The 63,101-nt window shown below is 41.3% G+C and overlaps 4 protein-coding genes across 5 annotated transcripts; 2 read left to right on the forward strand and 2 right to left on the reverse strand.

Moving 5' to 3' along the window:
• Nucleotides 1–661: 661 nt before the first annotated feature.
• ssh2b (slingshot protein phosphatase 2b) lies at nt 662–24,462 on the forward strand. 2 transcript variants are annotated; one of them, XM_073479221.1, is made up of 15 exons: nt 662–862; nt 4,870–4,913; nt 15,582–15,694; nt 15,777–15,841; nt 15,934–16,055; nt 16,827–16,892; nt 16,997–17,062; nt 17,221–17,415; nt 17,676–17,769; nt 17,970–18,098; nt 18,487–18,533; nt 18,672–18,818; nt 18,911–19,111; nt 19,870–20,878; nt 21,522–24,462. In XM_073479221.1, exons 1-15 carry the CDS (start codon nt 800–802, stop codon nt 22,836–22,838), a joined length of 3,678 nt encoding a protein of 1,225 aa, XP_073335322.1. In that variant the 5' UTR covers nt 662–799; the 3' UTR covers nt 22,839–24,462. The 2 variants fall into 2 exon arrangements, with proteins under 2 accessions (XP_073335322.1, XP_073335321.1); XM_073479220.1 differs by lacking the exons at nt 662–862; nt 4,870–4,913 and adding an exon at nt 12,248–12,607.
• A 1,835-nt stretch (nt 24,463–26,297) lies between these two features.
• On the forward strand, nt 26,298–40,824 carry coro6 (coronin 6). The gene is made up of 11 exons (XM_073479222.1): nt 26,298–26,511; nt 30,877–31,076; nt 33,880–34,002; nt 37,469–37,598; nt 37,782–37,960; nt 38,143–38,262; nt 38,366–38,470; nt 38,593–38,738; nt 39,000–39,057; nt 39,492–39,719; nt 40,081–40,824. Exons 2-11 carry the CDS (start codon nt 30,879–30,881, stop codon nt 40,201–40,203), a joined length of 1,410 nt encoding a protein of 469 aa, XP_073335323.1. The 5' UTR covers nt 26,298–26,511; nt 30,877–30,878; the 3' UTR covers nt 40,204–40,824.
• A 10-nt stretch (nt 40,825–40,834) lies between these two features.
• Nucleotides 40,835–51,789, reverse strand: LOC141006920 (von Willebrand factor A domain-containing protein 7-like). Its single transcript, XM_073479223.1, has 16 exons — nt 51,724–51,789; nt 51,181–51,383; nt 50,816–51,088; nt 50,627–50,720; nt 50,352–50,486; nt 48,056–48,242; nt 47,781–47,956; nt 47,569–47,681; nt 47,348–47,464; nt 46,049–46,252; nt 45,833–45,965; nt 44,919–45,068; nt 44,266–44,358; nt 43,903–44,174; nt 43,141–43,434; nt 40,835–42,918 (listed from the first exon to the last, which is right to left on the reverse strand). Exons 2-16 carry the CDS (start codon nt 51,358–51,360, stop codon nt 42,511–42,513), a joined length of 2,829 nt encoding a protein of 942 aa, XP_073335324.1. The 5' UTR covers nt 51,361–51,383; nt 51,724–51,789; the 3' UTR covers nt 40,835–42,510.
• A 3,085-nt stretch (nt 51,790–54,874) lies between these two features.
• LOC141007361 (von Willebrand factor A domain-containing protein 7-like) lies at nt 54,875–62,114 on the reverse strand. Its single transcript, XM_073479718.1, is given in 16 exon segments — nt 54,875–56,498; nt 56,584–56,877; nt 57,171–57,445; nt 57,528–57,620; nt 58,079–58,228; nt 58,516–58,648; nt 58,735–58,953; nt 59,253–59,369; nt 59,481–59,593; nt 59,886–60,052; nt 60,158–60,186; nt 60,188–60,345; nt 60,525–60,650; nt 60,773–60,866; nt 61,505–61,777; nt 61,916–62,114. Coding segments are annotated over 16 exon segments (2,886 nt in total). The 5' UTR covers nt 62,096–62,114; the 3' UTR covers nt 54,875–56,033.
• Between the last annotated feature and the right edge of the window lie 987 nt (nt 62,115–63,101).

Here is a 63,101-nt window from a genome sequence, read left to right on the forward strand (position 1 = left end):
TTTACAGACGTCTCTTTCACAATGGGTCTATAGTTGTTTTCTCTTCTTCTGTTCTGTTCTGTTTCCCGCGCATTCGTGATGTGAAACGTGACGTCAGTGACGTACAACGTAACGCTTCAGATAAAAAAATCACAGATGGGCTGCCTTGCCTGCGGGAAGTGGGAATGGGGTCAATAGGTCACTTTCAGCGGGTTGACCCTGTGTAGACCCCCTAATTTGGGTGGAAAAGCGGTATATGTATGAGGCATGGAGAGTCAAGAGCCGCTTAGATGTTGCACTATGGGTAATGTAGTGTTCCAGTGTTTTGGAGGGTCTCACCAAAAGTCATGATATGTTGGCCTCTGCTGATCCTGACCACTGTGTTTAAAGATTTTTGTCTCGCAAATCCCTCAACTTTATGGAAGCAAAATATACATTTGAGTACCCTTTAAGACAAACATTTTATGAATTAAATTTCTGTATCTGTTCTCCCGACGATGGAGGTCAGCTTTTAATACAATCCATCACTTATTGCTTGACTGACTGACGGACAGACACTACTCATGACTGCTTTGTTTACGTCCAGCGCGCATATGGTTAATCAGGATTGACAAGCCAAGGGTAGTTGCGCATGCGCAGGTGGCGCTGACAGAGGAAACAGCCGGGGAGTAGTCAAATAGTCCACGATCAGAGAGGAAGAGGGAGGAAAAACGAGAGAAGCCCAACAACCCGGGTTCAGCTGGGTTTTCTCCCCCTCAGAACAATTATGCTCGTCTCGCCGCTGTCGCTTCCTCTCAGGTGTCCGCTTCCCGGTCGCTGAATGGCGCTGGTTACCGTGCAGCGTTCACCGACCCCCAGCACCAGCTCCAGCCCCTGCGTTTCGGTAAGAGCCGCCTTTTATTGAACCCTCCTCCACCAGCGCTTCCACCACCACCGAAACACAAATCTCCTCGCCATCGAAAGCGTTTCGAGGCTCCATTTCCGCTGTCTTTTTGTCGGCTGCTGACTGTCATAAAGTGCCTTGCCTTTGTACTCGTGCGCATGCGTGAAATATAGCTGCTCATCATTTACAGTTATGGTACCTGTGTGTTACTCGCTAAGTTTACCTGCTATAAAATGTATTTTACTGCTTCCCCCCCCCCCATAAACAACAACAACACTGTTGGCAGCGTTAGCTTGCTAGCAAAGGACAGTTTCCTCATGTGTTTTTATTGTGTCCACTGTTGACATGGTTCCTGTAGGCTCATTTCCGCCAGTCCAAAGGTGCAGCTGGCAGTGAGCTCCTGCTGTTTGTGATAAGAAAGCTCTCGTCTTTTGTTGAAGTGTTTACAGGTACGATTGGTCGCCGTCCAAACCGCACTGCTAGCTGATGTTTGGTTGCAGAATTATAGTTTAGCTCCCTACCAAGAAACAGTTCATGCACTTCCGCTCGTAATAAGCGCCTTGTGACACGCATGAATGCGGGTATTTACTCGTGCATTGTTGTTGTGTGCTGTCTTGGTATGTAAACAAAAGTTGTGGACGTGTCTTTGTCTCCTGTCTGCATGATTCTCTACCTGTCTGCCTCTGTCTGCATCTGTCTTCCTGTCGGTTTCTCTCTCTCTCTCTCTCTCTCTCTCTCTCTCTCTCTCTATGTGTGTGTGTGTGTGTGTGTGTGTTGCCCATGCAAAGCAGAGGAGCAGGTGTTTTTTCTGTCTGCTCTGGCTGTTCGTCTTGTTTTTTCTGCAGAAGCAGAGAGACAGCCCCACCAGACAATCAGGAATAGACTGAGGAAGTAATATACAAGCACACACACAGTCTGTTTCCCCATCAGATGTCTTCCTCTGTCTGTCTCTGCGCGTCAGTTCTGCTTTGTGTACGTGTTGACAGCGTGTGAACAAGCCCTTTTCTTCGTAGAGCCGTCAGTGGGATTTAATGTGTTAAATGCTGGTGTTTTGCTTCCCAGAGCCGGTTGATCAGGGATTGTTAATGCATGTGACTTCTCTATGGGGATGATGAATTATTATCCAATTCGGATAAAATCTAATGTCAAGATTCATGTTTTATGTTTCTAATCGAGTGAATTAATTGCCTGACAAATCAAGGTAAAAAATCAGGTAAAAATCCAGTGTTGTCATAAAGCAGTCTTGCTCACTGATGTGCAACTTTTATCATAATGGCCTGAAACAGCCAAGGGATGGCTATCAATGCACAAGTGAATATAAGCATTGGAGCCCAACTGATATATTGGTCAGCGTCACAAGTGTTTGATAGCCACATTTGAGGTATCATTGAAAAAAAAATGTCTGTATATCGGCCTGATATATATTGATACCAGAATTTTTTACTCCCTGATATCGGTATAGACATCAGCCCTAGAAATCACAAATCGTTCAGGTTATTAACATTGTAGCAAAATCTCTGAAGGTTGACTCAAACTTAAATTACTGGTTGGAGAAAATACAACACAATAAAGGTTTTTGATGTGTTTTCTTGCTCTGTAGGACAAGTAGAAGATTAGATTTTCTGTGTAAGAATGTGTCATTTTCTACCCCCATATCACAAACTGCAGTCAATGTATTATTATTATTATTTTTTAACCAAAAATGGTCACAAACTATCTCTGGGTATTGTGGCCTTAAAAGGGACCCTGTCCTTCACACCTTTTATGTTCTCAGAGCAAAACCGGTTCTCTGAGTAGATTTAATGATAACTGTCTCTACATTTTATGTAACTTCCTCGACTGTCTAAGGAGTACATTTCTATCCTTTTAGATGATCGAGTATGTTAAAAATGTGATTTTGAGCCAGGAAGTCGTTCATCGTGAGAGGAGTGTGAGCTGTGAAAGACAGGAAGCAGATATGTAAATGTGTAATTAAGCAAGGTGAGGCAGCCAGGGCTGGTGAAGGATGTGAGGTGTCTTCTTGTGGAAATATGCTTTCAAGTTGCAGCCAGCGCAAACATACAGTGATAACACATTGCACAGACGCATGTCTGGTTTCCTGTGTCTGTCATGTGATGTGTGCGTGTGTGAAGTCTTATGTAAAGTCTATCATGAGATGGCTGCTGGCGGGTTTTTTTTTTCTCCACCATCTCTACGCGAACCATATGTTGAATCTTTCCAGCCTCACTGTTGTGTGTATGCTTCCATAATAAGGGTGTTTGTAGGGAAAACACACATTCATTTGGTCTTTAAAAGTTTTAACCTAGTGACTGTAAATGCTGTAACTTGTGACTCCCAGTCCTGCACAGACTCGCCTCCAGGCCTGCAGATCCCTGCCCAGCCTGCACACTCAGGCTACACATTTCCATAAGCTTTGGAAAAATCTTCTCACATTTTCATACATGCAAAATCTCTGTGTGTTTTCCAATCCAAACAAAGGTCAGGTGATATGTCATGATGTAGGACACGATGGCGCTGAACAACAGCTGAAACTTTACATATACAATCAGGTTCTTTGTGTTCAGTTGAGACTTGCTTACTCATTGCAATTTAATTCACCGTGATGTGCAACAGAACTCAATAATATAACTAAGGTATTTAAATGTTATTGTCTCCAAAAGACCTGCCAAATACAACATTTCCCAGCATTAAGTGCTAAGCATGTGGTCATATTTAGACTCAGGTATGCACCAACACACACAAAGTATTGAAGGATAAAAGGTTTTTATATTTTTGCTCTAAAAGTAAAAAAAGATAAAGAATCTGAATGCAGAAGCCTTTATGGACACGTTGGTTCAAGCGTCCCATATTTTCATTAGGTGTACAATCCACAAGATCAATAACTGGGCCACAACCTACCACTTCTTTAAAATGAAATTCACATATACATTGCACGCAATTTGCACTAGCATTCGAAGATTAAAAAAAAATACTGTAATACAATTTTCATCTACGTGACACAGCTTCAGTCAGATTCAGTTCATCTTTTTGTCCCATTGTTGCCTATCATCAGCCTGTAATCCACTTCTTCCTTTTATGAAGCTGTTAATGGTTCTGTAATGTTGTTAAGGCCAGTTAAGCCTACATACAGTGTAAACAAGATAAGTACCAGCCAGGCACTGCAAGATGAGTGCCAGGTGTTAATCTGCCTCTAATCCTCAGCCCTCTCATTTAGCAAAGCTTCATATTCTGCAAAGTGCTGATTGGATGTGATTTGGATTTTTCTCTTATTTGCTCTTCCTCATTTGCCGCTTGTTTTGGTGTGTGAATGTGTTTTTCGCTGACCGGCCACACCTTAAAAACAGACTGAGGTCATTTTCCTGGAGAGTGTGCAAATTGAGTTGAAGCTCCGCTCCGCTCTGCCTCCTGTCTCTCTTCTACCACTGTTCTCTCCCCAGGCAGTACTGTCTAAACTATGTTAGATGCACTTTTAAATGTGTACTGTGTGTGTGTGTGTGTGTGAGAGAGAGAGAGCTTGTGAATATGGAAATAAGCTCAAATAAGCTTTTTTCTTTTAATTACCAATCAACGTAGAACAGTGGGACTTTATTCACATACATTTTGTCTCACATCTTGTTTTGTTCAAGTGGAAGTTTCTTTAATGTTGCTAAACATTTAAATTTTTTTAATTCTGATCTCTAAGATTTGGAGGTGGTCTTTTACAGAGCATCATAGAATGAATCAAGACTGAAGTAATAGTGCTACATGATTAGATGTTCTAGTTTAATTATGAAAACAAATGAAAATTTCACAATAAAATGTCTTCTGACAAAAATTCAAAAAGTTTAAAAGTCTTTGGAGATTTTATAATTTGTATATCAACGTTTATTGTAATGCATCATGATCAAAGTAATGTTATGTGGATTTTAATGTCATTTTGTGTCTCTGACTCCAAGCTCAGTGGTTGACCGTCTATAGTAGTATACTTAACCATTAATGAATCTAATTTTCTCATTTTCTCTCTTTAGGAGTCCGGTAGTGGGGAGGATGACCGCCGCTCTCAGCCAAGGAGGTAAGACATTAACAGATGTTGTCTGAGACAAAGCTTCATCATCTTTCCCATCTGTGACCTCAGCGCTAAACAAAAAAACCTCTTCCTGTTTCCTCAAAAATACAATGCGTCGTGGGATTTTCACCACATAAGCCAAGAGTGTGAATCACAGTGACATTGTACTGGACATATATCCAGGCCGATTGGCTAGAGAGACAGCAAGAGCATCAGTTGAAGTATCTGAACAGAGGGCATGTTGTGTTGCTGCCCCTGACCTCTGACCTGACATGAACTGACAGGGGTAGACTCAACCTGAAGAAGCACTTGATTTTTAATCATTAAATGTGTCAGACTCTGTAGGACTTCCTGCCTTTACTGATACAAAGAGCTGCTGTGCTATTGTGGCAACGCAATCCTGTGCTCTCCCTTGTTGCCTCGGGCGTTGAACTGGAGTTGAGAATCTGGTTTATCCTGTTTCACTCAACCACATTTACAACTGGTTTCCCGTAGCTACCAGCAATTTCCTTCTACTGACTGCTGTGTTTATGTACTCTAGATACCAGTGGACCTTAGTTGCAATCACACTCTTATCTCTCTGTTTTTTAAATGTGGCCCCTTAATAACAACTTAAATCCTGAAATCCTCTCTTGTATGAGATGCTTAACCGTGATTTTCTGGCCGTCCATTAGAGGGCAGTAGGCTCCATGAGAGTGAGTCAGGTCTGGGTATGTGGGTCAGGGGAGCTGCACTGCTGATTCAGGGGCAGATTGGTAGCCCCTCCCAAAGTCAGAGCGGCTCTGTGTCTGTCTGGTCATCGGAGCTCTCTGCGATCCAACTGAGAGGGCTTTCTGTATTTGTGCAGCTGGGAGTGAAATCTATATTCACATAGTGTGTGTGTGTGTGTGTGTGTGTGTGTGTGTGTGTGTGTGTGTGTTTGTGTGTGAGAGAGAGAGTCACAGAGGTATCACATCAGATGTCATTTTGACTTACACAGTGTTTTGTAAACTAATATTATTTTCAATGGTTTGTTTTGAAGTTCTGAGATCATTTGACCTTTCATACAGCCATACACATTGGGCTAAATGTGACATTTTTCAAAAGTTATAGGTTTTCTGATGCTTCATTTGACTGTATACTGTTCCACCCAACTATGGCATATGTAACACAGTGACCTTGTTACTTGTGCAGAAATGCCAATTCATTGTTTTCAAAGGAACACATACCATTAAACAGTATGAATATCAAGTTCCTGCTGAAGAGCTGAGCCTTGTCTTGACTTCAGATTAGCCTCAAACCTATTTTGAAGCTACCATCATAACACAGCCATTTTGGGCCCTGAATGAATGTAAAGTCAATGTGGAGGGCATTCAAAATGAATTGTGGTTGGTCAGCCGTGGACTTCTTGAGCAATGTTGGTCTTTAAGTTTTTTTTGGTTGTTGTTTATAATGAGGTCTAGCATTTCCAACTTTTGTACATAAATGTTGAAAAACTTGAAAACGTAAGATTTTCTTTGGAGGAACCACCAAACCACCCATCAAATATGTGTCCCTAAGAGCCTGTTCACAGTTAGTATTTTCATCCGTTCTATGGACAGCTTTATGTCTGTCAGTTCAAACCTGGCCTTAATATACTTCTCAAGTGACCTCTTTTGATTGGATCTCACTTATATAATGTTTTTTATACATAAAAAAGAAATGTCACAAAGACTATTAACTTTCTCCTAACGCAACTAGTCTCAATTTTTTTAAGGGAGTCTGGGGACTTCCTCCACGGACAACAAAGAAGTTGCTTATATTAGTTACTGTTTAGTGTGTTTGTGAAATCTGACATGTTCACCCTCCATAAACTGTTGTCTCTTTCATAAATTTGTTTAAAATGGTGAAAGTAGTTGAAACAGTATGTTCAAACAGCTGTTGGGAGATAAGATGCGCTTCAGACACAGAAGCAGCCAGACTGGTACAGTGATGCCTCGACATCCTGACACTTTTTACAAGGAAAGAAACAACTTAATGTATCGCATTTAATGCCAAATTTACAAGAAGGCTGCAGAAGCCAGGAATTATATTTGGATGTCATCCCCATGGTGGAGTCTTGTTAAATGTTAAGATTGGTTCATTTACCGTTGGTTGAACTTGCTGCCCTTGTGCTGCCAGGCAGTCTTATCACTCTCAGTAGTGACTCACTACTTTTCTGGTAACTTTATTTCAAAACATTACCTAGTAAAGACATTTTCATCCACGCAGCTAGGTAACGGTTTACACCCAATAATGATGCAAGACATGACAAATGCAGCACTGAATATTTTGCTATCTTTGCTAAGAAAGTCGTGGATTTCCATTTTAATCCCCACGATCTTAAAGCTAATTTTATTTGTTCAAAAGATTGTCTTGGGCCTTTTTTTTAATCTCTTAACGTGGGAGCATCACAAGAGAAGAGTACTTGTATCTTCCCCAGTGAAAGTCACAGATTTCCTGTTGAGTAATCAGATGACATAACTTCCACAATCACTGATTTCATACATCATCATTGAGCTAAACAAAGCCATTAATCAGCTGTATGGACAAATACACTGTATCCGCTGGTGACGAACCATAGAAAAAGCATGGGAAAGGTCGTGATGTGTAGGATTAAATGAGCCTGAGTGAGTTATGGTGGTTAATTTGGGCCGATATGGTAATTAAGTATTAGTTTTAAAGAAATAAGAGTTAAAATGTCTCTGTAGTGTGATCTGTTTCCTGGTAAATCAGAATATTGGTGCAGAGTTTAGCTACAAGATTGATCCCTCAGAGTGGTCGTTGCCTCATAAATACAGTGCATTATAAAGCTGTAGAAAGATATGGATGGAACTGTTTTCATTCCCCCATGTCCCTCACCCAGATTGACCTGGAGGAGGAAGATATTGTTTAAATGAATTACGTTGAAGTTATTATTAAGTCCAAAGTCCAAAGTCCAAAACAGCAGTGTAGAGTTTTCACATCCCAGTGGACTCGGGTGTTGGCAAAAAGGCAAAAACGATTCAATGAAACTGAGCCCACACACTGAGTTACTGAATTAATGCTCCCACAGTGCTGCTGACGTCTGTGTCTCTCGCACCATAAAAGGCAGCTGCAGCAGAGCTCATCTCTGACACAGGTAGTGAGATTCATTCAGGCGGGAACAAGGCTTTAGTGATGCAGGGCCTGCTGCAGTGCTGCTGATTAAAGTCAGTGACATCAGCAGAACAGTGACATCAGCTGAAGCAGCAACGTCACTGGAGGACTCTCAGAAGAGAAATCAGAGGGGGAAGAGGAATTTATTATGGCACTTCAATTGAAGAATTCTTAAGTCGGATGATATAAATCTTTTTCACTCGCTCTGTTGTAATCTAATATATGTACTCTGATCGATATGTTGTCTGGCAGATTGATTCAACTGTAAACAATCGGATTGACTTCCTGTCAGTTCTTAACACATACAAGACTCAACTGCTCCTGGGATAGACGTGTGTGTATTTAAGATGTTTGTGAGCTTCAGATCCAGAGCACACAATAGCCTCGGGTGTACTGTATTATATATGTGATGTTGTGATCACTAAGGTGACTGTCTGTGTCTTTGTATACGTGGAGACGTAAGAGCAACAGAGGAGTGTCCGGTGTCTGTCTGCATGTAACAACCACGTCGTTGGCCTTCGTTGATTGTCATTGGACGGCGTGAATTTCAGCCGTCAAATGAGAGAACAGTAAGGTGGAACTTGAGAGATGGGACCAACACAACAAACATGTGGGTTGCTGAGAGTTCGTGGACCACTAGGAGTACCTGACCAATGGCAGACTGAGAACAGGATGACTGTGACTGTTCCAAGCTAGATCTACCATGCTTTTACAACAGATGTAACAAGCGTTTCCGTAATCAATGAGTCCAATTTAAGTTGATTGGGTTACTGTTGGATTAAGCAGCTGTTATCAGCTGTCAGTGATGAAGGCCTCCTGATGAATATGAGTCTTATTTTAGGCTGCAACTACTGATGATTTTCAGTATCGATTATGCTGTTGATTATTTTCACATGTATTTATCGTTTATGAGGGTTGGGCCCAGAGACTATGTCATCGTCCATCGGCGAAGGCAGACAGTCATCGAGTAATGAGCCCTGTACCATTGTAACATCATGATGATTTAAAAGGCCCCCCACCAGAGCACAAAAAAGTAGTGTGTCCACTCAGAGTTGCCGTTAGGCAGGAGTTGTTGGTGTTATGTCAGAGTGTCCCATTTAGTTTCTCAATTAGGTGAACCCAAGACAGTCGGTTACATTGGTGACGGGTGTTTCTTTTCTGTGGGTCACTGTTGGTGTGTTTCTTTCATTTGTGCAATTGTTATTTGCGTTTTCTTAACTTAGCTTCCTCTGACCCTCTGAGACTAAATACAACTGAGTTACGTCAGGCTGAGTATCAAACTTTGATACTTTCATGGCATCGACTGAATTGCATTGATACTATCAAGTATCAAAAAAATGTCTTGTCATTCAATACCAAATTTCAATACATAAGGAGTTAATCTCATCAGGGTCAGCGAGCCAATAAGCATGCAGCATGCAGTACTAGATGGTTTAATCAGTTCATCTTCAGTTTCCCAAAGCCTGAAGTGACATCTTTAAATTGTGTGATCATCCAACCAACAGTCCAAAACCCCAAGGCTCGTAATATACTATCATACAGGACGTATGATAGTATAAAGAAGAAGAAAAGTAGCGAATCTTTACATTTAAGAAGCTGGAACCAGCAAATGTTTATATGACTGAAACTATTAGCCGATTATCAAAATAGTTGGTGATTAATTCCTTTTAGTCAACTAATTGATCGATCGACTAATCGCTGCAGCTCTAGTCTCATTAGTTTAACTGTTGTCTGCTATAAACATTCACAGTGATCATGCTTTCACTGAACCCTTGACCTTTTTGCTGTGTACCTCCGTCCCCTTTAATGTTTCCACTTGGCAGTCTATTACACCATCTAGTACTGCGATATGTTAAACCTCCCGTGACTGGGGCGGACTAATAAATAAACAATTTTATGCTCTTAAGATCACTGAGAGAAGGTCAACGGCTGTAACATTGTGGGGTTAATTGATCCACTTCATCTTGTTGCTGAATCCCACCAACTGGCTGCTTGATCAAAACATAAAGACACACATCATCATCACACACTCATGTATATGTATGCAGTATTAAACATTCCCCTGATAGAATTAATAGCAAAACACCACTGCAGTTGTTTATCATGGGATATGAATTGGCAGTCAGGTGGTGGCCATGTATTTACCCACAGTTTGTAATCCATACTATGAATTGAAACCACGGGGGATCAACAAGCAGCGTAACCAGTCTAAGGTCAAGTTTCACCTCAGTTTGCTCCTGATGTCTCCTTTTTGATTTCTCAATCCTTTTTCCGTTGTTGTTGTTGTTGTGTTGTTTTTGCTGTTGCTGTAAGCAGCAGCACATTTAGGTGTCAAGTGTCGCTGCGTCTGGTGAGAATTTTCCTTAAAGGACACAGACGAGAGTTGGTTACACAACCTCGTCGCCCCCCCTCCAACAGCAGGGTTCAGACAACACGCATGTGATCAGTGTGCGGCCCTCACTCTCCAGAGGATGCCCCCTCAGGGTGTGTGGAGTAATTAATGCTTAATCAGGAGAAGTGTTGTCATGGAAGCTAAGATACCAGGTTACTGACAGTTGTCACCATGAGAAGAGAGAAAATTGACAGTGATGATGAACCAGGAGAAACTGTCCCGAAAGATCGTCTTGATGTCTGTTGAGATCGAGGGAACCATGACATGTTGTGAAGGTTCAAGTTGAAGTCAAATTAGTCATTTTCAGTCTAAAGTAAGGGTTCGGGGATTGATGTGTTGGTAGTAAACAGGGGTGTCACAATTTCGATTCTAAATTGGAAACCGATTGGCATAGGCTTTCAATTTTGACTGAAATCAGTCAGTCGGAGATGATCAGTTTATTTCCTTCAAACTTGAACACCAATATGTACTTGAAAGCAGCAACAGCAACTACAGTCAACAGCAGAAAGAAGATGAAAAAGGGAGGGAAAATCCCCAGACTCCATTACAAAATTGCTCAATTTTGTGAGTTGTTGAGTTAGGAGAAATATAATGATATTTGTGAAACGCTGTCTATGACAAATTCTGAATTATTAGGGCCTTCTTGTAAATTCGGCAAATGTTACACACATGACATACATGAAGTTTATTAGTTGATGGCTTTTAAAATGCCTCGTTGTATGGGGTGCTGCAGCCCCCTCAGCACCTATACTTCCGTATCCAAACTTAAACTCATTCTAATGCCACGATACTTTACAGTAGGAAGATTTGGGTTTTTCCCTGGTCTTTAAGCTGGTCATTTTATAAATCTGAATCTATTGTACATATACGATAAGTATAATATAAGCTGCATCCTTTTCTGACTTAACCACATGAACTAATTATATAAAAGCCAGTAAAATCCAGCTCCTTTTTTATTCATTTGTTCATGACTGATCTAAAGGTTCTTCAGTTTTATGGCTGAAAAATTGTCTCTGTTAAAGAGGTCATATTATGCTTTTGGGGTTTTTGCCTTTTCTTTAGTCAAGCCTTTACTTCCGTATCTTATGTGCGTCCCTTTGTAACGGGTGTTATATAAATATACATTTTTTATATATTTATTGTAAGATATATATACTCCAGTTGGTCAACAGACATACAGCCGCTACTGCTGTAGTCGTGTTATTTTAGATTTTAGATTCTAGCGGCCCCTTTTTTCGCAAAAGCGGTACAATACCAGCGCCTGCCGTTGTAAAGATCTTTGCTAGAGCGTGACAGAGAGACCGCAGGATGGATCGCAATGAGGTAACGTATTTATATGTGATTTTATATGTGATAAATGTGATCGGACCCAAGCCCAGGCATCAATAAAACTATATAAAAATAGCAGTCTTTACGCGGACAGTCTCGTTTGTTGTTACAGGTTATTTATGATCATCAGAGGAATCACTAGACTGTTTGATAAACACTTAAAAGTTCCTCGTAGTCACTTTAAAGTATTTAAACCTGTTCTACTAGGACCCCCAAAACAAGTATGAACCTGAAAATTGGCATAATATGACCTCTTTAAAGTCATGTTGTTGTCACTGGTTGTCATACTCCCCCTCCCCTTATTCACCGTGGCACTAATCACCCCTCATACAGCCGTCGAAGGACCGCTGTTTTCGCGGATTGGACCCTGCGAGGCTCCTCCCCTCCAGCGGATGGATTTACCGCAGCCTGCTGCAGATGAATCAAACAGTACAGCTGAGCAGATGTTATGAGGCACCTGCTCTGTCACAGCATGTGTTAAATAAGTCCATATCTGAATATTAGCCTATAAAACCGCGCTCTTTTTTTTGTTTTTTAACCATTTGACGGATAACTCCCTAACTAAATCGCGATGTCCATTAAAAGCAAGTCGTCAAAGTGAGATTTTTAACACCAGAGCATCCGCGTTTTCATAGCTACCCTCCACACCTCAACACCGAGGTTTCGGTAACCGCAGCCCGCTTTCTGTGCGCCCTGCCCCGGCCACCAGAGCAGCGATGCCTCCCGGTGTTGTGACCGCGCCACGGAGCTCGTCAGCCGGCTGCTTCTGCGCCTGCTGCGGGGGGAAGATGAGACCGCATTTCACCGGGAACTCCGTGATCTCTCGGGGGGAAATTTATCAGCTGTAAGTTGCATGAAAACAGTGTGTTCCCAGGTTTTCTGTGTGAACATAGTGAACTATGCAGTGACATCTTTCGCTACTTAATGTAAGCTGTTAGAATCGGACTGTTTGGAGACGCTTTCTCACTTGAAGCTCACTAATTTGCCCTGCTTTCGTATATTTGCCAACTCTTATCCTGTATGACAAAGGCATGTGGTTTTCCCATGATGACTCAATGGGAAGGATATGGCAGCAGCAGCAGAGTCAGGCTGCAGGAAGATGTTTCCTTCCCTTTGCTCCTTGTGAAATATCTGCCAGATGCCACACTCATCTCCTCACATGTACCCTCCTCCACCCACCCACCCTTTTTTTATTTTAGATGTGCTTAAAATGCATCTTGCAGGAAGGCACACAGTGTACCTGAGACAGATCATGAATTGGAGGATGTAATTAGTCTGTCAGCTGCATGTCATCAGAGATCAAAAGCCAGGAATGATGATGGCATTCATTGGCAATTTCGGTTTTCTTGATCAGCCAAGTGGAGACATAGTTTGTCTGCACTTAGCCATTATTCACAGTTGTATAAGACAGCTGTCAAGTGTGTATTCATACTTGGTGAAAGAGTGATGTCAGCCTCTCACTGGGTACAGGACTGAGGATCTTCTAGGTGTGCCAACCAGAATACAAACCCCAAATGTATATCTTTATTTTTTTTTAATTGATGCAGTAAATGAAGCAGCTGTTTTATTTTCTAGTTTCATCATTTGCCGGTGTTGATAATGTTTCTGGTGTGCTGCTGAACCCTCTGGTAGCCTGGGGAGGTTATAGAGGCTTCTTTTTCCACTCGAAAGTAAAGAGGTTCGCTTGGAGCCAATCATGCTTGCTATGTGCCCCAGATCCAGTTTTATGAAAGACGTTTCTAACATCACCACAAGAGAAACTGAGTGTGATGTGTGAGATGTAGGTTGAGACTGTTTGGAAAAACTTAGAACAGCAAATCTGTGGATGTAAAGAGAAATCTCTAACATCCATTTTGTAACTGGATACTTTTAAAACCATCCTCCTGAAGCTGCGGATTGTCACTTCTGTAATTACCGCTGTCCGTTCCCCTTCGCCTCTGCTCCTCTTCTCCTTCGTCCTAACAACAGATGATGACAAAATGGGACTTCCTGTCGCTGATAGGCCTTCCCTAGCCTTGGCCTATATTTACCATCGGCCCCAGTAAGGAGTGACAAATGGGGACAGTCACTGATCAATGGTGTCAGTGGTAAATCTGCAGTAAGGTTGTCACCATATGAGAATTTAAAATTTGATACAATACAAAGTTTAAAGAAAACATAATCGATACCTCTTTCGATATCAAGGCAAAAAGAATAAAGGTAATGTTCTTCTTTTTTTAAGTAAACAACCTGCACACAGTGCCAGCACAGAAAAAGTCACTAACCACCAACACATTTGTGGTAATGTTAAAGGTGATCTAAAGTTCACTCAAAAATGAAAATGTTGTCATTATCTCACCCCCATGTGGAGGGAAAGTCAGGCAAAGTTTCGTAGGGGATTCACAGTAAAACAGCTTTGCTGTATTCTCCTAAATAAGTGAAGCAGATGGTGACCTTTTTTAAAACATAAAACAACAACAACAAAAAATTAAATTAAAAACATAAAATGGCTCCAAACAGCCTAACTCTAAGTCTCCGGAAGCCCCAAGATCCCAAACTGATTTGAAAAGACGTTATAATTATATTACATATATTATATTATATTATATTATGTTGTATTATATTATGTTGTATTATATAATATATTATGTCATGTCTTTTCAAATAAGTTTGGGATCTCAGGGGCTTCCAGAGACTGTGTATATGTCTGTATATGTATATTTTTTCTCAGCTGTCGGTTGTTGTTTTTTCCCATTTTAGATTTGTAATTTTTGGGTGAACTTTATTCTTTAATATCGAATGGAATCTGATTGAAGAGCTTTCTTTTCTTTTTTTTAATAGCCTCGGTACTTTCTTTTCTATTGAATGTGGTTATCACATCTTTCCTAACATGTGGTATCGAGGAGTATCTAAGATGTGTTCACTCCATCTTTAAAGAACACAGTGAGACTTCTTCTTTGGTGTCAGTCTAATCCGACGTGTAATACATCCCTCGCTGTGATTTTGGCCATGATTCGAAAAATGGCCAAGCAACGTGAAAATCAAAGGAATGCATCTTAAGTCCATTACATAACCGATTGTTTGGAGAGCAGTAGTGCCAAGTAGCTAAGCTGGAGGTGCCGCTTTCATGCCCGGTAGTTGTGCAGTTATGTGCCATAAATGTCTCAGTCAAAGCCAGTTAAGTTCTAATTGCCTGTAGCGTATAAAGATAAAAACTGCCCGTAGGTCTGCTAGTTTGAGAAAGGGCAAGGCTCATGTGAACTGGAGGCTGGTTAAATGAGTGGACTGTTTGTTTTCCTCTGTAACTCAGCGTGTCTTTGTCCTATCCCTCCTGTCATTTTATTATCCTGTACAAGTTCAGTTAAGCCAGCTCATTATTGGAACCAGCTGCTGTTTGTTGTAAACTGCAAAGTGTCTTGAGCTCATAAAGGCACGTAAATCTCACCATTATTATTTTGTATATGATGTTTGTGCAGGATGTTGTGTGTATTTTCTAAGAAAACAGAAGATTAAATCGCCTTTATTGAAACGCATTCAACTTTTAGATGACAAAATCCTTCATACTCAATATTCAGCAGATGTTTTCATGCTGAGGAATAAAAGCCTTCGCAGCAAAGCCAGCAACTGTGTCAGCATTATGTCTCTGAAGCATCAACATGACAACACATACAATTTAGTCTAGTGAGTAAATTGTCATAAAACAATGTGAAACTCCAGTCACAAGTTCACACAGCCCATGGTTTTGTTTTTATATTGCTTGTTTTTGAACTGTTTAAAGCCTTTTATAAGTGGTTATCACTCACTTTATTCTCTCCTTTCTTTTCTCTCCCTTTGTCCAGCATCAGCGAAAGTTTCCTGACAGTTAAAGGAGCTGCTCTCTTTTTACCTCGAGGAAATGGCTCCTCCCCCTCTTCTGCCTCTCGCTTCTCACAGCTGCGCAGCAAACATGCAGGTGAGGTGAAAGGTCAAAGAGTGTTTGACTGCATCACACGTTCGTTGACACTGATCAGAGTTGTGTTTTATTCCTCCACTAGGAGACATCCAGCAGCATCTACAAACCATGTTCACTCTCCTCAGACCAGAGGACAACATCAAACTGGTGGGTACACACTTTTACACACACAAAATTAAATCTTAAAGTTGCCAATCGACTTTCAAGACGATCAACTTTGTTTCATTTTTTTGATCCAGGCGGTTCGATTGGAGAGCGCCCACACTCCGATCACCCGCTACATGGTGGTGGTCTCAACCAACGGGCGTCAGGACACGGAGGAGAGCGTGGTGCTGGGAATGGATTTCAGTCCTGTAGATAGGTGAGGCAGAAACATACACACACTGACACACCATTCACACCTGGTATTAAAAAGTGATCTGTATCTGGATATGTTATCCGGATAAGGAATTATCCGATCTTGCCTTTGTGTTTACACCTGGTATTTATAAAGGGTTCTCATTATCATTATTAAAATTAGATCGAGGTGGCTGCAAATCAGCCCAAGACTCCCTTAAAAAAATCTCGAGTTTTGTGAGTTGTTGAGTTAGGGGAAACTTCAGAAACTTTGTGAAATGATGACTGCAACAAATTCTTAATTATTTGTCCCCTCTTGTAAATTCGGCATATATGACACATTAGGTTATTCCTTCTTTTGTATAAAAAAATGTTGTGTCCGCTTGTCCTGGTGTGTTGCAGTACAGGCAGGTAGGCTTCTCTGCGACTAGATTAAATAACAACAGATCAGCAGCACAGATGAGAGCAACACACACCCTCGTGCACACAGTTTTTTCTTACTATAAATCATTTATTTTCTATTCTCATTGCCGTTCTGTTGAATAACATGACTTTTGACACTTTCATGGCACAGAATAGATACTACTACAGTACAGTAGTACAGTTACTAGAGCCGTGTTTCTTTCAGCTTAATTTCTTGGTCACTCCACCTATATTTTATGTAAGCTACGCATTTTCCCGTCCAGATACAGATTGCATTTTAAAACCAGGTGTAGTTAGAGTGGACATGTATCTTCCTGTTTTGATATTGTGCAGAAAGGTGTAACATGCAGGCTTACTTTTTTCCCCCTCCTAGCTCATGTTCTGTTGGGCTGGTTTTGCCTTTATGGAGCGACACGTTGATACATCTCGACGGAGATGGGTAAGATACATACTTAAATCGCAGAGCAAACACACACTAAACACTGGGCTGCTAAGATGACTGGCTGTGTTTTATTAATTTCACCTTTTTCTTCTTGCTCTCAGGGGTTTCAGTGTGTCAACGGATAGCAGAGTGCATGTGTTCAAGCCCGTTTCTGTGCAGGCCATGTGGTGAGTCACACTCCATTAATCACACGCCTTGGAAGAAATAGATGTCTGCCCTTTTATTCTGTGCAAGTGTTCATCTTGGTATCCATTTATTGGAAAGTCTCTTTTTCTGTCATGCTCTCAAACGCTCTCCCCCTCATCTCCCCCTTCATCGCCTGCAGGTCGGCCCTCCAGTCGCTCCATAAGGCATGCGAGGTGGCTCGTTGTCACAACTACTTCCCAGGCAGCTTGTTCCTCACCTGGGTCAGCTACTATCAAAGCAGGGTCTCCTCCGACCAGGTACGCATCAACGAGTGGAACGCCATGCAGGACGTGCAGTCACACCGTGCCGATTCGCCCGTGCTCTTCTCTGATATGTAAGTGTCCAGATCATCTTTTCCTTTTCATTTCTTATTTTCTCCCTTTTACTATCATTTCAATATGGTCGTGATTATTTATTGTGTGTATTGGAAAATAAATCCCTACCGTTCCATGATTGATTGTAATACACATAGTACCATAAAGTAGGTTTGGTATGATGTCTCCTCTATAGGATGTACTGTATGTCAGCTGTAACACTTCATATATGGAAGTGGACTTGCACTTATCTTATTTCAATGTCATGGTATTTCTGCAGACCGACAGAACGAGAGCTGACAGAGCGTCAGATCAAAACCAGTTTGAGGGAGATCATGATGCAGAAAGACCTCGAGAATGTCACCTGCAAAGAGGTGAGTCGGTGCTTCAGATGCTGGATTTGATGATGCTCCAAACAGATGAACATTGAAATTTGGGTCCAGAGGAAAAGTTAGAAAAATGACGTTTAAGTCATCAGTATTTGAACTTCTAATGCCTGCTTGTTAGGTTTAGATTTGCTGCTTTGAGATTTTAATCTGTTTTTGTCTGCTTTCTGGACGAATGTGTTCCGTAGATCCGAACAGAGCTGGAAATGCACATGACATGCAACCTTCGAGAGTTCAAGGAGTTCATCGACAATGAGATGATTGTCATCCTGGGCCAGATGGACAGTCCTACGGAGATCTTTGATCACGTCTTCTTGGTAGGTTGACTCAGAACGTCGCTGGAGTACCACTGCTGCGTTTGGCCCCAGTGTTTGTCTCATTACACTGATATCCACATGATGAAGAACTGCCAGAACTCATCACACATGAAATAATTGCAACACTTTACAATAGAGAGCATCTCAGTTCTTTTAAGTTAATTGTATGAACATTAGTTGTACTGTACATCAGGCTTAATTCATGTCTTGAGAACCTGGTAAAACATGATAGTCTTTTTTTTTTTATGTCTTCCTAATTTTAATGTATTTTGTTCTTGTTTATTTTGTGCACATGGACATCAGGCAGGCCTTGCCACAGGATTTAAGCATTATGAAAAGCTCAGCTGAAGGCTCTGAACTAGTCTGACTTTTGCTTTGTTTCCTGCAGGGATCTGAGTGGAATGCATCCAATTTGGAGGAGTTGCAGAAGAGCGGGTAAGGAGGGGGACACAGGACAAACTGTACTAAAGTCGATAAAACCATGAAGTATTATATGATTAACAATCATTTTGTTTGAATGAAATTGGACATTTTGTGTGAAAATATTTCAGTTCCTGTCTGATTCTCACTCAGGGTTCAGTACATCCTGAATGTAACGAGGGAGATTGATAACTTCTTCCCCGGTGTGTTTGAGTACCACAACATCCGTGTTTACGATGAGGAGGCCACCGACCTGCTGGCTTATTGGAATGACACCTACAAGTTTATATCAAGAGCCAAGTGAGTTTCACATGACTGCATGTTTCATTTTGAGGAGTTAGCTCCATTTGAAAAACTGATAAAAAATGTTTGACTCTTCATGTCCACTCCAGGAAAGCTGGATCCAAGTGCCTGGTGCACTGTAAAATGGGAATAAGTCGCTCTGCAGCCACAGTGATCGCGTACGCCATGAAGGAGTACGGCTGGGATTTGAAAAAAGCTTTTGATTACGTCAAGGAGCGTCGAGCTGTGACCAAACCGAACCCCTCTTTTATGCGACAGCTGGAGGAGTATCAAGGCATACTGCTGGCCAGGTACCCTCATATAGATCTCATGTGGATTTGTGGGTGTACAAAACACAAAGCAGCGTAGACTGCATGATTGCAAAGCTAATGAGATTAAACCGTTCAACTGGATGAAACATAAAGGCACACATGGCTAAACCACTTTAAAACTGCTCGATTGCATAATTTTTATGGATGACTTTAATGTGCATCCAACATTAAAAAAGGTGCAGATGCGTATATTTAAAAAAATAAAGTGACATAGTGCTGATGTTTAAAGTGCTCGACAAACAAAAAATCTGTGCATACTAGGCTTGATAAATGTTTAGTCGCACTTGACAGATTGTTTGGTGCACGTGCAATCAAAACAGTCATTTACAATGACACCGAGTCAAACAAAACAAAGAAAAGGAAGAACAGTCACATGGAGAAACACTGACAAAGTAACAGCAGTCCCACAACAGGCTAGTAAAAAAAAGCCAAAGCCATTAAAAATAAGATTTTTACGTTATTTAATTTTTGAAAAGTGAAAAGATGTTAAAAGACTAACCCCTTTCACATTACGTATAGTTATTTGCTCCATTGTTATTAAATAATACTGATTTGTGCAGATTTAAAGTGCATTTCATATGAGCATACTTTTTCTCTGTATCACAACACATTTAGCATAACAACACTGTAAACCAAGTATGTGCTTGTTTATGTATAAATGTCTGCATAAAGAGGATAGGAGTGAGATGAAAATACTCTAAAACAAGGTGTTTTTTCCTTTTTTTCTCCTCTTACAGCAAGCAGAGGCACAACAAACTGTGGCGGTCCCACTCTGACAGCGACCTCTCTGAACACCACGAGCCACTGTCTAAATCTCACGCCCAACCGCACAGTCTGGGTCACTCCGACCCCCATAACCAGGCCAGCAGCACGGCCAGCCCCTCTGTGAAAGAGCTGCTGGAATCACTGGGAACTTCGACCAGCACTGGCAAACCAGCACACTCCACCAGCCAGCCTGATACTGGCATCAATCAGCTCAGCTCTTCAACCTCAGAGGGGGTGGCAGCTGAAACTCGAAGCATCGAGGCTCCCTCTCACTCTGCTGTAGTCCAAATCAGCCAGTTGGACTCCCCCTGTCCCGAGTCCTCTGTGTCTCAGTTATCTCCCCCGCTCTCCAACGGTGTGTGTCACTCCGAGGAGCAGCCCCCAACACCTCCTCTGTCCAAGCCAAGAGCCGCCACTGTGGTGCCTGAGCTCCAAAAGACAGACATGGTGACTGTTGCACAGAGTGTTGTAGTTGGCCAGCCTCACCCGCCTCCATCCTTTCATCACGTCCCCCTCTCCCCTGCCCCGTCCCCAACTCCCACCTGCTTGGATGAGGTTATCAAACCACAGCCGTTGTCCTGCTCTCTGCCTGTCATGAAACCAATGCTAGTGTCAGTGCCTGAGCCCATGGCAACACAAGCACTAAGCGCACACCCGGCTGGCCCCCAGTGTCTGTCTGCACCAGTGCCTGTCAAAAACCCAGACTGTGACCAGCAGATGTGTGGCTTGTCTTTGGACGACTTAGCGGCCCATCCTCCCTCCACTAGTGATTTTATCAGCTACCCCAGTGCCATTCCACAAGACGGCGAGGTGTTGTCGGGCCACAGTGCAGATCACATTAACTTTTTCAGTGCCAGGGAAAAGTTTAAGGGAATGAGTCGAGATGGTAAAAGCTGCCAGCTGAAGAGTTGTGGGAAGGAACAGCAACCACTGCCTCAGGAGCTCTCCACCAGTGAGGGGAAGGAGGAGGAGAAAAGAAAGGTGAGGCTACTGCAGAACTGCTGCAAACTTATTTCCACTGCAAACCCCCAAACTGTTGTTGTCTAAGCTTTGGTCATATAAGTTGTCTCCAGAGCATCTCCCAGGCTCTGATGAAGGCCTCAATTTGGGTGTTTGCAATGGAGATAAGTGTGCAGATTAGGGCTGCAATGATACAATAACGATTCCTAGATGAAAATGTAATTTTAGGGGGATATTTGGAGGTGTTTGGAGGACTACCCACAGTAGTTAAATGTGGTCAGCTTAGCTGTTGTTTTAAGTCCAAGGTCGCCACCTGGTGGCATAAAGGGAAATACTCCTGGTAGAGTTGATGTCTCGGCTGACAGTTTAACTTGAATGTCTTCTGAGTTACGAGGACTATACCAGGTCTGCATCTAATTATTATTTTCATTATCGATTTAATCTGCTTATTGTTTAATCAATTAATTGATGAGTTCTTTGGTATATAAAATGAAAGAAAATGGTGAAAATTGTCAGTCACTGAGAAATGTGACTTTGTTTTAAATTATTAAACCGATTAATCGATAGTTGACAACTAATCTAAAAATAGATTAATAGATTGATCAATTAATCATTGCAGCTCTAGAATATATTAACACTTTTATTTTGTATTTCTTTCCTTTAGGAAAATACCGTCCCTGTGCAGGTCACAGGACTGAAGCCTGCAGGGCACACAGAGGCTTCACCTCTTGGCCAATTGGAGCCTCAGGGCCTTGAAGACCAGGAATCAAGGAGGTCCAGCCAGGAAATAGATGATGAAGATGTTTTATCACACATGGAAGCTGAGAATGTCAAAGATGAAGTAAAAAACAAAGACGAGGAGGACGCAGCTCCTGCTGGTCTCTACAGCGACTGGACCAGGGGGTCCGTGCGGCGAGTCACACGACAGCTGGAGCAAAGAATGAAGCAGGAGCACGAGACTCCGTCACCCTCGTCATCTCCACCGTCCCTCTCCGGCAGCTCCTCCTGCTCTCTGCAGCATCCACCCAGCGTCCAGCCCGACGCCATAACCAATCCCCAGGATGCATCAGTTTGCTTTGCGGTGTCAGTAGTAAGCAGCGTGCAGGCAGAGAACGAGGAGGATGATGGGAAGGTTGGATCAGTTAAAGTCGAGATGGAGGCACTAGGAAATGATAACAGAAGCACAAAAGTACACAAACTCCAGCCTGCTGATACTAGATTGCTCTCTACCTCTTCTTTCCATCGCTCCACTCATTCTCCCTTCGCCTCCGTCAACTTCCTGTGTCTGGAGGGCGTGACGGAGCTCGAATCAGGCACAGACTGGGACTGCGCCACAGAGGGACCCTATAGTGACATTATCATGAGGGAGACATGGGAGACTTTGTGCGAGCTGGGTGCCTTCCTGCAGCAGGTGAGCGGGGAAGGAGTTTGCAAGGCCAGACGTGTGGACCACGTGTTTGATCTCAGCGGTAGAGCCCCTCAGAAGCGAGGCAGCAGTGTCCAGAAGAGGGTCAGAGAGGTGGAGGCCAGGATTCGCCAGGCGGGACTGACCCCTCCATCCTTGATGAAGCGCTCAGCCTCTCTGGCCAAACTGGGCTGTCTGGAGCTGCTCGCCAACGACCTGAGCGAGTGGGAGCTCAGCCGCTCCTCCTCCGTAGCGCCGTCCTCAGCAGAACCTCCGATTCACACTGTCAGCGACGAGTCCAAGAAGCAACGGGTCCACAACTCTCCCTCCTCAGCCGGCCAGCAGCCAGAAGTCCACGAAATTGGTGCGGAGAGGCTTTCTGACGCTGCGGAAACCTCACCACCTCCATCATCTCCACCATCAAATCTGCAGGGAGGACAGCTCCCCAACTCTGACCAAGACTCTCTGCAATTTTTTGGGCCGACACTCATGACAACAAGGCAGCAATATGGAAGGACTCATCCCCTGAGGCGGCTAAAGAAAAGAACTGTCAGTACCCTTTACCACACCATGTAACCCTCACTGTGTGTGTGTCTGTGTGTGACTGTGTGAGAGAGAGCGAGAGAGATCATGCACACCTGTGAGAAATGGAAATTATTGTTAGATTTATTCAGAAACACAAACCAATGCCTCTTGCCTTAAAGGATATTTTAAGTACTTTGTTTTTTTCCTGCAGATCTGCCAAGAGCTCCTGTGAAATCTGCGCTATGAGATACTTGTCTCGGTGCAAGAACAGTGACAAGGCTATGACGGTTCTGGTCAATTGAAATTAAAAACGATGAGTCTAATTGGAAGAGATGCTGTGTGGTGTAAACACCTTCAGAGGACATTCAAAAAGCAGCAAAAACAATCAAACAAAATGTAAACAGGCCTGAGCCTGCACGTACTCACTCTTTACATCACTGCTGGTTTCTAACCATCATCAACTTGATATTTACTTGATCACTGTTGGTTGATTTGAATAGTCTGACCTGATATTAGGTGGAATGTAGCCTCTGTTTTCCTCTTCTCATGTGCATTCATGTCTATTTATCAATACATGCTGGTTGTGCTGAGCTGACAAGAAAATGATACAGCTGTTCCTCTGGTACAATCTGAGGTAAATGAATCACTTTAACACTCAAACAGACTCTCAAACCTGCAGATTTGGTTCAAGTGAGGATAAACCTTTATTCATTTGGCAGAAATACTTGAAATACTGACACATAGTACCAATCAAAATCAATTCTGCTACCTTACGACTGGTTTTAAGCGCGGGTTGTGTCTGCACAGCAGCAGCAGCTCAGTTTGAAACCGATTAGTGTATTCCCCCAAAGAAAAGTAACCAGAGCTGGTGACACAGCTGTTCATTGAATCAAAATGCAAAGAGAAGAGGCATGCTGTTTTGTCTTTTTTTTAAATGTTTGTTTTGACTACACAATACCTCAGTCAGTCTGAACCAAATCTGACCTGCACAAACGTCAGGCTCGGGATTTCTGGAATGTCAGTCAGAAACATTTTTCACCTCTACGACTCGATAAACTGAAGTAAACTCATCTCTCTCGTGTCCTCTCACAGTTCCGATGCCACTCAAAACTCGACATTTTCTGTATGTATATCTGTGTGGGAGAAAGGGGGAAGGTTCGGGGGGTTGGGAGTTGAAGGCAGAGTGTATATTTGTGAGTTTTCTGCCGTGTTCTCTTTGAGATGTAAAGGTCTATATTGTGAGTGTTGACATTTTAGGAGCTGTACATGTTTTTATATCTGGTTTGTGTCTATGTGTGAGTGCGACTGTGTAGCACAACTTTACCATGTGGGTGTGTACATTTTATTTTATTTTTTAATTGAGCGTTTTCTCTTTTGTACACATTTGTAGGAGTGTGCCTGTGACTGGCAAGTGAAGCTTCTCTGCAGTCTATCAGAAATGTCTGTACAGGGAGGTCTGTCATACATGCACTTTACTCCCTTATTCTTTTTAATGTTGTTTTTTTTTTTTTTTAAATGTGTGGTTGCTACTTTTGGGGAGCATGCTTAGGTGGTAGCAGCTGTTGGGTATGTGTGTGTGTTGTCAAAAACTGACTTTTGTTTTATTTTAAACTATCATTGTAAATACACTTTTATATCCTGTGCTTCAACTGTGACCATTAAACAATGGAAGTTATCGAGTGTTTCGCTGTGAGTCTGTGTGCAGTAATATACTGAGTATGCTTATAAGTGATGATTTAAACAATGGATGATGACAGTATGTTTTAAGATTCAGAGATTATTTAGCGGTTGTGTTTTGTGTCAGAAAATAGTCAAACAAAATGTCCATCACAGTTTCCCAGATCGTGACCTCTTCAGATTGCTTATGTGGTTAAAGGTAAAGTAGGTTAAAGCAGAGAAGCCTTACATTTATATAGATCTGTCATTGGTAACACTAATCATTTCAGCTCTTTGGCAGACAATGATTCCTTGTTTCTTCTTTAGTTTATTTTGTTTTCACAATGCGTCATATAGCATAGTGATTGTTTTTCCTTTTATGAGGTGAGTATTTTCTCTGTTACTTGAAAAAACTTACAGAAGTTTTCAGTCTGTTCATGTTGAATGACATTTTAAAACATTTGAGCCACAAAGTCTCTTTCTATGATTCATTTACGGGTTATAATCCACAGTACATACTGTCAACAGAGAGTAGTTTGAATGAAAACTGTTCAAATTAATGCACTTGATTGCAGAAAACTGCAGGTGAAACTGTTAAACTCAAATTATACCACAAGGCGGAAAAAAAAGTTGAATAAACTCATAATTTCAAAGCAATGAACTTAGTTTTAAGTTAAATTTAAACTCATAAGATCTGGAATAAACTAAACATTTTGCTGACCTATAGTGTTTTGTTGAGATAGTTTACTTTTCTTCTGTAAGAAGAAGGCCGTTCCTCTGATTTTCTGTTCTTTTTGCTTCTTACACCAGTCCCAGCAGCAGGAAGCACGAGATCTCTGAGGGACTTTATAAAGCTCTGTTTTGTGAGCGACAGTGACCCCTGTCTTCAATGAAGGAACACAGAATGACCCCAGTTCTTCCTTCAGGTATCCAGGTATGTTTAGTGTTATATCCAAGACTCATTACGCACAAACTAGTACGACTAATACAAAGCTGGTCAAAGTTCTTTATCTTCATTCATGCTATTAGTGGAGGCAAAAGGGAATTAACATTTACTCAAATACTGTCTTTAAAGGGACACTGTAGTTTTGGATAAGACAGTCAAACTCAGAAATACTTATTTTTTCCATAACTGCATAAACAAGCTGTTCTCAGAGGAAAATAAGGTCCCCAGAACACTGTTTGAAGCTAGAAAAGTGGGCAGGGTCCGCCACATATAAACAAAGTAAAACTATGAAACTGTAATTCTTTAAAGTCAGTTTGTTTATTCAGTTTATTCAGTCATTAAAGTGAAGAGAATTTGTTTGTTTAGTTTGTTTAGTCATAAAAAAAATTAAGATCTTTCTCTTCTGATTAAAATGTCTTCCCCACAACTACATAATGCACCTTTAAGTACACATTTTGGATAATTACATGAACTTGTGTGCTTATCTGTATGTTGTTGCAGAGAACTGTCACTGTAACTTTTATTTTTTTGTTAAATTTTAACTCATGCTCATTTTTATTTCCAACCTGCTCTACAAACCAGTGAGCTCTTCATCTGCAGGTGTTTGACACACAAAAAACTTTTGGTTGCATATCAGAAAACTCAACCTTCAACTAAAGTGGAGCCCTTGAAGGCAGCATCAGGCCGTGGTTTATTTACCTGTCTAATATCCCACAATCCTTTAAGCCACAGCTCCTCTATTAGAGAGTCCACCAGTTGTGGCACTGACCCCCGGGGACGCGCCGGCCCTCTGTACCCGGCGCGCGTCACGTTTCCCTGCACTGACAGAGCCTGTTCCAAAATAGACGGCACTCACCCTACACCCACCCACCCACCCACACCCTCCTCTCTCCCTGCTCTGTCCCGGTACTCTTCCCCTCTCTCTTTCCCTGCCGAGGAGCGTCACGCAGTTGTCCAGTGCGTCTCCTCAGCAAAGTCCGCACCGACTCCAGGAAAACGCACCACGGGGAGTATCATTTAAAAGGAATAAAAGCAGCAGAGGGAGGAGGAGCAGGAGGCGGAGGACATACAACAGACACCGTGAGAGCTGTCCAGGAAAGAGGGGTCTCCCCAAAACCTGAGGTGAGCCGTCTTGTGGACTGTCTTTCCTAATATGTGTGTCAGTGTCGGTGCTGCAGTGAGGTGAGGGGGTGCGTCAGCTCGTCTGCTGCACTGCTGGAGAGGAGCGAGCGCGTCCTCACCTTTGGAAAGCGAGTCAGTACAGTCAGTGTGATTGTGCACTTTTCTTGAGTCGTGCATGGCAGCTGTGGGCTACCTATAAAAGCACGTTGCACAGTGGACGCTCCCTCCCTCCCTCGTTCACACCCCCTGCGCCCCCCTCACAGCCCATGTTCCCGTGTTTGTGTGCGTTTATGTGTGTTTGTGCGGGCCGTGCGCACTGGCCGGTTAAATTTACGTTCAGTAGCGATGAAGCGCCACAGAGTGCGTCGCCTTCATTCTGGGACTATTTAGGATCAGGCCGGCGGGTGGGAGGAGCGGCCGGCCCGGGTGGGACAGCGCAGTTTGTCATGTCTATATTAGGAAAGTGGCAGTGTCATTCTTTCGCTCTGTCTCGACTCTCCAGAGCCGCGCCATGCGCCACAGAGGAGGGCTCTCTCATTAACCTGAGGCAGAGTTAAAGGAGCGTGCCCGAGATTTTTTTCAACGTTTAACTTTTTTAAAGGTGCACTATGTAGTTTTGGGCAAGACATTTTAATCAGAAGAGAAAGATCGTCACTGACTGATTTTCTCATGCACAAACAAACAAACAAACAAGCAAACAAACAGATAACAAGCTCTCTTTGTTTTCCTGACCGAATAAACAAACTGACCTTTAAGGACAACACGATTTCATACCGTTTTACTTTGCTCATAGCTGGCGGACCCTGCCACCTTTCTTGCTTCAAACCTTATTTTCCTCTGAGAACAGCTTGTTTATTCAGTTATGGAAAAGATTAATATTTCTGATTTTGTATTATTACCTCATTAATATTGAAAATATTACCGGTTTCCCAAAATATACAACTTCTTAAATTATTGAATGAGATCTTCTCTGTTCAAATCTCCCTTATTCCATTTCAATTAGGCAGCTGTTTGAGATAGTAAACAATTCATGTGAACTTTAAAGTTGCAAAAAATAAAATAATAAAAATTAACCAAAATTATCAACAGGATGAGAAGACACAACAGTTTTGACGGTATGTTAAAGACGTCTATGTACTGTGTTGTTGAGATATCTACTGAAGTAGCCCTGTGCCTGAAAACCTCGGTCCAAACCTCCTGTGCAAGCCGTGTAAACACCAACACTCCCCTGGGAGTCATGCTATGTGGGGTTGAGGTGAAGCGAGTGAGTCTTGAGTGTTTTGCGGAAGATGGCGAGTGATTCTGCTGTCCTGACATTGGTCGGGAGTTCAACCAAAAATGACAGTTCAGTCATTATCTGCTCTCCCTCAAGCCGATGGAGAGTCGGGTCAAGTTTTATTTTCGAAAGAACATTTCTGGAGCTTCACAGCAAAACAGCGTTGCAGCACTTACCTAAAAGACTGAAGTAGATGGGGACTTGTTTCACAACGTAAAAAAATAGCTGAAAAAAATAACATGAAATGGCTCTATACAGCCCTATGACTTTCCATCAGCATGACGGTGGGGTAGATGGTTGAATTTTAATTTTTGGGTGAACTTATCCTTTAAAAGCAACCCATGATCAAGGTATTTTAATGTTCAAATCAGATGGTAAGGCATGGGAAACGAGAAATATAAGGGCTTTAAAACATTAAGATAAGACAAGTAAGGCAGAGGTAGTTTTGATTCATGCTGTGGTGGCAGAAAGACAGCTTCTTCTTCTTCTTCTTCTTCTTCTTCTTCTTCTTCTTCTTCTTCTTCTTCTGTCTCTTGTCTTGACTCCTAGGATGGAAAAATATGTAATTACATTAATAATACTATCAAACCATCTCTGACACAGTTGCAAAATCAGAATATAGCATGTGTGATATTGTGTTTGCCCTGAAATGCCCCACAGCTGTCCCGCCTGAAGTGGTCACTGGAATGTAAATCTCTTGATAACAGAGAGCTTCCAGGAACGACGCCGGAGCTTCTGTCCTCTCATCAGCCTGGTCGAGTCGTGTATCCCACAGTCCTTAGGTTCAGTTTGGGGTTAAATGTAGAATATTCCATGTGTGAGAGTGATGACAGCAGGATTTGGGTCACTTTATGTTTTATTTTATTTGTAAAAAAGACAGTTTGAGTTCATGATCATCCACTAAACAAGAGGAAGAACTCTGCTGCATTCATCAGGCGTCTTCGGGGACTGGTGCAGGCCTACTTGTAGATGTGGGTTTTTAGTTTTTGCCTTATGTAAGCCAGCACAGTCTGAGAGTGTATGTTAGATAAGTTTCAAACTACATATTCTCACAGGGGTTGTATCACATGAGTGTGACTGAATGTAACTGCTGTGCTACACTCTGGGATTGTATGTGTCATATCTTAAGTTCTCCCAGGCTTTTATCTGCTCTCTGCGTCTTAGTGTTTGTCTTTGATGCTTGGCCGTCACATAGTGTTTGGTGGGACAATCAACTATTAATATCTGCACTGATGGCAGGCACTGTTATAGAATATCTCCTGTGTTTCGGAGGATTACGGCCCCTCTGGCCTGGTGCCTGGGACAGCCGCAGAACAGCGAAATGTCAGTCAACAAACAGCCTAAAAACACATTACAGAGTTCATTAATCAGAGAAAAGCTGACGGATGTTTAAAGCCACTGAAAACTGGACAACAACAAACAAAGAAACAGTATAAAAAAAGACAGCACAATATTTAAACAATACAATCTTTAGGTGTTATTTTGTAAGAGTTTAAAGGTGCAGTATGTAAGAATAAGCCACCTGTCGAATTTATACTCCAAACCAGCAGAGGGCAGCATATCAGCTGAGTAACCGCTAACTGCTGCTAACTGTAACTGCTGTTAGCTAGTCAGCTTAGTTAGCTGTGGAGCTAGCGGTCTAGACTGGGAGATCGGAGCAATGGCGGAGTGTTGGTGGTGTTTTCACCGCTTGCACAGGAGCTTTTAAACCACCGGGAGGCAGCTAACAGGCCCGGGAACTGGACTGGAACTAAAACAGCCCCTGAGAACGACAGAGGCAAATTTGATGACAGTATGGAGGTGATTTACAACAGCTTTGACCTGGACTCTCACTCCTGGGGTGACAAAGACAAGGTGTGTTCATGCAGGGAAACAAGAGTGAGGTCGGACACCAGTCAGTGCCCGCCTGCAGAGGTCTGAGCTATACTGATGGACTACAAAGTGGTATTATGAGACAGGCTGGGCTGTGGCTAGCTTGTTTGCATGCTAACTGCGACACATGACATAGATGTCTTTGTCATAACATCAAAGTTGTTATTTCTTCACATTCTGTTTATAATTTATTTAGTGTTTTTTAATGTTTTAAACTAAAATGTCTATATATTGCATCTTTTAACACCCTGTGCTGGTTTGGTTTGATCAGATTCGATTGATAGTGACAGTAAAGTGTCATCAGCTGTCCTACGATTCTGATTGGTCCATGGAAGTACATGACCTCACATGTTTCTAATTGAAAGAGCACAGAAGAAAACCTTGACTTTGACCCCATCACTCACAATAAGAAGCTGATTGAGTAAAAAAGGTTTCCAAGCGTATTTATGGATATGCAGCATGAATGGACAGTAGGCCTCTATCAGTCAGCGGCCTCATCACGAGTGAAGCAGAAAACAAAAGAAATTCAGTCCTTGCTAGCATGTCAGACAGAATCTTTTATCTGTTTTATGTAGCTCTCTACCCGATTGAAGAAAATATCAAACAAAAGCAAACTGTGCTGTCCTTTTTTTTTCAAAATAAAGAGCTTGAAAGCACCATAGAGCTACTGATTCATCTTCAAACCTGAAGACAGATGACAGAAAACACAGGAGAAAGCTGCTCAAAGCAAAAGATGATGTTACTGTTCAGCAAGAAAACATTTATAAACACCGTTCAACAATCTGCCTCAATGACAAAGACAATGACAGACTGTACAGTGGCGCAAAGAGACATAAAGCATTGGATGTACAGATTGCAGAGATCAAAATATTGTGATAACAGTTCAGGTTTGTTGTCTCAGACAGCACTCATTAGGTTGCTTTTTCTATGAAATTTCTTTGTCATTGTAGGGATGCGATCCGCTCAAACTCTTTTATAGATCGCCATTTTTTTTGTAAAAGAAATGCATGTCTTTTTTTATTTCTTGACCATCATTTTCCCAACTTTTTACCACCTCTCCTCCTCTCACCTCTCTTTGTTTCCGTCCCTCTTCTGACATCTTTTCATCCCTTTTCTCCTTCCCTCCTCCGCTATTTACTCCATCACTTTCTGTTCATCCTCTCCTATCTCACGTCTCCTCATCTTTATATCCTCCTATCTTCCTCTCCTTGCCGCAGCCATGAGTCGCAGCATCGTGCGGCAGAGCAAGTTTCGCCACGTCTTTGGCCAGAACGTCAAGGCGGAGCAGGGTTACGATGACATCCGGGTTTCCAAGGTGACGTGGGACAGCTCCTTCTGCGCCGTCAACCCAAAGTTCCTGGCGGTCATCGTTGAGTCCAGCGGAGGAGGAGCGTTCCTGGTCCTGCCCCTCTCTAAGGTCAGTAAGGCCACCGAGTCGAAACATGAGAGAGTGTCCATGAGTTCAGTGTCCGTGTCAATCTGCCAATGAGGATGAGACCAAATGCTGATTTTAATTTTTTCACATTGTCAGTATGTTGAAAGAGTGTTCATGAGGTGGCTTTATTGTTGAGCTCATCATTGTCATGGAAGGCAGATAAATCAAATCTCTGTATCAGTGTGTATCGTTCATTATTAATTATTATGAACCATTATTGTGTATCAATATTATAGATGCACACAGAGGTGGCTTTAGATTTCTTGACTAAACATTTGCCCTGTTTAAAAGCTCGTCTCAGTAACTAAATGCTTTGTGATGTTTAGCTATAAGCAGCTATAACACAATCGATGTTGTGTGAAAGAATCAGCAGGCTGTAGTGGTGAGGGTGAAGAAAAGGACGCCCAAAGACTTTGGCAGACAGCTGGGGTCAAATCCTCAGAGGACGGGCCTATAAGGTTAATGTAATTCAGAAAACAGTGCCAAGTCATGTTATCAGCAGTGTGACGGTGCAGTTTTAAGGCTGTTTGAAGTAACAAAACTTAGTATAATAGTCTGATTCGAGTATGTTCTTCCTTCTAATAGCAGAGGGTATATGTTATGCTTGGGGGAAGGACTCCATAATTGCTAAAGCAGACATACAGTGACAGAAAAAGCAACAGGTTGAGACAGATCTGACGTTCTGGTGTGGAGCCTCGTGAGGATAACAACATCGTCTTAAAATAAACGATGCACATCAGAAAGACAAAACTAAACCTGCTAATCCGGTCTATCTAAGTGAAATCGATTACTTTTATTGTTTATTACATTTTATCGATTTTAGAGGCTAAAATAAATAAATGGAACAGGCATACATTGACTTATACCAAAAAATATAATGTAATATATCAAAGGAGACCTATTCGATCTTGAAAGTTAAATAGGTCACAGTCAGCACCAAGAGAAGCTCCTCTCTCCCACAGAGAACACTGTTCCTGAAACGCCTCATCAGTAATCTCGCCTTTAATTATGTGACTTTATGACATCACACTACATCACCATGTCAGACATTCGCATAATTTATGCCTAGTAGCTACTTTGGCTCGCGAAAATTGATTTAGCACAGCTGCTCAGTTGTTGTTAGAAGTGCTGGCTCAGGCTTGTGTGAGCTGACCAATCAGAAATAAATAATATAAATATTATATGAAATTATAAGGTATATTGTCACAACACTGTTTAATTGACACAAATAATGAAAAAAAACTAAAACTCAAAATACATATTTAACTTCAAAAGTGATTTCAATAATACTGCAGTAAAGTTTTCAGTTGTTATGTGTGAAATTATTCATTTTCGTTGGCAGTTTCCTTGTCTGTCCAGTTTGCTGCAACTGCTGTAATCAGCCACGTCTGCAGCATTTTGTTGACCTGTGAGATGCCTTCACACAGCAGGTTTCATATGAGCCGGGCTGCTAATACCAACCACCAATCACAGTCCAGCATTACCAAAAATCGAATTGGTTGGAAAAATATGAACATTTTTCAAAAAATGAATTTAATTGAATTATCGCAGTGTTATTATAGGACAATAAAGAGAGCAATAAACACTCTTTCATTTTCTGAGTTGAACAATTATAATTTAGAAATGTCATGATTGTAACGAGTTCATCCCTGCTCAGATTCATCAGCATGTCAGCAGTGGTAATTACTGACAAGGAGCTGGATGAGTAACGTACAGTGTTTTGGAGACACGGGGAAATGGATGTGATTATGTACTGGAGTCACAGACGTGCTATTAATACACACCAACGTGCTCTCCATCCTCCATCTCCCCCCTCCGGGTCCCCAACAGGCCACAAGAAAAACTCCCCTTTCAACGCCTCGTCACTCAGCTATAAATACACCTCTCTAGGGGTGTGTGTGTGTGTGTGTGTGTGTGTGTGTGTGTGTGTGTGTGGAGGGAGTGATATCTCAGAAGTTGATACACATGTTCACATGGTTGGAACAGGGAAACATGGAATAACCTAGAAAGAGCATAATGATTTTAGTTTGTGTCATATTAAAATGTCTGGTTATGTCTGTTTCCTGGAAGTCCACCATGAAGCTGAGGGGTTTCTTTTTTGGATCCATGTTGAAGATCTTCACTGACATATCTTGTTTATATCAGAGATCGTTTCAGACGAAACTCTGACTGTTGGTTGTCAAATTCTACAAACTCAGAGTAGTGACACTGGTTGTCCTATGTTGACCTGTCCTATTATAGAGCCTGTAACTGTGAGACTCAAGCCAACCAGAACATTCACATTGGTATCTGTCTTACTATATTGAACTAAAAGGTTTCTAAGGCTGGATTGCCAAGTGGCCAAAGTGGGCAACTTCTTCAGGGTCCCAAAAACAGTCTCACTTATAGAGGGGACCATGTGTCAAAAAACAAACTGCTTACATGTTTGATACAAGTTGGGACAGGAGCAACAAAAGACTGGGAAAGTTGTGAACGCTCTAAAAACACCTGTTTGGAACATCCCACAGGTGAACAGGTTCATTGGTAACAGGTGATAGTGTCATGACTGGGTATGAAAGGGGCATCCAAGCAATTATGGGGCAAGGTTCACCGCTTTGTGAAACACGTGATTGTATAAAGGATATTGGGAACACTTCCTAAACCTTTTGTTTTGTTAAACACAATATGTTTGATATGTTTTTATTTATGTTTAACACAGTGTCCCAACTACAAATCGGTGCTTACTACTCTTTTAAACTCCATTTTCTACGACCTAACTGTGTGTCACTGCTGCCGTGTGTTGCAGTCAGGTCGTGTGGACAAAAACTACCCGCTGGTGATCGGCCACTCTGGGCCCGTCCTCGATATCGACTGGTGTCCTCATGATGACAACATCCTGGCCAGCTGCTCAGAGGACTGTACTGCAATGGTAATGAGATTGTGTGTGTGTGTGTGTGTGTGTGTGTGTGTTATATGTATTTGAGTGTGTGTAGACAAAAAGATGTGGGTGGGAGAGAGAAGTTGCAAATGCATGTGGAGGAGTTTGTTGTTGGGTGACTCAGATAGCAGTCATGGAGGTCATCACAGCCTGAGCCTTCATCACGTCTGCCTGCTTATTGGATGGGTGAAGTGAATCAGACGAGGTATTGCTGTGTCTACCTGTCTGTCTGTCCGTCTCACTGTCCACCCACCTGTTCCGCCTCATCTCTGTCTCTTCATCAGTCCGCTCGCCTTATTCTGTTGTCTGTCTGCAACCAGCCTCGTCATTGTAACGCAGCTGCTAATCCTGCTGCTCCAACCTGTCCCTGTTTGTGTGTGTGTGTATATAAAAGTGGAAATGTTTGGCACAGTGGGATGTTTTTTTTAGTTTTTTTTTTACAATATGACGTGTTCTCCAGACTCTCATGTCTCTGCTCAATGATACATAGCTGTGCCTACATTAAAGGGGCTCTGTGCAACTTCTGTGTTGTGCTGGAGACCAGTGGTTAGTTTATGTCAGCGGACTACATTTCTACGCTAACGTTAGCTACTGTTGCTCTCTGTTAGCGGAGCAGAGAGGGGCACTGAGACGAGGCACTCGAGAACGGACATAAAGTCACATCCAGAGTCCTTCACAAAGAAATCCACAGTCCAACTTCAACAAATCGTCCACAGGCTTGTATAGACAACCGAGGGAGACGGGGAAGGTCTCATGTTTCACGTCACGTTACAATACGCTCACATATGGCCAATAAAAAAGTGATTAATACCTGTTAATTGCTACAAATAGTTGCATAGAGCCTCTTTAAGTGTTTTAATTTGCATTCAGTGTCCTTCTATCAGACCAGAAAACATCCTGGAGGCTGCACATGGATGATATGATATGTACTCACAGGATGTGGAGAAAAGTTTTGATAATCATCATCAGTCTGGTGATTATAAATCTGTCTGCGGTTCCTTTAACTTGGACAAAACCTAATTGCAAGTTAGGGGTGACAGTTTAGTCTGAATTTAAATATGATGGGAAGTGAAATATTTAAAATGTTTTAATAGATGCACATGTTGCGGAATAGATAGGAGATAACAAACAAACCTTGTAGTAGTTCTATCTTAAAGGGGCACTATGTAGTTTTTTCAATAACTGAATAACAAGCTGTTCTCAGAGGAAAATAAGGTCCCCAGAACACTGTTTAAAGCTAGAAAGGTGGCAGGGTCCGCCACATATAAACAAAGTAAAACAGTTTGAAACTGTGTTGTCCTTTAAGGTCAGTTTGTTTATGCATAATTAAAAAAAAATCAGTCAGTGCAGATCTTTCTCTTCTTATTAAAATTTCTTCCCTAAAACTACAGAGTGCACCTTTAAACAAAGATTATTGTTGTTATTGAGTGTCGAAGTAAAGACAGACATCAGAAGCTTCAGTACTGCAGCAATCTGTGGCCCTGAAGCTCATGACTGAGTTCGGTCAGCAGGGGTCACTGTGAGGCCTGGACTGCAGGAGGTGACTACAGATGGTTGAACTATTGTTATTGGACATATATTGTTAATAAAAACTAATAACAACAATAATAATAATAATAATAATAATAATAATAATAATAATAACAATAATAATAACTATAACTTACACTTTAATTTGTGAAGCTGAATGACAAGTGAACTGACTGTAAAATCCCCTTATGGCATCTAGGACTTGCTATATAATCCCCCTTTATTAATTCAATTTTTAATTTCCTCACATCCTGCCTTTATAAGCACTCGATTTTACTGCAGGAAATGAGAACCAGGTTTGGTGTCTGTGAGGTAAGTGAGTGATGAGCTGCTCCACTGACACAAATAAGGACACGTGCGTCACTTAACTGTGACAACTCCCTGGTGATCTAGATTAGGGATGTTATTTTCCTTATCTTTTAATCTTTTGCCCAATTAATTAATCAGTTATTACGTAAAACGTCCATCACAGTTTCAAACCTTTTGTTTGTCCGTTTGTCAGTTTGCAATAAAATAAAACAGACACAATCAGAGAATCCTCACATTGAAAGAACAGGAACGCGAACATTTTAAGCAGTTTTACTCAAAACATGGCTCAAATGGTTGATTATCAAATTAAACATTTCTAACAATAAATTGCTGATAAATGCTCTGTCATAGACTAATCAATAATTTACTTCTTTCGTAATCATAAAACTACAAAATTAAGCTGCACTGATAAATAATATGTTGTATTTTATGATTACATTTTATCTTCCCAACTATTGTCGGCCTAAGAGATAAAATACATGACACTTTACATAAATGTGTGTGTTCACAGATGTGTCTCGTGTGTCAGCATGTGTCAGTGCTAACATTTTTGTTTGTGTGATGACAACACGTCTGTTGACTCAGCATGTGTTTGCTCCTGAGCGCAGTTGTCACATTCGCCCACACTTGTTCACAGCGACGTCGCAGGAATCTTTGTGCGATCGAATGATTGAATCGCAGCTTCTCTGATGGCAACAGCTGCTCGGATGCTGTTTGAGCATGGTGTGTTTGCCTTTGTGTGTGTGTGTGTGTGTGTGCTTTGTTGATGCCCAGCTCACAGACAGACAGTTGCAGCTGTCCAGTTTTGGCAGTGTTACCGGCGTGGAGCAGAGAGGCCATAACTGTGATGTCATTCTCTTCAGTGCACAGAGACTGATCATTGTGTCATCTGAAAAGGCTCATTACAGTCTTTATGTGTGTGTGTGAGGAGCAACAGGGACAGAGCTGTGTGTGTATTTGTGTCCGTCTTCTCGCGCATATGTGGATCAATCAATCACCGGCTTATGTAACTGAAAAGGCCACATTCCAACAAACTGCTGGAACATTTAGTGACATTAAAGAGAAATGTTAAAAATGTACACATGCGATTATATTCTCAATGTACACGCTGTTGATCACAGTTTTGAGAGCAACAGCTTTCTCCACTCATTGGACAAGTTTATTAAGTAGCCTTCTGGAGTTGAACACAGGTGTGGAAAGTAGTGGGTGGGTGTCGCTGGCTGATACAGCAGTCACTGCCGGTAAATTTAGGAACCAATTATAATGACTCCGCTGCACTGTAAATCATTGCAGTGTGTTGAGTTTAATGGAAAAATGAAAGATGTGGGCCTGGAGTGAAGGAGGTAAAAATACTCTGATGCAGTATCCAAGTATTTGTTTTCTATTTCTTCAAACACTGTGTGTTCCTTAATCAAATCTTTTCAAGGCGAGCAAAACCAAACCAAATTGCAGTCTTATTTGTCACCAGGAGGATTACATTGGTGAAATGGATTATACGTCAACTACTGTAGTACAAGTACTGTAAGAACAATAATAAGACAGATAACACTTCTTGTCTAACGTCAGACACAGAATTACATGGGCTGCTCTGATTTTCCTTCACCCCTCTTCTCTCCAGGTGTGGCAGATCCCAGATCACTCACTGACCCGCCCCATCACCGACCCCGTCGTGGTCCTGGAGGGACACTCCAAACGTGTCGGCATCGTCACCTGGCACCCCACCGCACGCAACATACTACTCACTGCGGGTAGGACACACTCACACTCACACTCACACACACACACACACACACACACACACACACACACACACACACACACACACACACACACACACACACACACACATCCTAGTCTCCTTCAAAGCATTCTGGTCTTTTGACTTGTGAGTGTGTGTACATTCAGATGTTCATCGTTTGCTCTCCCTGCAGGCAGTGATAACCTGGTCATAATCTGGAACGTGGGCACAGGCGAGCCCCTCATCTCCATGGACGACCATCCGGACCTCATCTACAGCATCAGCTGGAACCGAAACGGCAGCTTGTTTTGCACCACCTGTAAGGACCGACGTCTGCGTGTGTGCGACCCCCGCAAGAGGGAGGTGGTTGCGGTGAGTGAGTAGAAAATACTAATAAATATACTGTATGCCTCACAGTATAATGAATTCTAATACAATAACACCACTATCTGAGCTCTCAAACAATTATTTCAGAGTATATTTTTTGAGACCAGGAGAAATAATCTAACTGAAGAATCTAAGGAACTAGCTCTCGTTCTTCCGCTGACCAACAGGAACGTCTGGCTCCACATGAGGGGATCCGGCCAATGAGAGCCATCTTCACCAGAGACGGAAACATCTTCACCACAGGGTTCACCAGGATGAGCCAGAGAGAGCTCGGACTCTGGGACCCTGTAAGAAACAATTTAAATATCACATGCTGTTCACGAATATTAAAGATGTAGAATAATACATGCGCACTGCTGAGCTTTCTCCATTGTTTTGTACTCTCCTCAGACAAACTTTGAGGAACCTATTGCACTCTTGGAGCTGGACACAAGTAATGGAGTGTTGTTACCATATTATGATGCAGACGCAAACATGGTCTACCTCTGTGGAAAGGTACAGACACACTGGTTTAGTGATTCATCAGATCCATTATAACTCCAGGCTTGGCAACGACACTGTCATATAGATTACTGACATGTTTCATGGTTGTTTTCTGTTTTTGTGTGTTTGTGAAGGGGGACAGCAGTATCCGTTACTTTGAGATCACAGATGAGCCGCCGTACGTCCACTACCTCAACACCTTCAGCAGTAAGGAGCCCCAGAGAGGGATGGGCTTCATGCCCAAGAGAGGTGTGGATGTCAGCAAATGTGAGATCGCTAGGTGAGACACTGATTACACCAGAATACAGCTTTACAGCATTTGTTGGATGGGATGTGAGGCCTACAGATGTTGCTTGTGGGTGGATATGAAGCTCAGATCCAGCTGTTTTGAGGACAAATCTGACGATGATCGCAGAGTGCACGATATCATCTTACTTTATGCTTACAATTGTAAACTATAAACTGATAGACAGATGTGTAATAAAAGTACAACTGATGGGTTCCTCCTCTCATCTGTCTCGTCTCTTTATTGTCCTCTCAGGTTATTCAAGCTCCTTGACAAGAAGTGTGAGCCCATCACAATGACGGTGCCCAGAAAAGTAAGTACTAGTATGACCAGTCTGTAAATCGTACTTGCTATAGATTAATCCACCAAAAACTATACAAAGCAATTCACATTAGCTGAACTTTTACCAAGTACTGCTCATGTCAGTACATCGATAGTAATCATTTAATAATGGTAAAATAATTACTGCAGAATTATTGGTGACAGCCAATACTTAACACCAGGCTTATACTTGTAATGGAGAAGTTTTATGGTGTGGCGTTTCTACTTTTACTCAAGTAAAGGCTCTTTCTTTTTTATTTCCACAACTGGACTTGAAATTATTCCTATTAAAATTTTACAACAGTATTTATTTTACTTTTTAATCTTTGAATCTCTCCTTCACTTACCCCTTAAGAAAGACAGAGAAATAGACAGATTTTGAGTGAACACTACAAAACAAAACCACATCTGTTTCTTCTTGCACAGTCGGACCTCTTCCAGGACGACCTGTACCCGGACACAGCAGGGCCTGAGCCCGCCATGGAGCCTGAGGAGTGGCTGGACGGGCGTGATGAAGATCCAATTCTGGTGTCCCTGAGGGACGGCTATGTTCCGCCGAAGAGCCGAGAGCTCAAAGTGGCGAAGAAGAACGTGCTGGACTCCAGACCCACCACCCGACGCAGCATGTCCACTTTGGACACCAACAGTCTGCCGGTAAGTTGTGTTGTTTTATTACCTCATAAAGTCACATAAAGTTTGTTATGCTACATTTAATAAATCACATAATATTAATTTAATATGACTTTCTTAAGCTTTGCAGCCCGTAATCTGAATGAGAACATCTATCTCTCTGTTTGACACTTTCTGTTTATCTCTCTTCTATTTGTACCTGCCCACAACTTTTCCTCCCAAAGCTCCCTTCTTTGTTTTGGTTTATTTTTCTTAGATGCTCGCTGTCCTTGACCTGTTTTTCCTCTTTTTCTTTACCCTTAATTTTCCCCTCCCCTGTCACTGTCTTTTTTCCTTTCTCCTTCTGTTTCCCTTTTTTCCTGTTCTCCACTCTTCTCCTGTCCAGCCTCAGTTGCTTGAGAGGTTGTTGGAGGAGATTCAGAATCTGAAGGCCACAGTTTTGTCTCAGGAGAAGAGAATCTGTGACTTGGAGAATAAGCTTTCCCAGTACACCAATGGCACTGACTGACATGCGTGAAAACACACCTTCTGGAGAACTGGTCAGAATTTCAGAATCACTTCGATTATAGAAACATGTTTCCCTTACATACACAAGGAACCACCTTCTCTAATTGTATGGCAAAAATATTTGAATATTTCCCCAGCTTAACTTTGATTTGTACAGAATGAGAAGAGTGCTGAAGTAGAATGAGGGTGCTGTAGGTAAGAGGGACGTGTGGTCTGAGGAAAGTCAACACTGTTATCACCTTTTTGATAAACCTGCGAGAAAAGGACAAGTAGACAAAAAGTTGCAAGGATTAAATGCCAGAAAAAGACTTTCTACCTGGAGTGCATTTTTTTTGGTTTACAGACTACATAGTGAAAATTATACTTGCACTTCTACTATACACACACGTAATCATTAAAGATACACATCACCACATGTATTTGACTCGTCGTATCAGACGATCACTGACCAGTTTATTCAAATAAGTCGCTCAGAAAACTTTTCAAAATGTAAATAGTGATAAAGGTAACAGGAGAAGAAATTGTGAACTTGTAGCAAAATGTGAAAAGCAAAACGTTTTGTGTTCTGTAAAGGATTATACATTAGACACATTATAACAGCAATAAAAACAGTGTTTTTTAAAAATGCCTCTTTCATCTGTTGGTACATTTCAATCTTCATTTCCTGATGAGAAACGCTCACCCCATGTGAACTCTCAGCACTCGCAGACTTCCTGCGAACACTACCGCAGAGTCTAGACATGTGGATGCAGCCCAACTATCCCCAATCTGCCTGCATCCACAGGCATGTATGGAAACCTCTGAGCAGGATTTCTTTGATCAATTTTAGTATTCAGGTTGGCTCACAAACAGAAACATAACATACACATTCAGAAATACATTCGCTGAATAGAATCAAAGCACAACAGGCATCATGCTTCCTCTTTAAGAGGAAAAATGACCTTGATAGCAGCAGAAATAAGCCTCATAATAGCTGCACAAACAGCATGCATTGCCAAATAATCATTTTAAGACGTAAAGCTGCATTAATCAGTTTTGGCCAGTCGGGGGCAAATGAAATCCAACAAGCTGAGAGACACAAAGCTCCAACATGAATTTATAAAGTTTACACTGTATGGATAATTAATCAGCAAACAACTGCCCAAGCCCAGTTTATAATTTTCGTGTACACGTCTGTCGCATCGAAAGAGCTCACATAAAATTTCACATTTAGATGCTAGATGTTTGGATTTCTTAACCAGCTACTCACTAAGTTTGTGTTACTGGGCAGGGAGCGTATAGTAGAGTTCTCTGAGACCTGAACCTGGTCCATACCTGCACCTTTCAGAAGTGCCCAAGGCTATATTATTAATTACTATATATCAATATTATTCTTCAAAGAAAAAAACGCTATGCTCTCGAAAGGCTTTCTCATAAGCATACCTGCCAACATCATGTTGTAGAAAAGAGGGAGATTTTCTAGGGTACCGTAAATGGCTTACCCTCAACACTCCTGCCCCCGATAAGCCCACACCACAGTAAAATTACTTTTCAAGTGTCATCAATTCATAACTCACAGTTAAAAACAAACAATGTACAGAAAAGTGATCAAAAGTCAACATCTAAATTTATATCACAAAAATATCAAGTGCAAACATTGTGAGACAGTGTGTGAGGAGCCATCATTGCTGGATTGATGATCAAATGATGTAGGACTACAGTCTCCAGTGGAAGCAAGAGGACGAGCAACTGATATGGGAGAAAATTGTCATTAAAAAAAGAAGGTCTTTCACCAAGTGGAGTGAAATTTGAAAGCGTTTTTCTTCTTCTTGGGACCTGTTTTATCCATTTTCAGTGGTAAACTGAGTGGAGCGGACGGCTTGAGCGAGTGCAGTGACGAGATGCACATCAGGCAGGATCGTTTGCGAGCGCTTACCTCTGCCAGGTACCACGACACACATCCCACACAGAAACTGAGAAACACCCATTTGATTTGTATCACCGAGAAATTGAGATAATAACTGGAGAGAATACCAATCGAAAGCACAGCAGGAGAAAGGTTGAAAACAGGGAGACTTGGAGTGTTGGCAGGTGTGCAAAAATGACTCTGGGTCAGTCTGCAACTTTAGCACACAGTGGACTTATCAGAGCTTTCTTAAAAACAGCTGCTGGCTGCAAACTGTGTTGATAAAATCAAAGAGACTGATCCATAAAGTGAATAATCCTGTAATTGCACTGTAAATAGTTGTGGGTTTGCCACTTCAGGTAACTCTTTCCACAGTACACAGCCAGTTCAATGTCAACATAGATTAATGCAGCTTTAACTATTTCACCGGAAGCCCAGTTCTGTCACTAAAAGGAGCCCTAACACCACTTCACTCAAGCAAAGAAGGAGATTATGTTTGACTTTGGTGGAGAAAGACTGAGCAGATTGTGAACCCTCCCTGTTGGTGTAGACACAGGAGCCGACGTTACCCACCCGATCCACAACCTGCAGCGCCATATCAGCGTCACAGCAAGACGCGCTGTAGGACACCAGCGTTATGTTCTCGTTACCAGCGTCCAGGTTGGTGTTGAAGGTCCCGTTGCCCTTTTTGAGGCTAACACGATCGACTCCCGTCCCATCAGCCCCGTCACTGACCCGGACAGAGAGATCCCACATGGACAAGCTGCAGTTTTCAGAGCAGTTGGACTGCAGTCTGATCAGCTCGCACCTTGGCTCGGTGAAATCTGTCAACTATGAGGAGAAGAGAAAGTGGATAAATTCTGGGTCTGTAATTTTTGGATAAGTTCACGATAGTTTACAAAAGTTTCCTAAAAGGAACCGTGTAGTTTGTTGCTGCAGGGAAAATAGGTATTCATAGGTATAGGTATTAATTGCTAACATAACTTGATTACAAAGACATGTTTCCACCAGGAAACTTCAGAGAGAATTTTATTAGTAAATGTGAGTCATTACCGGGTTAATGATTGAGATACGCAGCATGATATAGTTTGTATCTCCGCCCCCCGGAGCCACAGCTTCAATGGTCAGGGTGAGGTCGGTACCCGATGGAGTGGTGCGAGGTGCTGAGAGGGTCACTGTGCCATTAGCACCTTTTCCAGCTTCCAGAATTAAACTGGTTGGAGATGTCGAGTCAAAACTTCGGCTGTTGGTGGCTTGGATGGTGAAGTTTCCTCCTATCCCATTGGTCATCACAGAGAAGGGCACAGTGTACGGTGTTCCTGGTGTCAAGATGCTGTTTGAATCAGCCTTAATACAGAGGGAATCAGGAATAAAACTCAGCCCTTTAACACTCTATCATTACGTAAATCTTTAAAGGGACACTTCCCCCCAAAATCAAAAATGCACGTTTCTTCTTACCTGTAGCGCTATTTATATGTCTAGTTTGTTTTGGTGTGAGTTGCCGAGTTTTGGAGATATTGGCCGTAGAGATGTCTCTCCAATTTCCTGAAACTAGATGGCACTTTGTGGTGCTCAAACGGCTAAAAAAAACACATTAGAAAAACTCAACAAAAATGTCTCTTTCAGCACCACAAGCTGATTTCCATCTAGTTTCATGACATTCGAGTGAAGGCAGACATCTCAAGGGCCGAAATCCAAAACTCAGCCACTCACAGCAAAACAATCTAGATGATAAATACAGGTAAAAATCTGTGTTTTTGATTTAGGGGTGAGCTGTCCCTGTAAACTTTTATGTTCCTGTGGATGAGGACTCACAGTAATAGTCAGATTGGAGGATCTGAGGGTGGTGGCAAACTGCCTTTGGAAGACTTCTGAAGCTCTGGAGGTACCGCTGTCATTCCTCCCCTTCACCCGCACCACAAACTCCACCGATGGTGTCCTGTTAAAGTGAACCAGGAAGTTTCCACTCCCCTGTGTTTCCACAACTCCTTTGATCTCCTCTGACCCCAACAGATCAACCAGAGCGACTTCTGTCAGCGTGGCGGTGTCACTCCCCGTTAAAGACACCAACAAGCTACTGTTGACACCTTTTAAAGAAAAAGAAAATGTATCATCTCTGACTTGATGTGATGTTACATCAGTGAACCATTAAATTCACATCTGAACAGTTTCCCTTACCAGCTCTGGGACGCGAGTCAAGAACATCAAATCCCCCCATCGGGCCCTGCGATGCCTCCACAAAGTCAAACAGGAAGTCAATAGGACTCTGACCTGTACATTTAAAATAAATGGGAGGAAAAAACACATTTTAATCAAAAGAGAAGAGATCTTCAGTGACTGATTTTTATGCCTCAACAAACTAAATAAACAAGCTCTCTTTGTTTTCACGACAGAATAAACTGAATAAACAAACTGACCTTAAAGGACAACACAATACTGGTTTACTTTGTTTATATTTGGCGGACCCTGCCACCTTTCTAGTTTCAAACAGTGTTCTGGGGACCTTATTTTCCTCTGAGAACAGCTTGTTTATTCAGTTATGGAAAAAATGTATATTTGCATTATTACCTCATTAATATTGTAAATATTAAAATTCTCAGTTTGAATTTCTTCAACAAAACTACATACTGCCCTTTTTGATATTTGTAGATGTGTAGCTTTAGTGGGATCTAAGGAGGACACAGTTTGAGCTAACATGGAGAGCAGCCATGTTTTTCACACGTTACCTGAAACAATGATGTTTTGGACATGAATTGAAAAACGTTCATTTAGGTGAACAAGGTCAACGACAACATGGCTCAGGTTTTGCGATCAAATCAAAGAGTTCTCACCCGTGACCTTCAGAGTGTAGGGATCAGCTGACACCATTTTCACTTCCCATCGTCCAACTTGTTTTTTTAGCTTCAGAGTGATGAAGTTTCCCACTGACTTGGTTGCAGTGATCACTGATCCTGTCGTGTCGCCGCTTTGCTGAGATTCACCTTCAGACAAAGAACAGTAATAAGCACAAGAATTACTGTGATTAGATGTGCTGCGTTTAGTATTTTTAAACATCAAAACTTTTTCACATCATAAGGAAAATAATTTAACTGCAAGTTAATGTTTGAGGCCACTTTTCTTATAAACCCTGTTGATTCCTGTCGCAAACAAGATCTTTGTCTTAAAATGCACTTTAAAAGCTTTTTTCCGAACAGTGCAAGAAATTATAAAATCTGAGATGATTTTCAAAATGAATCAAATTAATTTGCTGTATGGCTGCAACTACTAATTATTTTCATTAGAGATTATCTGCTGGTTAATTAATCTATAAAATGTCAAACGATTGTAAGAAAATGCTCATCAAAATTCGCCTTTCAACACCCAAAGACTCTTCATTTTATATCATAACTGACAAAGGAAAGCATCAAATCTTTATAATCAAGACGCTGGAACCTAAAATTATTTGATATTTTTGCTCGTAAAATGACTGTAACTATTAATAGAATATCAACAAATCGATGAATCAACTAATTGTTGCAGCTCTGTCCAATAATCGTAGCGATTCCACTGTAATTAACAGATTTATGTCCAAATCAATCAAGCAAATTTCTTAAAAGCCTGCGGATGTAAAATGTGGTGTAGGGGAGAGTAGAGACTGCCAGTGTTCTGCAATTATATCGTGATGACGCAAATTGGCATACTGATGGTAAATTAGTACATGTAAAGCCTAAACTAGAGTGATCATAAAGAGAAAACGCAGTGTTACCTGTGGGGCTGATGACAGTGAAAGTGACGGAGCGCCCAGTGATGTAAACTATCGGGTCTGTTACCGTTTCATCGACCATGAAAGTGAAGTTATCGGCCTTTCCTGGGTTCCTGGCTGCCTGCAGGAGGGTCACCTGGGGGTGACATTAAACAGATGACTCAGCTGAAATCTTTGAATTGACAGAAGTAACTCGAAGTGAGATCTTTGTGATATTACCAGAGAGGAGCTGGAGGACTCTGTAATGATGCTGATGGCCTCAGGGAGCTCACTCGTTGTGACTTCTATAGCCAGACCTCCTGAGGTCTGAGCCAGGTCTCTGTACAGCTGGACATCTGACGCTGTTATCCTGCTGTTTTGTTGCCTGTCATCACGCCGTCTCCTGCGATTGAGCGCCGCCGAGTTTGTAATCATGAAGTTCACCTGAAGAGGAAAAAATGGGAATGAAATACAGATTAAGAAAGGTAAGTACGGTCTATAATAAACATAAATGTGGGTATAAAGTACAAAAAATTACTTCTTCTAAAGAAGGTACAGTCATAATTTCTTTATCATGTTAAAAAATGTTTTTATCTGCATATTATTTTCTCTATCAATCAATCAATGACTATATCAAATGTCAGGAAATGGTGAGAAAGTTTTGTTCAATCAGCGGTCCCAAACTAAAAAATATTCAGTTTACATTTGGTTTATAAAAAAATTAGGACTCAATACAAGCAGTGGATTCATGTTGTAATGGTTAGCACTGAACTTCAAATCCAGTCATCTGAGCTCAAATCTTGGTGGAACCAAGTTTAAAGAGGGCGACGCTTAAAAGAGTTCAGCTAAAAACACAACTGGAACCATGCAATGTTGGTATTTTCTCTTATAAAAAAAAACATTTAATAGATTATCAAAATTGCAGCCCATTCATTTTCTGTCCATCCACTAATTGTTGCAGCTCTCTAATGTTTCTGGGCCATACTGGCTCTTTGTCCCATCAGAGGAATCAAATAAACTCAGGAGTGTTTCACTGAATTTAGTCCCACCCAAAGGTGTTGCTACAGCTGGTGTGTGATGCACAACAGTACATCACACACCAGCGTTGTTAACTGTCAGCCCAGTTGCCAGTTGAGTATAATGTTGGCAAATACTGAATGTAGGATCCAGTAGTCTGTCACCCATATTTTACAGTATAAACATACATGTTAATGTATGTATGATTTACTTTTACTTGTACTTTTGATACTTAAGTACATTTAATTGCTACTTTTACTCAGGTAAAGGATCAAAATACTTTTTCTACCACTGATTTTTGTTTTTTTAATAAATAATTTAAAGTTGCAACATAAAGAACGCTCAAGTTTCAACATCTGCAATTTGCAGAAACGTACATTGCCAATGTTAAGTCTAGTGACTTGGTTGATTGTACAAAGGGAATAATTACACAAACAAAAACAATAAAAAAATCCAAACAGATGTCATGAAATAAAGTAAAACATGTGTTTGTCCATACTGACACACTGATTAGAGACTCACCACTGACTGGGTCCGCTCTATGAGTGCTGTCGCTGTGCTCTTCAGCTGTTTGTCTTTAGCAGCTGCATCCGTGAAGAGGAAGATCTCAGCATTAGGAGGAGCACTCGTTAAAGCCAGCTATAAGAGGAAGAGAAGATGGCATAGCAAGGATAGTTTTAGTTGTTTACACATTAGTCATTTGGGACAGATTTTAAAGTAGTAGAAGCTACACGTCACAACACCTTTAGCGCCGAAAGACTCGGTTCCTGCTCGTCTCCTCCTCCAGATGCTGATAGTTCATTAATAACAGTCTGGAAGACGGTGGAGTCTGTCGTCTTTACCGGCGGCCCAACATCTGAGTTTCAGGTGGAGAGAGGAGAAAGAAGTTTGTTTATGTTCTTTATCCTCACCAAATAAATTATTTGACAAACTAGTAGCATCCTGAAGATCCTACCTGGATCATTGAAACGCACAAGAATGTAAGCTGCAGGCTCGTCCTCTGTTCCCACTTCACTGTCGATTATGGAGGAAGTGACGGTTTTCACTGCTTCAATGTCATCACTCATGCTTTTTGTGGTGTCGATCACAAAGCAAAGAGCTTTACTGGATCTTTTGGAGATTCCAATCATCCTTAGGGGTGGAGAGAGACGGTCAAAATGAAGAGATAAACAAAATTGTACTACACGTCCTGAGAGTACATAACTGAAACATGCAGAAAGGGTTTCTTACTGTAGGAACGGTCTGTCACCAGCATCCTCTCGAATGTCCTGTAGCAGCTCACTGGTCGCAGCTATCGCCATATTTGCTGCGGCTGTGTGGAGATGTCCATGGCTGGCGCCGAAACTGTCTTTGTTGATCCCACCTATAGGTTCGATGGTACTTGTCTGATCAACTGCTCCACCGTGACTGCATTTTCCTATTCAAGATATACACATTTTTGTTTAGTTTTTAATCATATCAGACTTTTCAGACAAGTACTATACTGGTTAAATACTTGTTTCTACAGACCACTGTGTGCAACTCTTTTAAACTTGTTTAAAAATGTTTAACTTGAATCACCTCATGAATATTAGCTAACAACCATGATAATGTGACTGCAGACAGATGGCAGCTGACTCAGTGCAGTAAGCAACAAGGTCAGGGCGTATCCCTTACAGTGCATCTGGAGGAGGAGAGGGTGGAAAATTTCTCCAAGGCATAAATAACACAACAGGGCAAAATGCAACAACAATAGAGGAGGCGAAACAAAGCTCCGACAGAAAAGTTCACAATGCAAAGATCAGTTTTCAAACGCCACAATGTGAATGAACAGAGCCCGAGGCTGCGCTCCAAATCACACACTTCTTCTTTTTACTCTTTGTACCTACTGCAGCTGTCCAAATACTGTTGCAGGCAGTATGCATGCAATGAGGACATACTACTTTGTGCCGTGAACTTTAACCCTCTTGGTCATACATCTGTAGCAGTCCATAGTGCAAAAACTTGAAGTAAAAAGAAACAGTATTCAATTGGGAAAGCAAATCTTCTGTCTTTGCCCTCTACGATAAGCTGGCTTGCATACTGCAAAATGTGGCCAGATGTCACTGTTCTGTACTTTAAAAGACAGTTTCTAGGTAAAATTAAAACATTAAAAACAAAGTTGAGAAAACCAGCATCCAAATTACTTTGTAAAAAAAAGTAGAATTTACTTTACTACTTTACTACTAACTGAGTAGTGATAAAATTAAAGGCATACTATTTAAAATTTCTACATTAAATTGTCAAAACCAACAAAAACTTTACCCCAAATGTTTCCAACAATGTTCAAACCCTTATTCAAGGTATCGAGCCGTTTCATTTGGTCGCCTGGCGCCCTCGAAAGTGGACGAGGCATGACTAAACATTATCTCATCCATGAACATTTCTGCCTGAGTCACATTGATTTTAATCAGCAATGGTGGCTGTTTAACAATGAAGACAGATCCCACGCTACAGTACGTACGTCTTCTTGTTTTAATTGAGGGATTCCTAGTGGTAGAAATGACATGTGTGTTTGAAACTCCAAAATAAAAGGATTTAAGTGGACCTTGAGTCAGGATTGTTTTGTCCACTTCATGCTTTTCCTGTAGGCACCTTTGACGCTGAAACCTGAAACCTTTGACATGATGTGACTGCACAGACAGTGTGACACCAGAACCGTGAAACATTGTATGGAGGATGGCTTCTGATTTCAATCAGCTGTTATGTAACTAACAAAACAACTGGGTTTAAACTGTTGATTTTGTTCTGATAAAACAGGTTTTAAGGCTCAGTACATATAACAAGTGCATTGTTGTTAATAGGACGGACTGTATTATGTAGTTGAAACATTGCTGCGACGTTACTAAGACGTTATGCCAGATGTGTGTTGGGTTAAGCTATGTGCATCTCAAACAAAAGGACATATTACACACAGACATTAAACTGTATTATGGTTTAGTTCATTTTATAAAATCTTTGCAATGTTATACACATAATAGAATTTGTTGATGAATTAACCACTGTTCAATTTAAAGGAAATGTTACAGTAGATCAAAAGTGGACTCTTAAAGGGTAACTCCACCAATTTTACACATTAAAGTGGCACCAGGTTTTGAAATGGAGGAGAATGTTTTGGAATAAAATAGGGTTGATATCTCTGACTCTCATTTGTTTTTAAACTGTCCATAATGAGTCCTGCAGTGTTATAGGAGTGCAATGCTCAACCAGCTTACCAAAACCTGGCGCCTACACTACCCACAATGCAACCTAGACACTGAGTGACATCGCTGGAGGTAATTTATCAGATTACAGTCAGCTTCCTCTGGAGTCACAAAAGGCTTTCTACTACTTTTTCCACATAGGAAGTCGTACTTGCCACTAAACACACTAATGTGTAAAATTGGTGGAGTTACCCTTTAAGAACATATCTATACGTTCATGTGAACATTTCGGTTCGATTCAAATTCTTTTACATTATGACTGAAAGTATAATGCTTTGGTATTCGTGGTTGAATCAATCATTTACCTTTTGGTTTGGTTGAGACTAAAGGCACAATCCCAAAATATCCCGAGGTCAGTATCTGCCCCTCTATGATGTCCTCCAAGATGTTGTTCGTGCAGTTGTCTCCATCACAGTTGCGACATGTCGCCCTGCTTTCTTCTGCGGAAGTATAAATCAACTTTTTAACCATTTTCTTCTGTGAAAATTTTTTTCTGCAATCACATCCAAATTGCATTCCTCTCCGGTGTTGCCATCTGATTATTAACACAGCGAGACATCACATCAAACCATCTCTTTACCTGCTATGTTACCAATGCTGGTGTCGGATCTGATCAGATTAGCGTTTGGGACTTTTTTCCCCAGCTCCACCCAGTTACTGTGACTGTAGAAGTCCTTCAAGTTCACAAAAGAAAATGAAGGATAAGGTCATTTGAATTATTTACAAGCGTTCAATAAACAGCATTAGTTTCAAAAACAATGATAAATACCTGTGTGGGGTGACAAATCTCTCCCAGTTTCTGCCTTGCTGCCTCAACATTTTCTTGCTTGATGCTTGCTTTGATAGCCACGAGTCCCTCAGTGATGATTTTCCTTCCTTGGACAAACATCTCTTCATCAAAGTGGAAGCTTGCATTGAGGGCATGACGGATGTCCACGCGTATATTCATCAGTGTGATGAAAGTAATGGCTCGACGGAAACTCTTGGATGATTTTGGTGCGCCGCAGGCCACAGCGACACCCTTTGCAGTGTAAGGCTGTGACTACACACAGACAGTCAAAGTCAAATACCAACATTACTACACGTCATGCATTTATTTCAGGGAAAAAATAAATCACTGAGGTGAATTCTTACAGGAAAAGAGAAGTCTGTCCCCTCAGCTTGAGCCAGAGCACGACACACCTGCACGGCGGTATCTAAAATCGCTCTCTCGGTTATTTCCAGGTGATTCAGAGAATCTCCTGGCAATATCCCAAACCCCTGAGCTCCAGTGAGCAGGAGCAGGACACACAACACAGCCCGCCCTGAAGACATCGCTCCTCAACCTGACTAATATTCTGAGGAAGACAGAAACACATTTATTTAACTCCTTCAGTGGTTCATCACCTGTTAGGCTCAAAGATAGGTGCTTGGATGTTTTGGTTTATAACTGAGAGAGCTGGGCTTAAATAGACTTTTGTCTATAATGTTCACTAGACATATCACTGACTCTATAACTGGAACTCCATAAAATCTCTTGTCAACATTAGAGTTACACTTAACAAGAACTATTATAATAAATGGTAATTTTATCGTTAATTAAGCTTTAGTAATAGTCATTTTACTGATAACAAACAATGAAAAGCTTGTGACGGTTTCAGGGGTAACGGTTTTATTGTGTTTTGTTTTTGTTTTTACCTGGGGTGCCAGTCAAGGCTCAGCCTGACAATTTTTAAAATCCGATCCCTCTCGATTAAACCACACAACGGGTGCATAAATTCAAACAAAATTCATACAACCTTAGAACAAAGGTGAACAAACAAAAAAAAAAACACTTTCTTTTTCTTTTAACACTGTATTTCTCACAACAAGGAAAACAACAAACAATGTCCGCTTCTCCAGCTCAGTTCAGTTCAATTACAAAAAAAACCCCAACACAAAACAACTGGCTTTTCAGTTTATACCCAGCGAAAAAAAACAATTATTCTTCTTTCAACAAAAAAAACCTTTTTTATTCCATGGGCTAGAAAAAAAGAAAAAGAAAAAAAAAACATTATCTTCCACAGATTTGGTCTTGGTCTCACCAGCCTGTAACCTGGGACTCCTCCGACATGGGGAAACACAGCGTCCTTAATCCCGTGCTCCAGCCAATTGTTAGCCCGCTACGGCAGGCGATCACGGTCGGAAGTCAAGGTAATAACTACCTGATACCTTTTTGCCCTGATCTGCCGCAGTTTCCGGTCTAGAAACTCCGCACTGTATTGCATTGGACTGTACTTCTCCTCTTTTCCGTGCCGATCCGTCCACCCGAGAAAAGCCGGTAGCGCGCCGCCATGTTGGGTTTTTTTTCGTCATATTTAATGGAAGGTCGCGTACCTGTCTCCAGGCAACCGGTGACGTCAGATGAGGGAGGCGGTTTTCCAGAAAGCTCACCTCCCTCAGCTCGTTACAAGCTTTATAAACTTTATGATCTTCATCCAAATAATGATTTAGATTTAATTTCTGATTCTGATGACGTGTTACCGCATTACTAACACACTGGAATTCCACCAGTGCTGTAACTTAAACTCTAAAAACAACAAAAATAATCATTTAAATGCAACCAGCTCACTCCTAACTACAACAACCTATGTTATGTGACAAACATCATTTATGATTACACACAGCCTTCCCATACAGCTCTAGCACTCAGTCTTCTCTGTATATCCTCACATGAGCCGTGTAAATCACACTCAAATCTCAAAATCAAAGCATGAGCACTGAACTATTTAAACTCACCAACTCACTTCTTTGGTTTGTCATAAAGGTTTTCTTCTTGTGTTACAGAACATTTTTAAACAACGGTCTGGCATAAAGTAATGAAAATCTGATCAGGCATTACCAATATGGATGAGACAAAGGAGTAACGTACCTTAGGGCTCGAGGTCGTCCTGTGCACTTTATCATTATTGTGTCAGCACCTGCTTTACAGCGTTTCATGGAAAAGGGCGTTGGACATTGCAGAACTTGTTCTACCTGTTGCTTTGGCATTGAAATGTTAATGTCAGTTTGGTAATGAAGGTGGTACCAACATGATGCCATGAAAGCGCCTTTCACATCACCATCTTTCACTTTGAGGTTTAGATTTTTTAATTTTGTGAGTCTGTGTTTAGCTTAATTGTGAAACAATCTATATGTCTTCTGTATTTGCAGGCATTTCAGTTTTTCAGAGTCATTGGCTAAACAGCAAATAAACTTCTGATAAATCTTTGCACTAAGCTGACCTGGCAAACACTGGTGCTGAATAAATCTTGAATATCTGAAAGAGTAGATAGTGAAACCTTTTCCTTTTAGGTGTGTGTGTTGCGTACACAAGGGCACTCAGCATTCTTGTGTGGTAGTGACTGATACAAACCTCCTGGTTGTTGACATGTCTTTTGAATGGCATCCTACATTCTTCTTAAGAAAAAAAACTGCATGGTGGTTGTTTCAGTTTCAGTTTACGTCCATGTCTGTGCAGACTCATGTCACACATGTAGTGAAGACTTTAAAGGAATGAAATAAGAGTTAGTTCAGGGGAATGGAAGTTATCAGCATATTAACATGTATTATTCTAGTGAATAATTACAAGTAAGGAACATGATGTCCTCACTTAAAGACTATTTTTACAGATGAGTACAGAGGACTGAGAGCTTCATCATTTGGTGCAACAACAACTCAATATCAGCAGAACCAATGAGATTGTTTGGGCTACTGCTGTATGTCTATGAGTGTGCAAGTTCATTAAGAAAAACAAAAAAACAGTCAAATTCCCTCAGCCCAGTAGCCAGGATATCACGTTAGCAGTGAACATTTCTGCAAACCACAGTAACGTCCGAGCTTGACATGTGTACCAAACGTGGCATTTCACGTTCACATTATATGCTTATTGGCCACCTGCCACAGCAGAAGGTGGAGGGATGGGTGGTGGTGGTGTCGTTGCAAGCTGACAAGGCTGGAAAAGAAGGACACCTGTCCACAGTTCACGCGGTTTTAGTGGCGACAGAGCCATGTGTTTTGTGAGAAGAGCTTCAGACATTTCCAGCGGTGTTTGTGGCAACCAAAACCATCTATTTTGTGTGTTTTCCTGACCCTAACCAAGTGCAGAAACGTACTTGGCCATTTATGCATTCACATGTTTGGTCAATGAAGCTGATTCTGATAGAACATGAAGAAGCTACAAATTGTAAAACATGGATGCTTCTCACACACAGAAGATCTACGTATATAATCACCACAGTTTCAAGGTAGACACCTAAGATTACTGTCACCAATTGAGTGTCCAAGTGTTCCGTATTGTGTTTTCATGCAACAGGATAGAGAACCCAATTTGGAGAAGTGCTCAATTAAATGATAATGGGAACATTAATAGGGGACGCACCTAAAGAAAAAGGATCCAAGTTGAATTTTAGTGAAACAAAGGTCAGCACGATAGCATCAGCAAACTGTTACACTCAGGACAAAGTCATTTTTGTTGTCTGCCGCTCCCTCATGAAACAATGGGACAGTTTATGTTGGACTAGTGATTGTTTCCTTTTCTACATGTACCCTTCTTTCATCTCTACGTCACAATTTGGTGATAACAACCACTGACGATGTTTGATTTATTTAGTGTGAATAATTACCTGTTGCTGCATTTCTAAGACTGATGCTGATTCAGTGCAATACTTACTTGTTGTTACAAGACTTGTTACCAATTATGCAGATATATGACGTAGTTTTTACCCTCTGATGATGTAATGTGGCACTGCAAGGTCACCTTTCTCCCAAAAGAAATACAGTGAGTGAGTGGACATAACTTTTTTTTTCAGCTTTATTGTCTCATCCTTTACATTTTTCTGTGCAAGAAGCAAGCCTTAAATCACATGTATCTCTAATTTTAAAAGGAGCTTTGGGGAACTGGTCTTTTATCTCAGCAGACTCCATTTCTAAACTAACGTTAGGTACTGTCGCTCTCTGTTAGCAGAGCACAGAGAGGCACTGAGACGAGGCACTCGACAAACATCTATGAAGTCGCAGCATTAAACAACTTAAACAAATCATGCTCAGGCTTGTGTAGGAAACTGGGAGAGATGGTCAATGGATCACATCATGATACAATCCTCTCACATATGGTCAATAAAAAAAGTTATTAATATATGTAAATTGCTAAATATTGTCACACATTGCCCCTCTAAATTATCAAAAATATTTAACAATTCAATCAACTATAGCAGTCCACACCTTAATATCAGAGAATCTTGATCTTATCTTGATTTATGTATTATAATAAAACCAACATGTCCATGTGACTAATGTCTTAATCGTTACATAATCACAGCCCCATTAAGCTTTTAAAGTAAGTTTTACAATGGTGTCAATCACCCTGCGATACAAAGAGTACATGCAGTTCACATTTCATAGCTTAAAGATTTTAGCATTGGTTCTACAGTAGTATTAATCACCTGGTTGTACATTCACTCAGTTGGCAGGTTATGAGGCTTGCCCATAAATCCATTTATGTCAAAAAAGGTAGACCAAATACCAAACACCTCTTTTCCTCTGACATCCCACTCAGGGTGGGAAGCTCAAATGTCGTACTGCTGTGTTCTTGGCTGCAGGTCATATAAATGTAGGCAACCTGACAAGTTGTCATTTCACTCTTTCCTTATTTATTAGTAACTGTAAAGACAACAGATATTTTAATCCGGAGGGACATCAGAACATTTTTAAAAGTAAAACCACAGGTTTGATAACTGATTAGCTAACGTTAGACCTCAACAAACACATTTTAATGTGGGAAATTGGTGGAGTTACAATTTAAGGCTTTGACATAGTGCACTTTCAGCTCCAGCAAACTAATTCATAGGGTTTATTGCAGTGCTGTTGTTTTAGACTGCATCATTTAAAGCTACATATACCTAATAAACTGGCAACTGAGTATGTATTTGATTTTCCAAAGTCAAGAGAGCTTCTAAATGTAAGTCTTCCCAACATTAATATGTCAACATTCAGTTGATTCCCATTTCAAATGGTAAATTGAGCCCAAGAATTGTGATTCCAAGGCAAAGAAGAAAAGACTGAACAGCTTTGGTAGACAAAGACCCAACAGGTGCTGTTGGAGTCTGTGGGGGGGCTTGGGAGCTGTTGGTGGGAGTTTGTGAGCTGTTGGTGGGAGTTTGCCGGACACTGTAGGAACAAGAGCCAACATTACCCACCCCATCAACAAGCAGCAGTTCCACATCAGGGGAACAGCAAGATGCAGTGTAGGACACCAGCGTTACGTTCTCGTTGCCAGCGGCCAGGCTGGTGTTCATGGTGCCATTCCCCTGTCTGAGGCTAATACGGTCAATACCTGTCCCGTTAGCCCCATCAGTCACTTGAACTGAGAGCTTCCATGTGGACAAGCTGCAGTCTTCAGTGCAGTTGGACTGCAGGCTGAGCAGCTCACACAGCGGCTCAGTGAAATCAGTCACCTACAGTATGAGGAGAAGAAAAAGTCAGAAAAGAAAAAAGCTAGAATGATTATTCACTGCCATCACATTTCAACTGGAGAGTTACCGTTTTAAGGACAGTGAGACGCATCACAAGATAGTTGGTGTCTGCTCCTCCTGGAGATTCAGCCTCAATGGTCAGGGTGACGTCGGTACCAGACGTAGTGGTAACAGGTGCTGTGAGGTTCACTGTACCATTAGCACTACCTTCAGTGTCCAGGACTAAACTGGACGGGAACGTCGAAGTAAATCCTCGGTCATTGGTAGCTCGGATAGTGAAGGTTCCTCCTGCACTGCTGGTCTCCACAGAGAAGGGAACTGAAAATGTTTCTCCTGGTGCTAAGATGCGATTTGTATCAGCCTCAAAATGGAATAAAAAGTGGGAGAATCAGTCATTTAAAATATAGATGACATGAGATCTTAAGTCTCATGCAGTAACACTGGACAGAAGTTTGTTACCTCACTGTTGCAAAAGAGCATATTTTTCTTGCCTTATCAGTCGTAATAAACATAATCCTAGAATTTTTTTTTGACACTGTAGCTAAACTTGCTCAAAAGGCTGCCATCTCTCAGCTGTGCACCTTTTATTGTAAATAATAATAAATGAGTGCAACCAAGTCATATCTGTTTTTTAGATGAAGTAGTTTTACTTACAACAGTAACAGTCACAGTCGATGCTTGGATGCTGCTGGATGACTGCCTCTGGAAGGTCCCAGAGGATCTGGAGGAACCGTCGCTGTTCTGCCCCTTCACGAGCACCACAAACTCCTCTGATGGTACCCTGTTAAACTGTACCAAGAAGTCTCCTCCACCCACAGCTCTCACACTGCCATTGACATTTCCTGACCCCGATGATTCAACCAGAATCACTTCTGTCACCGTGGCGGAGGTACTCCCGGTGACCGTCAATAACAGACTACCATTAAAACCTTCAGAAAAAGAGAGAATGCGCTGAAATATACTGAAGTTAATAAAATGTCATATGTCTTTCATGAAGTCTGTTTCCTTTACCAGCTCTGGGACGATTGTCTATGACTTCCAAACCTCCAAATGGGCCACGTGATGCTTCCAAAAAGTCAAACAGGAAGTCAATGGAACTCTCACCTGCAAATAACCAAAAGTCACAAGAAAGGACAATCAACCAACGAGGGGACATGCTGAACATATCAGGCCATATTTCAAGGTAAAACAACATATTTGATAACCCGTTAGCTAATATTAGCATTCAACCACTTTCTGGCTAACATTATACTATTCCTTCTGCATAAAGTAGTTCTCGTAAAAAATGTTAAACACAAAATCTGTGGATTATTCAAAGTACCTGCAACGTTGTGGTTGGAAATACATGTTATTGTTGAATGAATGAATTTAATCCATTTACCTCCACTATATTTTGTTGATGGCATAAGGCTACATAAGGCAAAGTGTTTGATATCTCAAAATCTCAGGAAAAAACACCAAAACACCAAGCCTTACTGTATGTGCATAGTTATTGGCTACATAACACCTCTTTTGTGATCTGGATGAATGTGCCCATGTCCATGTCATCATGAAGTTCTCACCTACGACCTTCAGAGTGTAGGGATTTGTTGACACCATTTTCATTTCCCACAGTCCCACTTCTGTTTTTAGCTTCAGATTCTTGAAATTTCCCACTGTCTGGGATGCAGTGATCAATGCTCCTGTCGTGTCGGTGCTTTGCTGAGAGACACCTGAAAGCAAAGCCAGGGCAAAAAATGAAGCACACTGGTTAAAAGACTGAGTAAACTAACTTCCGTTCTTTTTTAACAATGGAAATTTTTCTGAGATCAGTTGTAAAGTAGTAGCGTGCATTGTTGTAACTGTACCTCTGTGTGACACTGAATACTACCACTAGATGGGGTCAAAGTCAGGAAATTTCAAAGCTTACATAAAGTGGCTTTAAAATACCTTTTATAATACTTATTGACAATAATACAATTACCACTTTTAAAAGATGTAATCTCTAAAGCAGAATCACCTGAGGGACTGATGAGAGTAAAGGTGACAGAGCTCCCAGTGATGTAAACTGTGAGGTTTTTTACTGACTCGTCAACTGTGAAGGTGAAAGTTTCAGCCTTTCCTGGACTCCTAGCTGCCTGCAGGAGGGTCACCTAGGGGGTTAAATGAAACTGGTGACACAACTGAAAATTTTAAACAATCAGAAAAGTCATTAATGAGTGAGAGCATTCCTTCATACCAGAGAGGAGCTGGATGACTCTGTAACGATGCTGACGGCCTCAGGGAGCTCCCTCTTTGTGACTTCAATAGACTGACCTCCTGAAGTCTGAGCCAGGTCTCTGTAAAGCTGGGCATCTGATGTCGCTAACCGACTCTGTTGTTGTTGTTGTTGTTGTTGATCGTTACTTATCTGTCTTCTACGACGAAATCCCAGTCTGCCTGTAAACATGCAGTTCACCTGAAAAGAAATCAAATGAATGGAAAAAAAAGTGCACTATGTAGTTTTTGAGAAGAAATTTTAATTAGAAGAGAAAAATCTTCATTGATGAATTAATCAAACTCAATGCCCCCATGTTGCTTTTTTACAAGCTACTATACAGTATAGCTGCCTTATTTAGCAGAAGATTTTGCCCCGTCTTGAGAGTTTGACTTCCTCTGATTGGACGGTCAGTAGGCAAAGTGGCAACACGCTGATTGGCTGAGGTGTAAAACATATCATGTCAGTTTTTTTAACAGTGATATACTAGGAATACTCACCACTGTCTTGGTGCGCTCTATGAGCGCAGTCACTGTGCTTTTCAGGTGACTGTCTTTAGCAGCTGCATCCGTGAAGAGGAAGATCTCAGAATTAGGAGGAGCACCAGTTAAAGCCAGCTGTAAGAGGAAGAGAGGACCGAAAGGATACAGTAGTTTGACGTAACTCTTTTCATATCATTAAATTTTATAGAGACTGATTTTGAAGTAGTGTCAAAGACATCACAGCACCTGCAGCCCCGATAGACTCATTTCAGGAGCATCTCCTCCACCAGCTGCTGACAGTGAATTTATAGCGTTCTTGAAGATGTTTGGGTCTGTAGTTCTCATCAGCGGCCCAAAACCTGAGGTTCAGGTGTGGAGAAAACTGCTTTATTTTTCATATTGTGCTCGTGTTTTTTGAGTGATTTACAGACACAGATATTTTTCTGCATATTATTTGAGCAATCATAATTTTCCAACAGGTATATAGCACATGTCAGCTTACAAAAATCTGCAGGTTTATTTCAGTTAATTACAGTTCAGAAGGCAAGCAGATAAAGAGCAAGTTCATAAACTTCATAGCACAAACATCCATTTATTTAATTTAAGAGGAAAATAAGGATTAAAAGTCTATTAAGGGACTCGTCATACTACCTGGATCACTGAAAGGTACAAGAATATAAACTGAGGGCTCATCTTCTGTTCCCACTTTGCTGTTGATTATAGAGGAAGTGACGGTCCTCACTGTTGCAATGTCATTACTCATGCTACCCGTTGTGTCGATCACAAAACAAAGAGCTTTACCGGAAATTCCCATCATCCTGAGGGAAGAACAGAGACAATTAAAAGAGACATAAAATACATACAAACCCTTTGCTTTGCCTCCTTATGGTACATAACCGAAACATGCACAATGGGTTTCTTACTGTAAGAATGTTTTGTCACCAGCAGCCCCCTCGAATGTCCTCCAGCAGCTCACTGGTTGCAGCTACCGCCATGTTTGCTGCTGCCATATGGAGATGTCCATGCTCGGACTTCATCTTGTCTTTGTTGATCCCACCTTTAGGCTCGATTTCTTTTGATTCATCAAAACGTCCTCCATGGCTGCATTTTCCTGTGTGAGGAGGGACAACCTATCAGTGTGTGTTTTTAGAAACTAGCAACAGTGTTTTAGCTTTAGAGCAGTGATTTGTGAACGGTTTATTTACAAGCCTAAAGATTGACATTTTCTAAATAGTCTTTGTACTGTAAATTAAGTACAGTTCTTTAGGTAGGCACTGTCAGGACATTTACCGTCTGGTTTGCTCTTTGAAAGACTAAAATATCCGGAGGTAAGTATCTTCTCCAGTAGGATATCCTCCAAAATGTTGTTTGTGCAGTCATCTCCATCACAGTTGCGACAGGTTGCTCTGCTTAAAGCTGTGGGAGAGAAAATCCACCAGACATTTTGAGTCTTTTAACTGTTTTGTTTTGAAAATGATCTCTTATCACATTTCTCTCTCTTTTGGTAACACAGCCAAACACTTGCATGAGCTCTTTACCTGCTATGTTACCAATGCTGGTGCCTGATCTGATCAGATTGGTGTTTGGGAGAGTGTTTTCCATTTCCACCCAGTTGCTATGACTGTAGAAATCCTGTTATTTGAAAAGAAGAACAAGTTAAATATTTTCATAAGCCATTTTATTGTTCCTTTTTAATAGAATGTTGAAAAGTACATAAACTGATAATACATTTGATTTATAAAGCTCTTTTCTTAACAAAGTTAGGGAGTGCTTTACAAGAGAACCTTTAAACATGACCGATTGCCTCTCCATGTCATTTCAAGTGAAAAATATGTGTATTCCAAAAAGCTCCAACTGCAAAATCCATCCCTGAACCCAGCCCTCATCCTATTCCTTTCCGTCTTCTCCTGCAAACTAGCTACACTTCAGTGCATCACAGCCTCATACTTGTGTCACATCATTGTTTCTTTTGTGGTTACTTGATTGTTTGAAGTTAGCATTTGTTTTATTTACTTTGTTACCTGTAACTTGATAAAACCTAGTAAGAAGTAATGTCAATATTGTGGATAACCCAGTTAACTAATGTATTTCATGAGAACTATAAAAAAAATTACAGAGTACAATAAAATTTAAAAAATAGCACACTGGCTCATGGAAATACACTGTTATGCTGCTTGCTGAACTTAAATTAAGAGTTTTAGTTTTGAAGTGCAACATTTTTGTGAGAACATTTTAATAAACACAGGAACCAAACAAATAATAGACAGTACCTGTAAAGGGTGTGAGATTTCTCCAAGTTTTTCTCTTGCTGCCTCAAAGTTCATTTCCTTGTTGCTCGCCTTCACTATTGCCAGTCCTTCTGTGATGACTCTCCTTCCCTCTGCAAACCTTTCATTGTCAAAATGGTATTCGGGGTCGGAGGCATGAGAAGAGTCTACGAGCCGATTCATTCGTTGGATTAATTTGATGGTTTGGCGGAATCTCTTGGATGATTTTGATGCTCGACAGGCAGCAGCAACAGACTCGGCTGTAAAAGGCTGAGGCTGCACACACACACACACACACACACACACACACACACACACACACACACACACACACACACACACACACACACACACTGTAGTGTCAAATCAAACTGTATAAATATAATGTATAATTTATTCGGATTGAACACTTACAGGAAAACTGAAGTCTTTGCCACCAGCCAGGGCCAGAGCACGACACGCCTGCAAGGTTGTATTTAAGATCGCTCTCTGAGTGATGTCTTCATGCTTTTGATTGGTTGCTTTTCTGAAAAGAAAATCAATAACAAACTCACGATCGAGCTCAATTTCAAACCCACAAACTCCACTCTGCATGAGCAGGAGACACAGTGCCACCAAGCCAGGAGACATCGCTGCACAACCCCGGGTCTGTTTCAGTGCTGAAAGATGAAAAAACACAGCTTTAGTATAAATCACTGAGATCAGTCCTAACCCAGGTCATTATCTCAACAACTGAATATTTCACATTAACACAAATCTTTGTCAGCTCAACTGACATTGAATTCAAAGTTGTGTATAAACATTCAAAATATTTATCAACATGGTAAACGTTTTTACATCCTCAAGAATCAAAAACACAAAACGGTGACTAAATTGTTCATTATAAAATAAGTATGTTAAAGATATTCTTGAAAAAAATCTCAGCAGAAAGAGAAACGTGGTGCAGAAATTCTTCTAATTAAAAATAAAAAAATACTGAAATCTGACTTACATCAAATTGTATTTTTTTAACACAATAAATAGTTATTAGATATGACAATACCATATCACAGGTCCTGATTTTGTCTTGTATGCTGTTTACGGTTTGTGACAACCCTATTTATAATGTTCCACATCCGAGGTGGAGTCACGACTGTGCTGAGCCTGTTCGACCTGTTGCACATTGTTGCTGGTACTGGCCCTCATCTCAGTTTCTGACATCCTAAGTCTCTCTGGCAAAGTCTGCAGAAATATGGACTGAGAAAGTGGCCAGAAAGGGCTCAAAATGTCTTTGACAGTCGGACAGCCCTCACAGACTTAATGGGAACGGCCTCAAAGTCTGTGAGTGTGTGAGTGTGGACCCTGGGATTGGGCCATTGTACATTCTTTAACATTTACCATGATGTTGTCTCTTTTCTGTTGCAATGTCCGGAGCTGGGTCAGCATTGATCTTATCCTGGTTATGATTGTTTGTGTAAATGTTGTACAAAGACTCTGAAAGTAGCTTCTTTTATTTAAAACAGAAACACAACAAGACACTAGTCAGATAAGATTCTGGATATCAAAGCTTGTTTTCTCGAGATAACAAGAAAAAAAAAAACACACATGAAAACTGATCTTT

Source organism: Pagrus major, chromosome 13, assembly GCF_040436345.1.
Source record: "Pagrus major chromosome 13, Pma_NU_1.0".
Classification (NCBI taxonomy): domain Eukaryota; kingdom Metazoa; phylum Chordata; class Actinopteri; order Spariformes; family Sparidae; genus Pagrus; species Pagrus major.

Bases quoted from the DNA above. Each gene is read 5' to 3' on its own strand.
- LOC141006920 (XM_073479223.1), bottom strand. From the start codon at position 51,360: ATGTCTTCAGGGCGGGCTGTGTTGTGTGTCCTGCTCCTGCTCACTGGA. The intron at 51,089-51,180 runs GTAAGAATTCAC...GTCTGTGTGTAG, and splicing joins GGACAGACTTCTCTTTTCCT to TCACAGCCTTACACTGCAAA. The intron at 44,175-44,265 runs GTAAGGGAAACT...TTTCTTTAAAAG, and splicing joins TGACTCGCGTCCCAGAGCTG to GTGTCAACAGTAGCTTGTTG.
- ssh2b (XM_073479220.1), top strand. From the start codon at position 12,480: ATGCCTCCCGGTGTTGTGACCGCGCCACGGAGCTCGTCAGCCGGCTGC. The intron at 12,608-15,581 runs GTAAGTTGCATG...CCCTTTGTCCAG, and splicing joins CGGGGGGAAATTTATCAGCT to CATCAGCGAAAGTTTCCTGA. The intron at 16,893-16,996 runs GTAAGATACATA...TCTTGCTCTCAG, and splicing joins ATACATCTCGACGGAGATGG to GGGTTTCAGTGTGTCAACGG.
- coro6 (XM_073479222.1), top strand. From the start codon at position 30,879: ATGAGTCGCAGCATCGTGCGGCAGAGCAAGTTTCGCCACGTCTTTGGC. The intron at 38,471-38,592 runs GTACAGACACAC...GTGTTTGTGAAG, and splicing joins TGGTCTACCTCTGTGGAAAG to GGGGACAGCAGTATCCGTTA. The intron at 38,739-38,999 runs GTGAGACACTGA...TTGTCCTCTCAG, and splicing joins AGCAAATGTGAGATCGCTAG to GTTATTCAAGCTCCTTGACA.